The sequence below is a fragment of the Triticum aestivum genome, chromosome 3B (assembly GCF_018294505.1).
Source record: "Triticum aestivum cultivar Chinese Spring chromosome 3B, IWGSC CS RefSeq v2.1, whole genome shotgun sequence".
Lineage (NCBI taxonomy): Eukaryota > Viridiplantae > Streptophyta > Magnoliopsida > Poales > Poaceae > Triticum > Triticum aestivum.
This window is the reverse complement of record NC_057801.1, coordinates 665532660-665603156: the sequence shown is the minus strand read 5'-3', so window position 1 is coordinate 665603156 and position 70497 is coordinate 665532660. Positions and strand designations below refer to the sequence as shown.

Genomic DNA, 70497 nt, shown 5'->3' with positions numbered 1-70497 from the left:
GTGTGTAGCACTGCTCTTTCTGGTTGTACCCATAGATCAGGATAGCATATCTTATATTGTATACAATGTCTTTTCAACTAGTCCAGCTGATGCATGAAATGATTCATCAGGGCCCCTCATCGCTAGACTAGATACAAAGGCCACCTTTTAGCTGGGGCCTATACATATTATCAGCGCTGTATGAGTTATGGGATCTCAATTATTGGTTCCTTATATAGTTATAAATTTGCATTCTGCCTGTGACAATATATCTGTTAATTTTCACGTGGCTGTTTGCTCTTAAATTTTACTCTCTCCGTTCCTAAATATAAGTATTTTTAGAGATTGTAATATGGACTATATACGGAGCAAAATGAGTGAAACTACACTGTAAACTACGTCTATATACATCCATATGTAATTCATATTAAAAATATATCTAAAAAGAATTATATTTAGAAACGGAGGGAATAGTTTGGCACATCAATTTTTTTGGCGCAACAAACTTTGGCGGCTCGGGATATTCCGTGGCATGGGCTTGCGTCCAGCGTATATGGACCGGCCTGCAGCTTGACGTGTGTGCGTGTGTCGTGCCGTGCCAGCAGATTGGTAAGCGAAAAGTCGGAAGGGAGCTCCTATTTGACGCCCAACGCGCCGGTGCTGGAAAACGAGAAGCCCAAAATTTTCCGCTTTAAGTTTTTCCTTTATAACAATAATTCGGGATTTTAAGAAAAGTTGCGAATTGTAAAAAACAAATGTTCGTGAATTCAGAAAATGTTCATTATTTAAACCATGTTCGGGAAATGATAAATGTTCAAGGATAAAAAAAATGTTTGTGGTTTCTAAAAAAGATACTCTATTCGAAAAATATTCATAGACTAAAAAAATGTTCATGAATTCGAAAAAAATGTTCATCAATTTCTAGAAAAATATTCACAATATTAGAAATATGTTCAGGAATTTCCAAAATTGTTCCTAATTCTCAAAAAATGTTCACAAAATTCAACAAATGTTCGCCGACTCAAAAAGTATTATGAACTCAAAAACAATGTTCGGCTAAAGCCAAAACAATATTCCTGAATTTTAAAAAATGGTCCCAAATTTCTTGCAATTTTCCAATACTAAAAAAATGTTGATAAATTTTGGGAAAAATAATTGAAATTTAAAAAATGTTAATAAAATTCAAAAATGTGCACTTATTGAAAAGAATTCATGAACTCAAAAATATTTCGTGAAAAACAAACAATGTTCCTGAATTTCAAAAAAATGTTGCCAAATTTCAAAAAACCTTTTCCCATTAAAACAAAATTTTCACATGTTTCAAAAAGTGTGCGCAATTTTAAAAAATGTTTGTGAATTTGAAAAAAATATCACAATGTTTTCCATGAATTTTAAAAATGTTCATAATTTCAACAGTATGTTCATATATTTGAAAAATGTTGATGATTTCCAAAATTATTCATGATTTGAAAAAATGTTCACAAATTTGAAAGACGTTTGCAAATGGAAAATGAAAACTAAAGCAAATAAGAAAGTCAAAATGAAACAAGAAATAAAAAAAGGAAAAGGGAAAAGAAAATGGAAAAAAAAGAAAAAGAAAGAAACAACAAAACAAAAAAGGTTCAGGGAAGGTTCTAGAACCTTCCTAAACCCAGAGGGTAGAAATCTGTTAATGGGTCGGCTTATCGGAGTCGAAGGCTGGAGGGGGCACGCGCTATGCCGCATGGGCGCACCCTACGCGCCAAATAGGAAGCCCCAAGCTGGAAAGGTGCAGCGTTTCACGGTTTTCCATTCCATCGGCAAAAGTATTCAAGGTGCCCAAAATGGCTGAAGACTAGGAATGAATTTCGTTCCGGTGCTTCGAGTTCCTTCCTTGGGGTTCCCAATGGCGGTTGTGGCGTAGATCCCACCTCGAATGGGAAAAAGAAGCAGCATATTGGAAGATGGCGACATTGCGCCAGAAATTAGTTGGGCTTAGTTGGGTCTACCTAGTGCACAAGTGAAAGCCTACCTCGGTCCAAAAAGAAGGCCCACCTAAAGCCCATATGTATTCGACATTTGTTGCACTACGTTGTGCCGCTATAAGCTTGTCAAAAAAAATTCCTCTCCAACAAAATTAAATGGTAAGCTCTCCCCCCTTCCCCCAATGAAAATGAAGTTCGTAGGTTGAACACCCACAAGCACACCCTCTTGTCTCTCCCTAGACCTAGCAGTGGTTGTCTTGGAGGCGACATGAAGTTTTCTCTCCCACTAGTGTGTCTGTCGGCCCGAGCTGGTCCAGTTAGTTAATTTGTTTGCTAATATGGATTTTTGATAAATGTAATTGTGATATTTTGGTAAATGTATGGTATTAATTAAGAATACAATTTCGGTTTTGGTATGTATAAATTATTTTGGGATGGTTTCGGCACTTACCACGATAATCAAATTTGACGCTAAAAATGAGGCAATAATACTTTATTTTTTGCATATTTGATGACTAAATATGTTTGTATCAATCAACAAACACTAACAAAAATCAAATTAAACTTACCTGGTCAATAGCATAATCACTTTCCATTCTCTACTGATCCTTGTTTACATGCACAACGTACAATTCACTTGTGTGAGTGTACAGCTCAGAGAAAAGGCAAAGTCATGATTATTTTCTTTGCTTAGCTTGGTTAATCATTTTTTCTAGGATTTACACAAATAAACTAAATAAAAATGTCAATATTTTCTTTACTATTAAATGCTTAGTGATTCGCATACCATGCCAGTAACGAGAAACAAAACTAATCGGTAACTTAGGTTTGGTATAGTTTTTCATTTGTTTTTTTGTTCCATTTTGATATACACAACCTTGTGGCGGTCCCAAAGGTCCTCATAGCCTTTGTTGTTCTGGTGTACCTTGCATAGATCCGCAGTGGCAAAGCGAGGAAATGGTCATGCTTTTGTGTTACATTGTCTTGGCGAGGATGATGAAGGGGTGGCAGAATATGGTGTCCTTAGGTTGGAATAAGTCCTTCCCGCTCCGCCTTGTTTTGACGGTGCTTGCTACGATGCCAATGAATAACGATTGTAGGTTTTGGCATGTTGTTCCTTCATTTGATCTGGTGGATCATCTGGAAGTTAATGACCATCCGATGCTTTGGTTCCATGTGGCGGCGGTGGTGTGCACGAGAGTGAGTATCTTCCTCAATGATGGTTGGCGGTAATCTTATATGTGGGCTAGAGAAGGATGTATTCCCCTCCGTGTGTTTTGAATGATGAATTTAATCCCGTCTTTGGAGACGGGTGACTATTACGGCTCGCAAAACCAATGGCGATTGTGTGACTCTAGTACCGGAAAGATGGTTGTTTCTGTTATCCTTCTCACGATGGCATGCAACATCATTGGTAAGCACAAAAGTTTCCATGGACCATTATTTGTCTCTCTAAAAATACTCCATGACTTCAAGAAGGTAAGATAGATCAAGGTGCCTTTTGTAGCTCACAACTGATTTTAATTTTTTTTTCATCTGCTATTCATAAGGTTCCTGTAAATCGCATTGGTGTAAGTCGATTTTCATGGGAAAGGAAGGAAGGCGAGGTGGAGCTCCGAGGCCGAGCTGGGAACGAGCCGGCATAGGACATGATGCAACAGGTAGAGGCGAGGTGAAGGCTTGACAGGTCCGGGTGGGGGTGCCTTTCATTTTCTTGTTCCCGCCCGGATTAGACAATGACCATGCCGGAGGTGGAGACAGCGCGACGTCATAGCCGTAGGTGACACATGTGACGCAAATATGCCCTAGAGGCAATAATAAAGTTGTTATTTATATTTCCTTATATCATGATAAATTTTTATTATTCATGCTAGAATTGTATTAACTGGAAACTTAGTACATGTGTGAATACATAGACAAAATATATGGTCCCTAGTATACCTCTACTTGACTAGGTCGTTAATCAAAGATGGTTATGTTTCCTAACCATAGACATGTGTTGTCATTTGATGAACGAGATCACATCATTAGAGAATGATGTGATGGACATGACCCATTTGTTAGCTTAGCATAATGATCGTTAAGTTTATTGCTATTGCTTTCTTCATGACTTGTACATGTTCCTCTGACTATGAGATTATGCAACTCCTGAATACCGGAGGAACACCTTGTGTGCCATGAAACGTCACAACGCAACTGGGTGATTATAAAGATGCTCTACAGGTGTCTCCGAAGGTGTTTGTTGGGTTGGCATATATCGAGAATAGGATTTGTCACTCCGTGTATCAGAGAGGTATCTCTATGCCCTCTCGGTAATGCTCATCACTATAAGCCTTGTAAGCAATGTGACTAACGAGTTAGTTGCGGGATGAAGCATTACGGAGCGAGTAAAGAGACTTGCCGGTAACGAGATTGAACTAGGTATGATGATACCGACGATCGAATCTCAGGCAAGTAACATACCAATGACAAAGGGAACAACGTATGTTGTCATGCGGTTTGACCGATAAAGATATTCATAGAATATGTAGGAGCCAATATGAGCATCCAGGTTCTGCTATTGGTTATTGATCGGAGATATGTCTTGGTCATGTCTACATAGTTCTCAAACCCATAGGGTTCGCACGCTTAATGTTCGATGACAATATGTATTATGAGTTATGTGTTTTTTATGACCGAAGTTTGTTCGGAGTCCCGAATGAGATCACGGACATGACGAGGAGTCTCGAAATGGTCGAGACATAAAGATTGATATGTTGGAAGGCTATATTCAAACATCAGAATGGTTCCGGAGAAGTCCGGGTATTTTCCGGAGTACCAAGAGGTTACCGGAAACCCCCGGGGAGTTGATGGGCCTTAGTGGGCCTTAGTGGGAAGGAGAGGCAGCGGCCATGAGGTGGCGCCCCACCCCCAAGTCTAGTCCGAATTGGACAAGGGTTGGGGGCGCGGCCCCCTCCCCCTCCTTCCCCCTTCTCCTTTAGGTGGAAACCTACTAGGACTTGGAGTCCTAGTAGGATTCCCCTCTCCCGGTGCACCTAGCATAGGCCGGCCGGCCTCCCCCTCCCTCCTTTATATACGGGGGCAGGGGGCACCCTAGGACACACAAGTTTCTCTTAACCATGTGCGGTGCCTCCCTCCATAGTTACACACCTCGATCATACCATCATAGTGCTTAGGTGAAGCCCTGCGTCGGTAACATCTTCATCACCATCGCCATGTCGTCATGCCGGGGGAACTCACCCTTGTCCTCAATTGGATCAAGAGCACGAGGGACGTCATCGAGCTAAACGTGTGCTGAACGCGGAGGTACCGTACGTTTGGTGCTTGGATCGGTTGGATCGCGAAGACGTTCGACTACATCAACCGTGTTACTAAACGCTTCCGCTTTCGGTCTTCGAGGGTACATGGACACACTCTCCCCTCTCGTTGCTATGCATCACATAGATAGATCTTGCATGATCGTAGGAAAATTTTGAAATACTACATTCCCCAACAGTGATATCAGAGCCAGGTCTATGCGTAGATGTGATATGCACGAGTAGAACACAAAGAGTTGTGGGCGATAATAGTCATAATGCTTACCACCAACGTCTTAGTTTGATTCGACGATATTGTTGGATGAAGCGGCCTAGACCGACATTACATGTCCGCGTTCATGAGACTAGTTCTACCGACGTGCTTTGCACATAGGTGGCTGGCGGGTATCTGTTTCTCCAACTTTAGTTGAATCGAGTTTGACTACGGTCGGTCCTTGTTGAAGGTTAAAACATCACACTTGATGAAAAATCGTTGTGGTTTTGATGCGTAGGTAAGAACGGTTCTTGATAGAAGCCCATAGTAGCCACGTAAAATTTGCAACAAGACGATGATGGCCATATCATGTCACATATTTTGATTGCATGTGATGTTTATCTTTTATGCATCTTATTTTGCTTAGTACGATGGTATCATTATAAGATGATCCCTTACTAAATTTCAAGGTACAAGTGTTCTCCCTGAGTATGCACCATTGCTACAGTTCGTCGTGCCGAGACACCACGTGATGATCGGGCATGATAAGCTCTACATTCACATACAACAGGTGCAAGCCAGTTTTGCACATGCAGAATACTCGGGTTAAACTTGACGAGCCTAGCATATGCAGATATGGCCTTGGAACACTGAGACCGAAAGGTCGAACGTGAATCATATAGTAGATATGATCAACATAGTGATGTTCACCATTGAAAACTACTCCATCTCACATGATGATCGGACATGGTTTAGTTGATGTGGATCACGTGATCATTTAGATGACTAGAGGGATGTCTATCTAAGTGGGAGTTCTTAAGTAATATGATTAATTGAACTTCAATTTATCATGAACTTAGTCCTGATAGTTTTTGCATGTCTATGTTGTTGTAGATCAATGACCCGTGCTACCGTTCCTTTGAATTTTAATGTGTTCCTAGAGAAAGCTAAGCTGAAAGATGATGGTAGCAATTACACGGACTGGGTCTGTAACTTGAGGATTATCCTCATTGCTGCATAGAAGAATTACCTCCTGGAAGCACCGCTAGGTGTACCCCCTGCGCCGGCAATTGCAGACATTGTGAATGCATGGCAGACGCCTGTTGATGACTACTCAATAGTTCAGTGTGCCATACTTTATGGCTTAGAATCGGGACTCCAAAGACATTTTGAATGTCATGGAGCATATGAGATGTTCCAAGAGTTGAAGTTAATATTTCAAGCAAATGCGTGAGTTGAGAGATATGAAGTCTCCAACAAGTTCTACAGCTGCAAAATGGAGGAGAATAGTTCTATCAGTGAACACATACTCAGAATGTCTGGGGTACCATAACCACTTTATTCAGTTGGGAGTTAATCTTCCTGATGATAGTGTCATTGACAGAGTTCTTCAATCACTGCCACCAAGATATAAAGGCTTCGTGATGAACTATAATATGCAAGGGATGAACATGACGATTCCCGAGCTCTTCGCAATGCTAGAGGCTGCGGAGGTAGAAATCAAGAAGGAGCATCAAGTGTTGATGGTCAATAAGACAACTAGTTTCAAGAAAAAAGGAAAAGGAAAGAAGGGGAACTTCAGGAAGAACGGCAAGCAAGTTGCTGATCAAGGGAAGAAGCCCAAGTCTGGACCTAAGCCTGAAACTGAGTGATTCTACTTCAAAGGGACTGGTCACTGGAAGCAAAACTGCCCCAAGTATTTGGCGGATAAGAAGGATGGCAAAGTGAAAGGTATATTTGATATACATGTTATTGATGTGTACCTTACTAATGCTCGCAGTAGCGCCTGGGTATTTGATACTGGTTCTGTTGCTCATATTTGCAACTCGAAACATGGGCTACGTATCAAGCAAAGACTAGCTAAGTACGAGGTGACGATGCGCGTCGGAAATGGTTCCAAGGTGGATGTGATCACCGTCGGCACGCTACCTCTACATCTACCTTCGAGATTAGTTTTAGACTTGAATAATTGTTATTTGGTGCCAGCGTTAAGCATGAACATTATATCTGGATCTTGTTTGATGCGAGACGGTTATTCATTTAAATTAGTGAATAATGGTTGTTCTATTTATATGAGTGATATCTTTTATGGTCATGCACCCTTGCTGAGTGGTCTATTTTTGTTGAATCTCGATTGTGGTGATACACATGTTCATAATATTGAAGCCAAAAGATGCAAAGTTGATAATGATAGTGCAACTTATTTGTGGCACTGCCGTTTAGGTCATATTGGTGTAAAGCGCATGAAGAAACTCCTGCTGATGGACTTTTGGAATCACTTGATTATGAATCACTTGATGCTTGCGAACCATGCCTCATGGGCAAGATGACTAAAACTCCATTCTCCGGAACAACGAGACGAGCTACTGACTTATTGGAAATAATACATACCGATGTATGCGGTCCAATGAGTATTGAGGCTCGTGGTGGGTATCGTTATTTTTTAACCTTCAAAGATGATTTGAGCAGATATGGGTATATCTACTTAATGAAACATAAGTCTGAAACGTTTGAAAAGTTCAAAGAATTTTAGAGTGAAGTGGAAAATTATCATAACAAGAAAATAAAATTTCTACTATCTGATCGTGGAGGAGAATATTTGAGTTACGAGTTTGGTCTTCATTTGAAACAATGTGGAATAGTTTCACAGCTGACGCCACCTGGAACACCACAGCGTAATGGTGTGTCCGAACGTCGTAACCGTACTTTATTGGATATGGTGTGATCTATGATGTCTCTTACTGATTTACCGCTTATGTTTTTGGGTTATGCTTTAGAGACGGCTGCATTCACGTTAAATAGGACACCATCCAAATCCGTTGAGACAACGCCTTATGAACTGTGGTTTGGCAAGAAACCAAAGTTGTCATTTCTTAAAGTTTGGGGCTGCAATGCTTATGTGAAAAAGCTTCAACCTGATAAGCTTGAACCCAAATCGGATAAGTGCGTCTTCATAATGTTGGAAATATGCCTTAGAGGCAATAATAAAATGGTTATTATTGTATTTCCTTGTTCATGATAATTGTCTATTGTTCGTGCTATAATTGTATTAACTGGAAACCGTAATACATGTGTGAATACATAGACCACAACATGTCCCTAGTGAGCCTCTAGTTGACTAGCTCGTTGATCAATATATGGTTATGGTTCCTGACCATGGACATTAGATGTCATCGATAACGGGATCACATCATTAGGAGAATGATGTGATGGACAAGACCCAATCCTAAGCATAGCACAAGATCATGTAGTTCGTTTGCTAAGAGCTTTTCTAATGTCAAGTATCATTTCCTTAGACCATGAGATTGTGCAACTCCCGGATACCGTAGGAATGCTTCGGGTGTACCAAACATCACAACGTAACTGGGTGGCTATAAAGGCGCACTACAGGTATCTTCGAAAGTGTCTGTTGGGTTGGCACGAATCGAGACTGGGATTTGTCACTCCGTATGACGGAGAGGTATCTCTGGGCCCACTCGGTAATGCATCATCATAATGAGCTCAATGTGACTAAGTAGTTGGTCACGGGATCATGCATTACGGAACGAGTAAAGTGATTGCCGGTAACGAGATTGAACAAGGTATTGGGATACCGATGATCGAATCTTAGGCAAGTAACATACCGATTGACAAAGGGAATTGTATACGGGATTGATTAAATCCCCGAAATCGTGGTTCATACGATGAGATCATCGTGGAACATATGGGAGCCAACATGGGTATCCAGATCCCGCTGTTGGTTATTGGTCGGAGAGTTGTCTCGGTCATGTCTGCATGATTCCCGAACCCGTAGGGTCTACACACTTAAGGTTCGATGACGCTAGGGTTATAAGGGAAGTTTGTATGTGGTTACCGAATGTTTTTCAAAGTCCCGGATGAGATCCCGGACATCACGAGGAGTTCTGGAATGGTCCGGTGGTAAAGATTTATATATAGGAAGTGAGGTTTTGGCCACCAGAAGTATTTTGGGCGTACCGATAATGTACTGGGACCACTGGAAGGGTTCCGGGGGTCCACCGGGAGGGGCCACCAGCCCCGGAGGCTTGCATGGGCCAAGAGTGGGAAGGGACCATCCCCTGAGTGGGCTGGTGCGCCTCCCACCAAGGCCCAAGGCGCAGCAAAGAGGATAAGGGGAAATCCTAGGCGCAGATAAGGCCCACCCTAGGGCGTGCCCCCCTCTCTCCTCCTCTTGGCCGCCCCCCTCCATCCCATCTAGGGCTGCCGCCCCCCTAGGGGTGGGAATCCTAGATGGGGCGCACCCTCCTCCCCTCCTCCTATATATAGTGGGGATTTGGGGGCTGCCAAAGACGCGAGTCTCTCTCTCTCTCGGCGCAGCCCTACCTCTCCACATCCTCGTTCCTCGTAGTGCTTGGCGAAGCCCTGCTGGAAACCATCCTGCTCCACCACCACCACGTCGTCGTGCTACTACTGGAGTTTTATTCCCCAACCTCTCCCTCCTTGCTGGATCAAGGCACGGGAGGCATAACCGGGCTGCACGTGTGTTGAACGCGGAGGCGCCGTTGTTCGGTGCTTAGAAAGGAATCGATTGTGATCTGAATTGCTGTGTGTACGACTCCTCTAACCGCGTTCTTGTAACGCTTCCGCATCGCGATATTCAAGGGAATGAAGATACACTCCCCTCTCTCCTGTTGCTAGAATCTCCATAGATTAATCTTGGTGATGCATAGAAAATTTTGAATTTCTGCTACGTTCCCCAACAGTGGCATCATGAGCTAGGTCTATTGCGTAGATTCTATGCATGAGTATAACACAAGTAGTTCTGGGCGTTGGTTTTGTTCAATATGCTTATCGTTACTAGTCCTATCTTGTTTCGACGGTATTGTGGGATGAAGCGGCCCGGACCTACCTTACACGTACACTTACGTGAGACAGGTTCCACCGACTAACATGCACTTGTTGCATAAGGTGGCTAGCGGGTGCCAGTCTCTCCCACTTTACTCGGATCGGATTCGATGAAAAGGGTCCTTATGAAGGGTAAATAGCAATTGGCATATCACCGTTGTGACTTTGCGTAGGTAAGAAACGTTCTTGCTAGAAACCCGTAGCAGCCACGTAAAACATGCAACAACAATTAGAGGACGTCTAACTTGTTTTTGCAGGGTATGCTATGTGATGTGATATGGCTAAAAGAATGTGATGAATGATATGTGATGTATGAGATTGATCATGTTCTTGTAATAGGAATCACGACTTGCATGTCGATGCGTATGACAACCGGCAGGAGCCATAGGAGTTGTCTTAATTTATTGTATGACATGCGTGTCATTGAACAACGTCATGTAATTACTTTAATTTATTGCTAACCGTTAGCCGTAGTAGTAGAAGTAATAGTTGGCGAGACAACTTCATGGAGACACGATGATGGAGATCATAATGATGGAGATCATGGTGTCATGCCGGTGACGAAGGTGATCATGTCGTGCTTCAAAGATGGAGATCAAAGGCGCAAGATGATAATGGCCATATCATGTCACTTTATGATTTGCATGTGATTTTTATCAAGTTTACATCTTATTTGCTTAGTACGATGTTAGCATAAATAAGATGATCCCTCACTAAAATTTCAGGAAAGTGTTCCCCCTAACTGTGCAGCGTTGCGAAAGTTCATTGCCTCGAAGCACCACGTGATGATCGGGTGTGATAGATTCTAACGTTCGCATACAACGGGTGTAAGCCAGATTTACACACGCGAAACACTTAGGTTGACTTGATGAGCCTAGCATGTACAGACATGGCCTTGGAACACAAGAGACCGAAAGGTCAAACATGAGTCGTATAGTAGATACGATCAACATGAAGATGTTCACCGATGATGACTAGTCCGTCTTACGTGATGATCGGACACGGCCTAGTTGACTCGGATCATGTATCACTTAGATGACTAGAGGGATGTCTATCTGAGTGGGAGTTCATTAGATGAACTTAATTATCCTGAACATAGTCAAAAAGTCTTTGCAAATTATGTCATAGCTCGCGTTTTAGTTCTATTGTTTAGATATGTTCCTAGAGAAAATTTAGTTGAAAGTTGATAGTAGCAATTATGCAGACTGGGTCCGTAAACTGAGGATTGTCCTCATTGCTGCGTAGAAGGCTTATGTCCTTAATGCACCGCTCGGTGTGCTGAACCTCGAACATTGTCTGTGGATGTTGCGAACATCTAACATACAAGTATTGATGACTACGTGATAGTTCAGTGATGTTAAACGGTTTAGAATTGAGGCACCGAAGACGATTTTGAAACATCGCGGAACATATGAGATGTTCCGAGGGCTGAAATTGGGATTTCAGGATCATGCCAACGTCAAGAGGTATGAGACCTCCGACGAGTTTCTTAGCCTACAAACTAAGGGAGAAAAGGTCAATCGTTGAGCTTGTGCTCAGATTGTCTGAATACAACAATCACTTGAATCGAGTGGGAGTTAATCTTCCAGATGAGATAGTGATGTTTCTCCAAAGTCATTGCCACCAAGCTACTAGAGCTTCGTGATGAACTATAACATATCAGGGATAGATATGATGATCCTTGAGCTATTCGCGATGTTTGACACCATGAAAGTAGAAATCAAGAAGGAGCATCAATTTTTGATGGTTAGTGAAACCACTAGTTTCAAGAAGGGCAAGGGCAAGAAGGGATACTTCATGAAACGGCAAAACAATTGCTACTCTAGTGAAGAAACCCAAGGTTGAACCCAAACCCGAGACTAAGTGCTTCTGTAATAAGGGGAACGGTCACTGGAGCAGAATTACCCTAGATACTTGGTAGATAAGAAGGCTGTCAAGGTCAACAGAAGTATATTGGATATACATTATATTAATGTGTACTTTACTAGTACTCCTAGTAGCACCATGGTAATAGATACCGGTTCAGTTGCTAAGTGTTAGTAACTCGAAATAAAAGGTTACGGAATAAACGGAGACTAGCTAAAGGCGAGGTGACGATATGTGTTGGAAGTATTTCCAAGGTTGATGTGATCAAACATCGCACGCTCCCTCTACCATCAGGATCGGTATTAAACCTAAATAATTGTTATTTAGTGTTTGCATTGAGCACACACATGATTGGTTTATGTCTATCGCAATATGGTTATTCATTTAAGGAGAATAATGGTTACTCTGTTTATTTGAATAATACCTTCAATGGTCTTGCACCTAAAATGAATGGTTTATTGAATCTCGATCGTAGTGATACACATGTTCATGCCAAAAGATCTAAGATAGTAATGATAGTACCACCTACTTGTGGCACTGTCATTTGAGTCATATTGGTATAAAATGCATGAAGAAGCTCCATGTTGATGGATCTTTGGACTCACTCGGTTTTGAAAAGTTTGATACATGCGTACCATGTCTATTGGTATGCGTGCATGAAGAAACTCCATGCAGATGGATCGTTTGGACTCACTTGATTCTAAATCACTTGAGACATGCAAATCATACCACATGGGCAACATGACTGAAAAGCCTCGTTTTCAGTAAGATGGAACAAGAGAGCAACTTGTTGGAAGTAATACATTTTGATGTGTGCTGTCCAATGAGTGCCGAGGCACGCAGTGGATATCGTTATGTTCTTACTTCACAGATGATTTGAGTAGATGCTGAGTATATTTACTTGATGAAACACAAGTCTAAATTATTGAAAGGTTCAAGTAATTTCAGAGTGAAGTTGAAGATCGTTATGACAAGAGGATACAATGTCTATGATATGATCATAGAGATGAATATCTGAGTTACGTGTTTGGTACACAATTAAGACATTGTGGAAATTGTTTCGCAACTAATACTGCCTGGAACACCATAGTGTGATGGTGTGTCCGAATATCATAGATGCACCCCATTGGATATGGGGCATACCATGATGTCTCTTATAAAATTACCACTATCGTTTATGGATTAGGCATTAGAGACAACCACATTCACTTTAATAGGGCACCACATAATTCCGTTGAGATGACACCGTATGAACTATGGTTTAGAAAAACCTATGTTGTCATTTCTTAAAAGTTTGGGGCTGCGACGCTTATGTGAAAAAGTTTTGCCTGATAAGCTCGAACCCAAAGCGGATAAATGCATCTTCATAGGACACCCAAAACAGTTGCATATACCTCCTAATTCAAATCCGGAAGCAAGAGTGATTATTTCTAGAAATGGGTCCTTTCTCGAGGAATAGTTTCTCTCGAAACAATTGAGTGGGAGGATGGTGGATACTTGATAAGGTTATTGAACCGTCACTTCAACTAGTGTGTAGCAGGGCGCAGGAAGTTGTTCCTGTGGCGCCTACACCAATTGAAGTGGAAGCTGATGAAGCTTTGGATCAAGTCACTACCAAACCTCGTAGGTCGACAAGGATGCATACTACTTCAGAGTGGTACGTAATCCTGTCTTGGAGGTCATGTTGCTAGATAACAACGAACCTACGAGCTATGGAGAAGCGATGGTGGGCCCAGATTCTGACGAATGGCTCGAGGCCATAAAATCCGAGAGGATCCATGTACGAGAACAAAGTATAGACTTTGGAAGAACTACTTGATGGTCGTAAGGCTGTTGGGTACAGATGGATTTTAAAAGGAAGACGGACAATGATGGTAAGTATCACCATTAAGAAAGCTCGACTTGTCGTTAAGATGTTTTCCGACAAGTTCAAGGAGTTGACTACGATGAGACTTTCTCACTCGTAGCGATGCTAAGAGTCTGTTGGAATTATATTAGCAGTTACTGCATTATTTATGAAATCTTGCAGATAGGATGTCAAAACATTGTTTCCTCGATGATTTTCTTGAGGAAAGGTTGTATGTGATACAACCAGAAGGTTTTGTCAATCCCGAAAGATGCTAGCAAGTATGCAAAGCTCCAGAAATCCTTCTAAGGACTGGAGTAAGCATCTCGGAGTTGGAATATACGCTTTGATGAGATGGTCAAAGATTTTGGGTTTATACAAAGTTTATGATAAACTTGTATTTCCAAAGAAGTGAGTGGGAGCACTATAGAATTTCTAATGAGTATATGTTGTTGACATATTGTTGATCAGAAATGATGTAGAATTTCTGGAAAGCGTACATGGTTATTTGAAAAGTGTTTTTCAATGGAAAACCTGGATTAAGCTACTTGAACATTGAGCATCAAGATCTATAAGGATAGATCAAAAACAATTAATAGTACTTTCAAATGAACACATACCGTGACAAGATTTTGAAGGAGTTCAAAATAGATCGGCGAAGAAGGAGTTCTTGGCTGTGTTGTAAGGTGTGAGTATTGAGTAAGACTCAAGACCTGACCATGGAAGAAGAGAGAGAAAGGATGAAGGTTGTCCCCTATGCTTTAGACGTAGGCTCCACAGTATGCTATGTCGTGTACCGCACCTGAAGTGTGCCTTGCCATGAGTTAGTCAAGGGGTACAAGTGTGATCCAGGAATGAATCACAGGACAGCGGTCAAGGTTATCCTTAGTAACTAGTGGACTAAGAAATTTTCTTGATTATCGAGGTGGTAAAAGAGTTTGTCGTAAAGAGTTACGCCGATGCAAACTTTGACACTAATCTGGATGGCTCTAAGTAGTAGACCGGATTCGTATAGTAGAGCAGTTATTTGGAATAGTTCCAAATAGCGTGTGGTAGCTGCATCTAGGAGATGACATAGAGATTTGTAAAACACACACGGATCTGAAAGGTTCAGACCCGTTGACTAATTACCTCTCTCACAAGCGACATATGATCAAACCCCATGGGTGTTGGATTCATTACAATCACATACTGATGTGAACTAGATTATTGACTCTAGTGCAAGTGGGAGACTGTTGGAAATATGCCCTAGGGGCAATAATAAAATGGTTATTATTGTATTTCCTTGTTCATGATAATTGTCTATTGTTCATGTTATAATTGTATTAACTGGAAATCGTAATACATGTGTGAATACATAGACCACAACATGTCCCTAGTGAGCCTCTAGTTGACTAGCTCGTTGATCAATAGATGGTTATGGTTCCTGACCATGGACATTAGATGTCATTGATAACGGATCACATCATTAGGAGAATGATGTGATGGACAAGACCCAATCCTAAGCATAGCACAAGATTGTGTCATTCATTTGCTAAGAGATTTTCTAATGTCAAGTATCATTTCCTTAGACCATGAGATTGTGCAACTCCCGGATACCGTAGGAATGCTTTGGGTGTACCAAACGTCACAACATAACTGGGTGGCTATAAAGGTGCACTACAGGTATCTCCGAAAGTGTCTGTTGGGTTGGCACGAATCGAGACTGGGATTTGTCACTCTGTATGACGGAGAGGTATCTCTGGGCCCACTCGGTAATGCATCATCATAATGAGCTCAATGTGACTAAGTAGTTGGTCACGGGATCATGTATTACGGAACGAGTAAAGTGACTTGCCAGTAACGACATTGAACGAGGTATTGGGATACCTACGATCGAATCTCGGGCAAGTAACACACTGATTGACAAAGGGAATTGTATACGGGATTGATTGAATCCTCGACATCGTGGTTCATCCGATGAGATCATCGTGGAACATATGGGAGCCAACATGGGTATCCAGATCCCGTTGTTGGTTATTGGCCGGAGAGTTGTCTTGGTCATGTCTGCATGATTCCCGAACCCGTAGGGTCTACACACTTAAGGTTCAATGACGCTAGGGTTATAAGGGAAGTTTGTATGTGGTTACCGAATATTGTTCGGAGTCCCGGATGAGATCCCAGACATCACGAGGAGTTCCGGAATGGTCTGGAGGTAAACATTTATATATAGGAAGTGAGGTTTTGGCTACCAGAAGTATTTCGGGCGTCACCGGTAATGTACTCGGACCACTGAAAGGGTTCTGGGGGTCCACCGGGAGGGGCCACCAGCCCCGGAGGCTTGCATGGGCCAAGAGTGGGAAGGGACCAACCCCTAAGTCGGCTAGTGCGCCTCCCACCAAGGCCCAAGGCGCAGCAAAGAGGAGAAGGGGAAACCCTAGGCGCAGATGGGCCTAAGGCCCACCCTAGGGCGCGCCCCCTCTCTCCCCCTCTTGGCCGTCCCCCTCCATCCCATCTAGGGCTGCCGCCCCCCTAGGGATGGGAACCCTAGAGGAGGCACACCCTCCTCCCCTCCTCCTATATATAGTGGGGGTTTTGGGGCTGCCAAAGACACGAGTCTCTCTCTCTCTCGACTGCTCGGTGCAGCCCTACCTCTCCACATCCTCGTTCCTTGCAGTGCTTGGCGAAGCCCTGCTGGAAACCATGCTGCTCCACCACCACCACGCTGTCGTGCTGCTGCTATAGTTGTCTTCACCAACCTCTCCCTCCTCCTTGCTGGATCAAGGCACCGGAGACGTCACCGGGCTGCACGTGTGTTGAACGCGGAGGCGCCGTTGTTCGGTGCTTAGATCAGAATTGACCGCGATCTGAATCTCTGTGTGTACGACTCCTCCAACCACGTTCTTGTAACGCTTCTGCATCGCGATCTTCAAGGGTATGAAGATATACTCCCCTCTCTCTTGTTGCTAGAATCTCCATAGATTGATCTTGGTGATGCGTAGAAAATTTTGAATTTCTGCTACGTTCCCCAACACATAGGATACCCAAAGGAAACTGTTCGGTACAGCTTCTATCACAGATCCGAAGGCAAGATATTCATTGCTAAAAATGGATCCTTTCTAGAGAAGGAGTTTCTCTCGAAAGAAGTGAGTGGGAGGAAAGTAGAACTTGATGAGGTAATTGTACCTTTTACTGAATTGGAAAGTAGTTCATCACAGAAATCAGTTCCAGTGATTCCTACACCAATTAGTGAAGAAGCTAATGATGATGATCATGAAACTTCAGATCAAGTTACTATCGAACCTCATAGGTCATCCAGAGTACGATCCACACCAGAGTGGTACGGTAATCCTATTCTGGATGTCATGTTACTAGACCATGATGAACCTACGAACTATGAGGAAGTGATGATGAGCCCAAATTCCGCGAAATGGCTTGAGGCCATGAAATCTGAGATGGGATCCATGTATGAGAACAAAGTGTGGACTTGTCCGATGATCGGCAAGCCATAGAAAATAAATGGATCTTCAAGAAGAAGACTGACGCTGACAGTAATGTTACTGTCTACAAAGCTCGACTTGTTGCGAAAGGTTTTTGACAAGTTCAAGGAGTTGACTATGATAAGACTTTCTCACCCGTAGCGATGCTTAAGTCTGTCCGAATCATGTTAGCAATTGTCGCATTTTATGATTATGAAATTTGGCAAATGGATGTTAAAACTGCATTCCTTATTGGATTTCTTAAAGAAGAATTGTATATGATACAACCAGAAGGTTTTGTCGATCCAAAGGGTGCTAACAAAGTGTGGAAGCTCCATCGATCCATTTATGGACTGGTGCAAGCCTCTCGTAGTTGGAATATACGCTTTGATAGTGTGATCAAAGCATATGGTTTTATACAGACTTTTGGAGAAGCTTGTATTTACAAGAAAGTGAGTGGGAGCTTTGTAGCACTTCTAATATTATATGTGGACGATATATTGTTGATTGGAAACGATACTGAATTTCTGGATAGCATAAAAGGATACTTGAATAAGAATTTTTCAATGAAAGACCTCGGTGAAGCTGCTTACATATTGGGCATCAAGATCTATAGAGATAGATCAAGACACTTAATTGGACTTTCACGAAGCATATACCTTGATAAGATTTTGAAGAAGTTCAAAATGGATCAGTCAAAAAGGGTTCTTGCCTGTGTTACAAGGTGTGAAATTGAGTTAGACTCAATGCCCGACCAATGCAGAAGATAGAGATAAGATGAAAACAGTTCCCTATGCTTCAGCCATAGGCTTTATCATGTATGCAATGTTGTGTACCAGACCTGATGTGTGCCTTCCTATAAGTATAGCAGGGAGGTACCAAAGTAATCCAGGAGTGGATAACTGGGCAGCGGTCAAGAACATCCTGAAATACCTAAAAAGGACTAAGGATATGTTTCTCATTTATGGAGGTGAAAAAGAGCTTGTTGTAAATGGTTACACTGATGCAAGCTTTGACACTGATCCGGATGACTCTAAGTCACAATCCGGATACGTATTTATACTGAATGGTGGGGTTGTCAGTTGGTGCAGTTCCAAGCAGAGCGTCGTGGCGGGATCTACGTGTGAAGCGGAGTACATAGTTGATTCGGAAGCAGCAAATGAAGGAGTCTGGATGAAGGAGTTCATATCTGATCTAGGTGTAATACCTAGTGCATCGGGTCCAATGAAAATCTTTTGTGACAATACTGGAGCAATCGCTTTGGCGAAGGAATCCAGATTTCGCAAGAGAACCAAACACATCAAGAGACGCTTCAACTCCATCTGGCATCAAGTCGCGGAGGGAGACATGGAGATTTGCGAAGTACATACGGATCTGAATGTTGCAGACCCGTTGACTAAGCCTCTTCCACGAGCAAAACATGATCAGCACGAAGACTCCATGGGTGTTAGAATTATTACCATGTAATCTAGATTATTGACTCTATTGCAAGTGGAAGACTGAAGAAAATATGCCCTAGAGGCAATAATAAAGTTGTTATTTATATTTCCTTATATCATGACAAATGTTTATTATTCATGCTAGAATTGTATTAACCGGAAACTTAGTACATGTGTGAATACATAGACAAAACATATAGTCCTTAGTATGCCTCTACTTGACTAGCTCGTTAATCAAAGATGGTTATATTTTCTAACCATAGACATGTGTTGTCATTTGATGAACGGGATCACATCATTAGAGAATGATGTGATGGACATGACCCATCCGTTAGCTTAGCATAATGATCGTTAAGTTTATTGCTATTGCTTTCTTCATGACTTATACAAGTTCTTCTGACTATGAGATTATGCAACTCCCGAATACCGGAGGAACACCTTGTGTGCTATCAAATGTCACAACATAACTGGGTGATTATAAAGATGCTCTACAGGTGTCTCCGAAGGTGTTTGTTGGGTTGGCATAGATCGAGAATAGGATTTTGTTACTCCGTGTATCGGAGAGGTATCTCTGGGCCCTCTCGGTAATGCTCATCACTATAAGCCTTGCAAGCAATGTGAGTAATGAGTTAGTTGCGGGATGAAGAATTAAGGAACAAGTAAAGAGACTTGCCGGTAACGAGATTGAACTAGCTATGATGATACCGACGATCAAATCTCAGGCAAGTAACATACCGATGACAAAGGGAACAACATATGTTGTCATGCGGTTTGACCAATAAAGATCTTCATAGAATATGTAGGAGCCAATGTGAGCATCCAGGTTCCGCTAAAAAATCGGAGATATGTCTCGGTCATGTCTACATAGTTCTCAAACCCGTAGGGTCCGCACGCTTAACGTTCGATGACAATATGTGTTATGAGTTATGTGTTTTTGATGACCGAAGTTTGTTCGCTGTCCCGGATGAGATCACGGACATGACGAGGAGTCTCGAAATGATCGATACATAAAGATTGATATATTGGAAGGCTATATTCAGATATCAGAATGGTTCCGAAAAAGTTCGGGTATTTTTTGGAGTATCGGGAGGTTACCCGAACCCTCCGGGGAGTTGATGGGCCTTAGTGGGCCTTAGTGGGAAGGAGAGGCGGCGGCCAGGAGGTGCCCCCCCCCCCCCCCCCGCGCGCTCAAGCCCAGTCCGAATTGGACAAGGGGTTGGCGGTGCGGCCCCCCTCTCCCTTCATTCCTCCTTCTCCTTTAGGTGGAAACATACTAGGACTTGGAGTCCTAGTAGGATTCCCCTCTCCCGGCACGCCTAACATAGGCCGGCCAGCCTCCCCCTCCCTACTTTATATACGGGGGCAGGGGCACCCTAGGACACACAAGTTTCTCTTAACCGTGTGCGGTGCCCTCCTCCACAGTTACACACCTCGATCATACCATCGTAGTGCTTAGGCGAAGCCCTGCGCCGGTAACATCATCATCACCGTCACCACGCCGTCGTGCTGACAGAACTCATCCTCGTCCTCAACTGAATCAAGAGCACGAGAGACGTCATCGAGTTGAACGTGTGCTGAACGCGGAGGTACTGTACGTTCTATGCTTGAATCGGTTGGATCGTGAAGACGTTCGACTACATCAACCGCGTTACTAAAAGTTTCCGCTTTCGGTCTACGAGGGTACGTGCACACAATCTCCCCTCTCGTTGCTATGCATCACATAGATAGATCTTGTGTAATCGTAGAATTTTTTTGAAATATGCCCGGCCGTTGGATTTCAAACGAGCGGCTGGAGAAAATCGACTTGCATGTTTTTTTTTCAAGACGACTTGCATATAGTCGTGCCTTTTGTTTTTCGTTTCAAGAATTATATTGTACCCTTCATTAAGGGAGAAGGGGATGATCTAGAATCCGAGACGATAGATCTGCAACCGTCGGCATGCATGGCAAATTAGCTGCTAGCTCTTGTTTTTCATAAGGCAACGACCAACTTCTTCTTACACCTAAGTACACCCCAAGGTCTCACGTACACAACAAACAAGCAAAGCACGAACGGACGTACAATTAATGGCCAAAAAGCATTCGCTCGTGCCGGTGCCGATCTAGTCGTCCTCCTCGCCGCTGATGAACTTGCCGGTGCCGGGGTTGATGGCGGCGATGAAGAAGAAGACGACGTTGAAGAGCACGAGCGGCTCGATCTCGCTGATGGGCACCCCGGTCTCGATGTTGAGCTGCGCGAGCGCGCCCTTGCCCGTGATGATCTCCCCGATGATGGAGAAGGCGATCCCCAGCTGCGCCAGCCGCCCCACGAACAGCTCGTTCGACTTGGTGAACCCGAACAGCGGCCCTGCATCGTTACGTCCGACGAGACGATCAGACAGGCCGGCGACGAGCATGATCCGATGGGAAATGTATGTGTGTGCTACGTACCTCCCTCGCTGAGGCCGAGGGCGGAGCGGAAGCCTTTGCCGGGGGCGATGACGGCCTTGTCGAGGCCAGTGGTGGGCTGCTCGTCGACGAACCTGCCACGGTCTCCGAGAGCGCCGATGGCGCCGAGGAGGGTGAAGAGGATGAAGAAGAGGAGGAGGGGCTCCGCCTCGTAGATCGGGATGCCGGTCTCAAGGTTCAGCTGGGACAGGATGCCCTTGCCGGTGATGGCCTCTCCCAAGATCGATGCCTGTAGAGATATCAACAGGTAAAACAGTTATCATCAGGCTAATTAAAAGAACGGCGCTCTTAAGTTCATCTTGACCGCTCCCTTTGTAAGAAAACTTTGTTTTTGTTTCACAAGTAGTGCAATGTACACTGCCGTGCCGTCTAAACATAATTTCGATGCGGCATGGCAAAATACTACACTAATTTCAGCGATAGTTAATTCCGGACGAATGTTGTACAATTAATAGTTTTTATAAGACCTTGAAGACATTTCAAACAATGTGCAAAACCACCTATTTTGAGTTATCTGAAATGACTTACAAAAATGAGCGGAGGAAGTATTAACTATTCTAAAGTTTAATGAGATCTTCTCTTGAGTATGAGTCCTATTCTAAACCCTTTTCATCAACACCAACCTCTTCTCAGCCCCAACTCATTCTATAGAGTAGTATAATCTTTGGACTAAATTTGCGGTACTATTTTGTTTTGTGAAAATTGAGTATAAAATCTGAGAATTTTAGAAACAAGTTAAATAATTCACAAAATACATTATAAGTTATGTATTACATTTTTTGAACTATTTAACACTTTTGATTTGAAATATACCAGTAGTTTAGATTCTACACTATTTATAAGTAAATGCATATATTTACTCCCTCTGTCCGAAAAAACTTGTCCCAAGCTTGTCCCTCAAATGGATGTATCTAGCATTAACTTTTTAAAAATAAAATTATCTAGCACTAACTTGGTGCTACATACTACAGCTATTCAAGGGAAAACTTTTTTCGATGGAGGGAGTATTTATTACTAGTAGTTGCGCCCTTATAGGCACTATCCTAGAAAAACTAACTTAAGCTTTTTCCTTTCTTTTCTTCCTATTAATGAAAATGATATTTTCTGATCTTTTTAAGAAAATTAATAAGCTTTTACCACCATTTCATAGTATGTAGGTAAGATTTCCCCCCTCGGCCAGTTTCAGTTTGAACTTACCACAGGGACATATGTACATGCCTTGCGTCCTGCGGCAAACCCAATTGCTGGTGACTTAGTTTGTTCAGCAGCTACTCTACGTACCCTTGGAAGTTGGAACGGTCTAGTGTCTGTTTGTGTATCTACGCTTGGAACGGTCCGCACATAAAAGACGTCCATGCATGGTCAAATTACGGTGCAGGAGTACTCACGGCGAAGCCAATCATGGCAACACGGCCGACGAAGAGCTCGTTCTCCTTGGTGAAACCGATCCCGCCGGACGTGCCGAAGATGCCGTCCTCCGTCTTGGGCTTGGGCGCAGCGACCTATATAATCAAAACACAAGGTCACGCAGCGTCAGATAAACAAGCAGAAGCAGACCAGCTGCATTGGCGAACAATATACTTTTCAGGTAAGCTAGGTAGGCTCGAACCTTCTTGGCCGGCGCGGCCTTGGTCTTGGACTTGCCGAACAGAGCCATGGTCCGGACGGAGAGGGACGGCATGTGCTTGTAGTACGCCGCCGACGAGGAGGAGAGCGCGAGCCGCGAGAAGGGCGTGGACGCCGTCGACGGCCGGGCCGCCTGCAGCAGGCTCCTGCCGGAGGCCACGCCGTTGACGCCGGACATGAGCATCGACTGTGCCATAGCCGCCTAGACGCTCACTCGCTCACGCACGTACTCGTGAGTCCCGGGATATGGCTTCGCGCGTCTGTGGCTGTGGGGAGCTATATCTTGGGGGACTTTGCTCTGCTGCCGCGCGGCCACATTTTATGAGATCGCACGGCACGGGGGTGGGGGTCTTCCCGGGCGTACGTGTGGCGCTGCGGGGGCGCGCGATTGGCGAGCGGCGGGGCGAGGATAGGGTGCGCGAAGGGCAGCGGAGAGACCACGTTTCCCCGAATCCGACCAATGGCCGAGGCGATGCACACCTGGACGGCCCTCTCGGAGCTGATACGGTTTGTGCGATCGCCTCACTGAAAAGTGCTGCAGGGTCAGGCTGCAGCGGTGCCACGCGCGTGTGAGACTACTGGTATGTTGTACTAATTTGTAGCGTACCACGTTGGAGCCTAGCGAACTGAACTGTGAGTGGCATGGCTGTCGTTTCTGGTACCGGCAGTGCCATCCGTCGCTCAACTAGTAAATTCTTTGTGTGGAAATTAGCAAACTGAATTTCCGGCCTCCGAATCTTCATGTAGATTCGCGTGAGGTCTGACGAACTCGTCTACTCCGCCTCTTCGCCATAGCGGTGACATTCTCCCATTGTGGCACAACCTCAGCCACAGATTAGTGACGAAGACGATACTACTGGCATTTAACCTCCGCCTTGCCATTGCTAATCATCCCGAATTCATTGGCGGAGCTCCCAGTTAAGGTTCGTGTTTGCCACTCGCTCGTTGATTGCGGTGCTCCTGTGTTGCGCCATGGGTTTGGTACTTTGGTATGCACGCCGGTGCGGTGCGTTAGGTTGCTCGCAACTATTGGTATTGTGATCCCTCGACGATACCCCACAACTAATTGTGTCTTTCGTGGTGATGGTCCTCTTAGTCTGGTGGCTATGTCATGCCTTATGTTGAGTGTCTTGTTCTTTTCCTTCTCTACCTTGTTACGTATACGGTTTTCGGCCCGGTTTTCCTATAAACGGGTCAACTTGTTTAGGTTTTCAATCCGGTTTTCCTTATAAACTGGATCAATCTCCTGGTGGTCACTTCGAGTAATATATTCAGGTCGAGGGACTCCTCCTCCGTGATTTTCAACAACAAAAAAACCTTCGTCTTGACATTATCGGAGGGGATCTACAATTTGAACGCCGCTTTGGTCCTAGGATAGCCGGAGAGTGGAGAATGGTAGGTGATGGCAATGGAGTCTTTCGGTAAAATGATATGGGAACCAAAGGGAGGCTATAATCGTCCGATATTCCCTGCTCTATATAAGCTGGCAAGTGGCAAACGGAAGCAAGTCCAGAAAAACCAGCAAGAAATCTAACGAAACGTAAAGGAAAGTGTTTTGTCTGTCTAAGATTAACGGAAAAATATGATTACCACTGGTCATTGGTCATCAATTGGTTTCGTAGTGTAGTGGTTAGCACTCCAGACTTTGAATCTGGCGACCTGGGTTCGAATCCCGGCGAGACCTGTTCTTTTTTTTTCGTCTAATAACATTTATAACCAAATATAGTTACCAGTGACATCACCCAACAAATGGTTTCGTAGTGTAGTGGTTAGCACTCCAGACTTTGAATCTGGCGACCTGGGTTCGAATCCCGGCGAGACCTACTTTTTTTTTAAATCGTACAGTGTAATAAGGTTTTTTTTAGCTTAGATGTATTTTCATTTTTTTTGACGGCTAGATGTATTTTCATTTTACAATATACTTAGATTCTTTTTCTTTTATTATACTGACATTGGTATCTACATGGTACAATGTAATCATGCTTTTTTCACTGACATTTAGTTTTTCCATGATACTTTGCACATACCTTCCGTGCTACAAACACTCACAAGTGAAAGAAAGGTGTAGAAGAATATGTATCAAATCCCGGCAAAAAAAGAAGAATATGTATAAAAAATTCATACACAAAATAACACTCACAATGAATTAAATAAAAACAGTTCGGGCAAAAGAAATTAAGGCTTGCAAAAAAAGTCGCCTATGCATCTCTGTAGTACATTAGCTGAAGTTCTAAACAATACAAACACTTTCTTGCTTCCTACTTTAAAAAATCTGTGCAAATGCTGGACCCAGGTCGGGTTGTCAATGTAAGTCATGATATAATTCCACTAATGCTGGCGTAGCCAGAGAATCTTTCCGCAAGACATCTTAATACAAATTCGTCATACATAACAGATTACATATATGGGTTGTCACTACAGTCTAGAGGCTACCACCACTTAGAACATACCTCTGTCTTCTGATTTACATTGGTGTGACTATAACCTTACAAAAATTTACAGTACACTGCCAAGAACATTCAGTCCTGATGCGTCTGCTGATTTCTCTCTCGCGCGAACACTTTAAATAGATCAAGCCCTAAAGATACATTGAGCAAATTCATTCCCGCCATACCAGAAAGAGCTAGTGGCAGCTCAATGCCTTTATCAAACTTGTGTGCGTCGGTGATCAGTCTGTATGTGATCAATATGTGGCAGATCACCCTTGCTGTCACAAAGGTAGTCCAGTTGAGTACCCATTCCAGTTTCACCAGTTTTCTGTTGAAATCGCGGAATCCAGCCATTCTCCTCAGTTTCCTTACGTGCAAGAATATGGAGTGCATCTGCAGTCATAAAGTTTGTCAATCAGTCTGCCTGCTTACGGTGGAGACTGAACTGAACTAGTAGTTATTATGATAGACCCAGGTCGGGTTGTCAATGTAAGTCATGATATAATTCCACTAATGCTGGCGTAGCCAGAGAATCTTTCCGCAAGACATCTTAATACAAATTCGTCATACATAACAGATTACATATATGGGTTGTCACTACAGTCTAGAGGCTACCACCACTTAGAACATACCTCTGTCTTCTGATTTACATTGGTGTGACTATAACCTTACAAAAATTTACAGTACACTGCCAAGAACATTCAGTCCTGATGCGTCTGCTGATTTCTCTCTCGCGCGAACACTTTAAATAGATCAAGCCCTAAAGATACATTGAGCAAATTCATTCCCGCCATACCAGAAAGAGCTAGTGGCAGCTCAATGCCTTTATCAAACTTGTGTGCGTCGGTGATCAGTCTGTATGTGATCAATATGTGGCAGATCACCCTTGCTGTCACAAAGGTAGTCCAGTTGAGTACCCATTCCAGTTTCACCAGTTTTCTGTTGAAATCGCGGAATCCAGCCATTCTCCTCAGTTTCCTTACGTGCAAGAATATGGAGTGCATCTGCAGTCATAAAGTTTGTCAATCAGTCTGCCTGCTTACGGTGGAGACTGAACTGAACTAGTAGTTATTATGATAGATGGCTATGCCCTTGTTCTTAAACAGGGATATTAATGCCTCATTAATATTGTATTCATATTCAAGCAACACGATGCAGGCCAGTACAATTGACAAGCGGAAGGAAATTTAACAGGAACCATCAAGGAAAATATTATGTCTGTACGATAAATGACATAAATATAACCATCAACGGACCACGCTCAACAAATGGTTTCGTAGTGTAGTGGTTAGCACTCCAGACTTTGAATCTGGCGACCTGGGTTCGAATCCCGGCGAGACCTACTTTTTTATTTGACATATTGGTATTTCCATGGTACAATCTATTCACTTCTTTTTTGGGCTGACAGCATTGGATAAAATATCGACTCACAAATTTTTAACTGGCATTTAGTATTTCCAGGGTATAATGTACTCCTATCTTTGCTGAGATTTAGCGTTTCCCAAATCTTCCATGGTACTACTACTCACAGTCTAGAGGGTAATAACCTTCCATGGTACAACCACTCAGTCTAGAGGCTAATAACCTTCCACGGTAAACTTGAACATACCGCTGTCCTCTGATCTACCTTGGTGTGACTATAACCTTACCAAATTTACACACTATCAAAAAAGGCACATTCGCTGCAACCAAATGTACCCTTTCCACACTGCTTACAGTGGAGACTCAACTGAACTAGTTAGTTCGATAGATGTACCCTTGTTTCTAAAATGGGATATCAATGCCTCATTAATATTCCATTCTGGCAATGTGATGCAGACATGTTAAAGAACTCTAATCTTGTATTCTAGCAATGTGCATGAACATGAAGAAGGAACTGCAATGGCCACTAGCGAGTGGTTGGAAGCCCAGCTGGGAAATCAAAACAATTAACCTTCAAGGTCATATGAATGGACCGACCATATTACTTGTTCCAAATTGCAAGGATAAAGTGAACTGTCTTATCTACATTCTCTTTGTACCATCATTCAAGCAACAGCTTTACTACAGTAAAGTTTGGCTACAACTTTGTCGCTAAGACGGTATTACCTCTGTCATGACATTGTCGAAGGGGGTCGACAAGGAAAATATTTTGTCTGTAAGCCAAATGACAGAAATATAATAATCATCACTGGATCAACTTAACAAATGGTTTCGTAGTGTAGTGGTTAGCACTCCAGACTTTGAATCTGGCGACCTGGGTTCGAATCCCGGCGAGACCTACTTTTTTAGCTAACAATATAGTATTTCCATGGTACAGTGTACTCACATATTTTTAGCTGCCATGTAGTATAGGATGAAATATCAACTCAAATTTTTAGTTGACATCTAGTGTTTCCAGGGTACAATGTACTCCTATTTCTGCTGACATTCAGTATTTCCCAGTGTACCCAGACCTTCCATGGTACAAATACTAAGTCTAGAGGCTGATAACACTTGAACATAACTCTAGTAATTTACATTGGTGTGACTATAACCTTACCAAAATTTACTGTACACTATCAAAAAAGGCACATTCAGTACCTATAGATACTAACTTCAGATTAGTCGCTGCAACCAAATGTATCCCTTCCTCACTGCTTATGTTGAAGACTGAACTACATATTTCCATAGATGCTTATACCCTTGTTCTTAAAACGGGACATTAATGCCTCATTAATATTTTATTCTAGCAGTGTGATGCAGACCCATACCAGAAAGGATAAATTGTGTTCTAGCAATGTGAGTCAACATGAAGAAAGAGCTGCAATGGCCACTAGCGAGCGGTTGAAAGCCCAGCTGGGTAATCAAAACAATTAACCTTGAAGATCATACTTAATGGACCGACTTTAATACTTGTTCCAAATTGTAGGGATAAAGTGAAGTGTCTTATCTACGTTGTCTTCGTATGGAGGCACGGTTACAACTACTGATCAAAAGAAGTGAGACATTGGAAACGTGTAAGAAGGGCGGGCCTGCGACGACGAGGTGGTGCTAATAAGTAAGAATGTCTTTGCCATGTGCTCATTTTTTAAGATGTCATAGAACAAGTGGTTGAAATACACTACTAGCTAAGCAAGTTGAAGCTAGATAAAAGAAATTATCCAATGGTTGTCCCAATGCATCTCCTCTCATATGATGTGTGTTGTTAAGTGCATAAATATTCTTGAAGCTTAATGAAGAAGAGAAAAACACAAAACAAACACTCAAAACACGTAGTAAATCGTAATAGCAGCCCAATGAGACAAAATTATCATACCCACACAATGGAGCCTTTGGCTAAAATCAACTCAAAAGAAAAGGTATTTGTCAGATATACTTTGCTCCATTTAGCTGCCAAGTGGCAAACTGAAGCAAGTCCAAAACAAACGTAAGGAAATTTAGAAGGAACAATGGAATAAAGAAAAATATTTTGTCTGTAAGCCAAATGACAGAAATATAACCATCAGTGGATCACACTCAACAAATGGTTTCGTAGTGTAGTGGTTAGCACTCCAGACTTTGAATCTGGCGACCTGGGTTCGAATCCCGGCGAGACCTGTTTTTTTAGCTGATATTTTAGTATCTCCATGGTGAAATGTGCTCACTTTTTTTTTAAAGATGACATTTAGTCAGGAAAATATCGACCCCCAATTTTGTAGATGACATTTAGTGCTTCCAGGGTAGAATGTACTCCTATTTTTGCTGACATTTAGTATTTCCCTGGTACAATGTACCCAGACCTTCCATCACAGTCTAGAGGCTAATAAGACTTGAAACTTACCACTGTCTTCTGCTTTACATTGCTGTGCCTATAACCTCACCAAAATTTACAGTATACTATCCAGAAAGGCACATTTAGTACATGTAGTTACTAACTCAGCCAAATGTACCCATTCCCCACCACTTTAGGCTTTGTTCGGTTACGCCCTGCCCCAAGGGGATTGGAGGGGATTTCGGAGGAATTTAACTTGTATGAGACTTAATCCCCTTCAATCCCTGCCAAACCCCCTTCAAACCTCCATCAACCGAACGCAGCCTAAGGTGGAAACTGAACAAAACTACTTATTTCAATAGATGCTTATACCCTTGTTCTTAAAATGGGACATCAACGTCTCATTAATATTCTATTCTAGCAAAGTGATGCAGACAAATTAAAGAACTCAAAACCTTGTATTTGAGCAATGTGCGTGAACATGAAGAAGGAACTGCAATGACCACTAGCGAGCGGTTGAAAGCCCAGCTGGGCAATCAAAGAATTAACCTTGAAGGCCATACTGAATGGACCAACCACGTTACTTGTTCCAAACTGTAAGGATAAAGTTAAATGTTCTCTCTACGTTCTATTCATATCATCATTCTGGCAACAGGTAATGTAACAAAGTTTGGGCTACAGCTCGTTGCTAAGACGCATTAACTCCGTCGGGGCATTGTCAAAGGGGGCGGACAAGTTGAACGCAGATTCGGTCCTAGGATTGTTAGAGAGCGGTAAGATGGTATGATAGCGGCCAGCGATAGGCTCGAAGGAAGAGAAGAGGTACCGGGGTAATGGTTACAACCACTGATCCACAGAACTGAGATATCAGAGACCTGTAAGAAGGGTGACTCGACCACCAGGATGTTGGCGTTAGTAATAACAATGTTTTTTCCATGTGTTTATTTTTAAGGTACATAAACAAGTTGTGGGAAATCCACTACTGGCTAATCATGTTGGTGCTAGATAAATTTTGTTATCCAATGGTTGACGCAATGCATTTCCTCTCATACGATGTATGCTGAAAGTGCATAATATATACTTTTGAAGCTTAATGAAGAAGAAGAGAAAAAACACCAAACACCTAGTAAGTCTTGATAGCAAACAAAATTATCGTACCCACGCAATGGAGCCTTTGGGTAAAATGAATGGAAAAGAAGTATTCTTTGGACATTCATCACTCCATTTAGCTGCCGAGTGGCAAACGGAAGCAAGTCCAAAAAACGAAAGGAAATTTAACAGGGACAATCAAGTAAAGGAAAGTAGTTTGTCTGTAAGCCAAATGGCAGAAATATAACCAGCTGAGGATGTCACTCAACAAATGGTTTCGTAGTGTAGTGGTTAGCACCCCAGACTTTGAATCTGGCGACCTGGGTTCGAATCCCGGCGAGACCTACTTTTTTATTTGACATTATAGTATTTCCATAGTACATTGAGCTCACAATTTTATTTTATTTTGATGACATATAGTAGTCCTGAAAAATATCGAATCACAACTTTTTAGATGACATTTAGTGCTTCCAGGGTAGAATGTACCCCTTTTGGCTGATATTTAGTACTCCCTCCGTCCCTAAATACTTGTCGGAGAGATGGATAAAATTGGATGTATCTATAACTAAAATACGTCTAGATACATCCATTTCTCCGACAAGTATTTTCGGACGGAGGGAGTATTTCCTAGTACATTGTACCCAGACCTTCCACGGTACAAATACTCAGTCTAGAAGCTAATAACACTTGAGCATACCTCTGTCTTCTGATTTACAATAGTGTGACTAAAACCTTGCCAAGATTTACACTACACTATCAAGAAAGGCATATTCAGTACCAATAGTTACTAACTTAAGATTAGTCGCTGCAACCAAAAGCCCAAAGATGCCCATTACCCACTGCTTACGGCGGAGACTGAACTGACTTATTTCCATAGATGTGTATGCCCTTGTTTTCAAAATGGGATATCAATGCCTCACCAATAATCTATTCTAGCAATGTGATGCAGTACAAGAACTCAAAATATCGTATTCTAGCAATTGGAGTGAACGTGAAGAAAAAACTGCAATAGCCACTAGCAAGTGGTTGAAAGCGCAACTGGCCAATCAAAGCAATTATCCTTCAGGGTCATACAGAATGGAGCGACCATATTACTTGCTCCAAATTAACGCACCTCAAACACCTAGTAAATCCTAATAGCAGCTCAATGAGACAAAATTATGGTAACCATGCAGTGAAGCCTTTGGCTAAGATGAATTTTTTAAAAAAATGGTGTTTGTCGGATATTCCTAGCTCCATTAAGCTCCAAAGTTGCAAATGGAAGCAAGTCCAAAAAAAGGGAAGGAAATTTAACACAAACCACCGAGTAAAGAAAAATATTGTCTGCAAGGCAAATGACAGAAATATAACCATCAGTGGATCACACCCAACAAATGGTTTCGTAGTGTAGTGGTTAGCACTCCAGACTTTGAATCTGGCGACCTGGGTTCAAATCCCGGCGAGACCTAATTTTTTGGCTGGCATTTTAGTATTTCCATGCACAATGAAGTCACCTTTTTTATGACATTTTAGTATTCGGGGAGAATATCGACTCACAATCTTTTAGCTGACATTTAGTGTTTCCAGGGTAGAATGTACTCCAATTTCTGCTTACATTCAGTATTTCCCTGGTACAATGTACCCAAACCTACCATGGCACTAATACTCACAGTCTAGAGGCTACACACTTGAAACATACCTCTGTCTTCTGATTTACATTGGTGTGACTATAACCTTACCAAAATTTATGGCCACAATCAAGAAAGGCACATTCAGTGCCTATAGTTACTGACTTAAGATTAGTCACTGTAACCAAAGGCACCCCTTCCCCGCTGCTTACGGTAGAGACTGAATAAGAACTCAAAATTGTATTCTAGCAATGCGAGTGAACTTGAAAAGGAACTGCAACAGCCACTGGCTAGTGGTAGAAAGCAAGCCGGCCAGTCAAAACAATTATCCTTCAAGGTCATACTGAATGGAGCGACCAAATTACCTGTTGTTCCAAATTATCATACCTCAAACACCTATTAAATCCTAAAGGAGGCTACTCCACAATTGTATCGGCCTCCTCCTCCTTCCTCCACAAAAAAGTTAGGGTTTCTGCCTCCCGCCACCGCCGCCGCAGGTCCGCCTCCTCTCCGGTGGCCCTAGGGCCATGGGGGTGCGGTGGATCTCGGCAAGGGCCGGCGGGAGGGCTCCGTTTTTACTCGTTTCTTTCAGTTTTGCTAGGGTTTGTGTCCTGCTCAGGAAGACGAGACGGCGGCGGCTCCCTGAAGATGGAATAAAGGTCTCCCCGCCTAGTCCCCGTTCCGGCGGCGCGTCTAGCACCGTTGGTGGGCGTGTGGAGGTGTGTCTCCGGCGGATCTATCTTTGGTGGATTTGCTCGGATCTCGTCGTTGTTCGTCTACGTTCGCGTGTCTTCGTGTTAGATCTTTCTGATCTACGTTATTCTTCATCTGCGGCGGTTGTTGTTCTGGTGCGCTGGTCCTACAGGGCCTTAGCATGACGACTTCCCGACTGTCTACTACAACGAGTTGTGCCCGACTCCGGCGATGGAGGGGCGATGACGGCGGCGCGCCTTCGGCTCGCTTCGGTGCTGGTAGTCGTCGCTAGGTGGTCTATGGATCTGGATGTAATTTTTATTATTTCTGGTATTCGTTGTACTGCCATGATTGAAGATGAATAGATCAGAAATTTTCTCGCAAAAAAAAACACCTATTAAATCCTAAGACAGGTCCAGGGCAGCCCGGTGCATGTAGCTCCCGCTTGCGCAGGGTCCGGGGAAGGGTCCGACCGCTTTAGGTCTATAGTACGCAGCCTTTCCCTACATTTCTGTAAGAGGCTGTTTCCAGAACTTGAACCCGTGACCTCATGGTCACAAAGCAGCAGCTTTACCACTGCGCCAAGGCTCCCCTTCTAAATCCTAATACAGGTCAATGAGAAAAAAAAATCTACCCACGCAATGGAGCACCTGGCTAAAATGATTTCGAAAAATAAAATAACATAATCATTGGATATTCTTTGCTCCATTTAGCTGCAAGGTGGCAAAAGCAAACAAGTCCGAAAAAAACAGAAGAAAGTTTAACAGGAACCATCGAGTAAAAGAAAATATTTTGTCTGCAAGCCAAATGACAGAAATATAAGCATCATTGGTTCACACTCAACAAATGGTTTCGTAGTGTAGTGGTTAGCACTCCAGACTTTGAATCTGGCGACCTGGGTTCGAATCCCGGCGAGACCTACTTTTTTGGCTGGCAGTTTAGTATTTCCATGCTATGGTGAACTCAACTTTTTTCAATGTTCAAGAAAGCGGTAAGCGTAAGCGGAGCGGAAGGCCACAGCTTAGAGCAATGGCCGCTTAAGCGCAGCTTAACCGGGATTAAGCGTTTTATTTAAATTGGCCAGAATTTGGCTGTTTTTGAATAATATGCACAAGAAAACAGGAAATATAGCACATAGGTAACTGAAAATCTGAAATAGCATATAAGGTTGAGGTTTAGTGGTTCACACACCACAACAAATAACCAAATGACACATAAGGATACGGTTCAGTGGTTCACACAGCAAGCATATATGCATAATATGTCTTAGAGCATATAAGATAAATGGCAGCTGCAGGCAAGCAGCAGCAGCAGGAGCAGCCAAGCAGCAGCAGGAGCAGCCAGGCAGCAGCAGCCAAACAGCAGCCCCAGCCCAGCCAAAGCAGTAGTTCAGATCCAGTCCGGGGATGAGGAAGAATGCATGGAGCTGAGTTGGATGCAGAACAGGAGCAGCCGCCACTGGAGCTCTCCTCTCCCCACTCCCCTTCTAACCCAGCAAACCCTAGCCGAACAGGCCAGTATTGGGCCAGGCCTTTATACCCCCCTTTTACCTCCAGCCCGTGGCCCATTCCACGCTTTTTGAACGCTTAAGCGCGCTCAGCGCTAAAGCGGCCGCTAAATCCTGCTTTTTTTTGCTTAACGCTAAAACTTCCGCCTAGGGCAGAAGCGAAGTGTTTAGCTGTCTCTTAGCGCTTAAGCGGCGCCTAAAAACGCTTTCTTGAACATTGACTTTTTTAATGACATTTTAGTATTCGGGAAAAATATCGACTCGCAATCTTTTAGCTGACATTTAGCGTTTCCATGGTAGAATGTACTCCTATTTTTGCCGACATTTAGTATTTCCCTAGTAACATGTACCAAGACCTTCCATGGTACAGATACTTACAATCTAGGGGCTAAGAACACTTGGAATATACCTCGGTCTTCTGATTTAGATTGGTGTGACTATAACCTCACCAAAATTTAAGGTACACCATCAAAAATGGCATATTCAGTACCTATAGTTACTGACTTCAGATTAGTCACAGTAACCAAAGGCACCCCTTCCCCGCTGCTTACGGTAGAGACTGAACAAGAACTCAAAATATTGTATTCTAGAAATGCGAGTGAACTTGAAAAGGAACTGCAACAGCCACTGGCTAGTGGTAGAAAGCAAGCTGGCCAATCAAAACAATTATCCTTCAAGGTCATACTGAATGGAGCGACCAAATTACCTGTTCCAAATTATCGTACCTCAAACACCTATTAAATCCTAATACAGGTCAACGAGGAAAAAATATTCTACCCACGCAATGGAGCACCTGGCTAAAATGATTTTGAAAAATAAAATAAAATAACATAATCATTGGATATTCTTTGCTCCATTTGGCTGCAAGGTGGCAAAAGCAAGCAAGTCCCGAAAAACAGAAGAAAGTTTAACAGGAACCATCGAGTAAAAGAAAATAGTTTGTCTGCAAGCCAAATGACAGAAATATAAGCATCATTGGGTCACACTCAACAAATGGTTTCGTAGTGTAGTGGTTAGCACTCCAGACTTTGAATCTGGCAACCTGGGTTCGAATCCCGGCGAGACCTACTTTTTGGCTGGCATTTTAGTATTTCCATGCTACAATGAACTCAACTTTTTTTATGACATTTTAGTATTTGGGGAAAATATCGACTCGCAATATTTTAGCTGACATTTAGAGTTTCCATGGTAGAATGTACTCCTATTTTTGCTGACATTTAGTATGTCCCTAGTACAATGTACTAAAACCTTCCATGGTACAGATATTTACAGTCTAGGGGCTAAGAACACTTGGAATATACCTCGGTCTTCTGATTTAGATTGGTGTGACTATAACCTCACCAAAATTTACAGTACACCATCAAAAAAGGCACATTCAGTACCTATAGTTACTAACTTCAGATTAGTATCTGCAACCAAACATACCCCCTCCTCAGTGCTTATGGTGGAGACTGAACTGAACTACCCATTTCCATAGATGCGTCTACCCTTTAAACCCATTAAGAGGCGCTAGAATGGTGGCCAACCAGCTACGCCATGTGGCGCATGCTGGTTGGTCATGGTGAGAAAGTTTTTTTTAGAGATTTTTTAAATGGTAGGGAGAATTTTTTTCGAGAAAAGTTTTTCTACGCCTTTTCTTTTCCCTTTTAAGATGGTTGTGATATCCACGTGTTGTGATGATATTTTAAAAAAAAAATTGACATGATGGTGAGGTGCGCATAGCTTTCTCTCAAGCGGCTCGCAATGGCGGGCCCCAACCACTAGTATTCTTAAAAGGGGACATCAATGCCTCATTGATATTCTATTCTAGCAATGTGATGCAGACCCATACAAGAACTCAAAATGTTGTATTCTAGCAATGTGAGTGAACATGAAGGAACTGCAATGGCCACTAGCGAGTAGTTGAAAGCACAACTGGCAATCAAAGCAATTATCCTTCAAGGTCATACTGAATGGAGCGACCATATTACTTGTTCCAAATTATCGTACCTCAAACACCTAGTAAATTCTAATGGCAGCTCAATGAGACAAAGTTATGGTACCCACGCAATGAAGCCCTTGGTTAAAATGAATTTTTAAAATAGTTATTTGTCGGATATTCCTAGCTCCATTAAGCTCCAAAGTTGCAAATGGAAGCAAGTACGGAAAATAGGAAGGAAACTAAACACAAGCCATCGAGTAAATTTAAATATTTTGTCTGTAAGGCAAATGACAGAAATATAACCATCAGTGAGTCCCACACAATAAATGGTTTTGTTGTGTAGTGGTTAGCACTCCAGACTTTGAATCTGACAACCTGAGTCCTATTTTTTGGCTGGCATTTTAGGGTTTCCATGCTACAATGAACTCACATTTTTTATGACATTTTACTATTCAGGAAAAATATCGACTCACGCTCTTTTAGCTGACATTTAGTGTTTCCAGGGTAGAATGCACTCCTATTTTTGTCGACATTCAGTATTTGCCTGGTACAATGTATAGAGACCTACCATGGTATTACTAATACTCACAGTCTAGAGGCTAATAACACTTGAAACATACCTCTGTCTTCTGATTTACATTGGTGTGAATATAAACTTACCAAAATAAAATAAAATAAGGTATCATTGGATATTCCTTGCTCCATTTAACTGCAAGGTGGCAAACGCAAGCAAGTCCGAAAGAACAGAAAGGAAATTTAACAGGAACCATCGAGTAAAGGAAAATATTTTGTCTGTAAGCCAAATGACAGAAATATAACCATTAGTGGGTCACATTCAACAAATGGTTTCGTAGTGTAGTGGTTAGCACTCCAGACTTTGAATCTGGCGACCTGGGTTCGAATCCCGGCAAGACCTACTTTTTTAGCTTGCAATATAGTATATTTGCATAGAATGTGCTCACAATTTTTTATGACATACTAGTGTTCGGGAAAATATCGACTCCCAATCTTTTAGCTGACATTTAGTGTTTCCGGGGTAGAATGTGCCTCCTATTTTTGCTAACATTTAGTATGTCCCTAGTACAATGTACCCAGATGCTCCATGGTACAGATACTCATAGTCTAGAGGCTAAGAACACTTGAAACATACCTCGGTCTTCTGATTTACATTCATGTGACTGTAACCTCGCCAAAAAATTACAGTACACCATAAAAAAGGGCACATTTAGTACCTATAGTTACTAACTTCAGATTAGTAGCTGCAACAAATGTACAAACTACCTATTTCCATAGATGTGTATACCCTTGTTTTTTAAAACGGACATCAACGTCTCATCTACCCGCAAAAGAAGCTCATTAATATTCTATTCTAGCAATGTGATGCAGACCCGTGCAATAACTAAAATCTTGTATTCTAGCAATGTGAGTGAAAATGAAGATGCAACTGCAATGGCTGCTACCGAGTGGTTGACAGCACAGCTGGCCCATCAAAACAATTATCCTTCAAGGTCATAATGAATGGACCGACCACGTTACTTTTTCCAAATTATCGTACATCAAACACCTAGAAAACCCTTATAGCAACCCAAAGAGACAAAAGACCGTACTCATGCAATGGAGCCCTTGGCTAAAATGAATTGGAAAAAAAAAACAAGTCATTCATCAGATATGCCTTGCTCCATTTTGCTGCCAAGTGGCAACCGGAAGCAAGTCCAAAAAGGCAGAGGAAATTTAACATGAAGCGTCGCCTAAAGACAATATTTTGTCTGTAAGCCAAATGACACAAATATAACAATTGGTGAATCACACTCAACAAATGGTTTCGTAGTGTAGTGGTTAGCACTCCAGACTTTGAATCTGGCGACCTGGGTTCAAATCCCGGCGAGACCTACTTTTTTAGCTGGCAATTTAGTTTTCCATGGTACAATATACTCACATTTTTTGTGGCATTTAGTATTTGAGAAAAATATTGACTTGCAACTTTGTAGCTGACATTTAGTGTTTCCAGGGTAGAATGTACTCATATTTTTGCTGATATTTTAATATTTCCCTGGTACAATGTACCCAGACCATCCATGGTACAGATACTCAGACTAGAGGCTAATAACACTTGAAACATATCTCTGCCTTCTGATTTACATTGGTGTGACTATAACTTCGCCAAAATTTAGAGTACACTATCAAGAAAGGGACATTACCTATACTTGCTAACTTCAGATTAGACGCTGCAACTAAATGTACCACTTCCCGACTGCTTACGGTAGAGACTGAACTGAACTACTTGTTTCAATAGATGCTTATACCCTTGTTCTTAAAATGGGACATCAATGACTCATTAATATTCTGTTCTAGCAATGTGATGCAGAAACGTACAAAAACTCAAAATCTTGTATTCTAGCAAATGTGCATGGAGATGACGAAGAAACTGCATGGCCAATAACGAGTGATCGAAAGCCAAGATGAACAATCAAAACAATTAGCCTTCAAGGTCATATTGAATGCTGACCACATTACTTGTAATGTAAGGATAAAGGGAAATGTCTTCTCTATGTTCTCAATGTATCATTGTTCCACAAACAGGTTTACTGCAACAAAGTTTGGGCTACAACTTAGTTGGTAAGTCGGCATTACCTCTGTTGTGAAATTGTCGAAGGGGACGAACAAGTTGAACACAGATTTAATCCTAGGATAGTCAGAGAGCGGTAAGATGAGATATGATGGGGGTTAGGCGATGAGCTCCATGGAAGGGTGAGGGAGGGGGGGTACACTACAGACCATAGAAGTGAGATATCGCCATATCAGAGACATGTAAGAAGGGAGACCCGACAACGACAAGGATGGTGCTAATAGTAACAATGCTTTTGCCATGTGCTTATTTTTTAAGGTGCTATAGAACAAGTTGTGGAAAATCCACCACTGGCTAATCATGTTTCAGCTTTATACATTTGTTATCCAATTTTTGTCCCAATGCATCTCCTCTCATATGTTGTGTGTTCTTATGTGCATAATATATCCTTGAAGCGTAATGAAGAACAAGAGAAAGAACACCAAACAAACACTAAACACCTAGTAAATCCTAATAGCAGCTCAATGAGACAAAATTATCATACCCATGCAATTGAGCCTTTGGCTAAAATGAATTGAAAAATAAAATAAAATAAAATATTTGTCGGATATTACTTGCTACATGTAGCTGCCAAGTGGCAAATGGAAGTAAATCCAAAAAAGAGAAAGAAATTTAACAGGAACCATCAAGTAAAGGAACATATTTTGGCTGTAAGCCAAATGACAGAAATATAACCATCAGTGTACCACACTCAACAAATGGTTTCGTAGTGTAGTGGTTAGCACTCCAGACTTTGAATCTGGCGACCTGGGTTCGAATCCCGGCGAGACCTACTTTTTTAGCTGACATTTTAGTATTCCCATGGTACAATGTACTCGCAATTTTTTCAGGCTTTTAGTATTCAGGATATATCTACTCGTGATTTTTCAGCTGACATTTAGTGATTCTAGGGTAGAATGTACTCCTATTGTTGCTGATCAGTATTTCCTTGGTAAAATATATGCAATTGTACTCCAATTGTAATACCGTGTTCTTAAAACAAGACATGATTGCCTCAGTAATATTCAATTCTAGGCTCTAGCAATGTGATGCGCCGACCCGTGCAAGAACTCAAAAGATTGTATTCTAGCAATGTTAGTGAACATGAAGAAGGAACTGCAAAGGCCACTATCGAGTGGTTTAAATCCCAGCTGGGCAATCAAAACAGTTAGCCTTCAAGGCCATACAGAATGGACCTCCCATGTCATTTGTTTCAAATTGTACTGATAAAGTGAAAGGTCTTCTCTATGTTCTCTTTGTATTATCATTGGCAAAAGGTTTACTGCAATAAAGTTTCGGCTACAACTTATTAATGTGGCCATCTACTGACTATGGTCATGCTTGTGACAGCAGCTCGCAATCCTGAGTTGGAAAGGCAATGCTAGTGTACTGAGTTACATCACAGGCCACGAAGATGGTCTGTTGGTCACAATTTAGGTGCAATGCAATTCATAAGTGCAAAGGAAAGGATTTCTCTCTTAAGGAGTACACACCTATTCCTCAACAACTGGGTAAATAGTAACCCCATGGCAAATGATAAGACAAAAAACTATTTGAAGTGACCAAGTAAACCAAATTTGTCAACAAAATTAAATGCCAGAAAATATGAGAAAAGATATATGTATGTACCTCGCATAGAAGAGTGAGAATTAGGTAGTTGATTGTCACATTCCGATACAGAGCTAGCGTAAAGCAAATAAGCAGAATAAGGTGATGCATCAGGATCCCAGGAATCCATCCACTGTACAGCCGGTAGCGGAGCATATCCAATTGGTCATAAGCAAAGTAGCCACATGAAAAGCACAGAGCAGAATATGCTCCAATCCAACTGCTACCAACTAATTCTTCATGCTGAAACATGTTCTCAAGGCCCTTGGTACGCCATTGGCACAATAGAACAAAGATAACTGCAAATCGAGATAGGAGTGAGATAGAGTCGATCAACAAGCCTAAGAATTCAATAACATATGGCAGCATCGATGGAACAAATTAAAGAGATAAATATTTACCAAAAAAAAGACATAGTAAGCTTTCAAGAATATGCATTACACCTATGAGCCATCCATTTAAAAGAAGGATCAACAGTTTTACATACTGCAGAGGGAATGCTCTACAACTTCCTAACTATCTTGAGAGAAACAGCAGCACCACTAAATCTAATGGCACATATCCGACCATCCAGGACATAAAATTTCCATTTCTGTCACTTTTTTGCTTAGGTATTGTCAATTATGTGCGATGGATTTACTGGCAATAAGTACGTGCAAAGAAGTGGTACACGATAAGTAATGTTTGAGAAAGGTAGTGTTCTAAAAATCAGCCGCCCAGTGCACCTAGAGAGCCCCCAGGCACTAGGTGACACCCTTCCCGCTAGCCAATTTATCCCTCCTAGGCCTACCTAATTGGCGTTTAGGCACTAGGTGCTGATTTTCCACCCAACTAGGAGACAAAATGGAGATATTTGGTGCCTAACTAGTGAACTCTTCTAAACACACTTTATACCATCACCATTCTTTTTAAGGGTTGACAATTTTGTATGAAAACCATGAGAGTATTTGCACGCAAGGCATATGCATTGCTGCCAGCCTGCCACATTTACTTGGAAGTTGGAACCATACAACCTCGGAACCTCTAGAAGCCGAACATACTATAAACAGCAAGGTAGCAAGCAATATGGGCTTTGAGAAATCCTGCACAATTTCAACTAATCAAAGCTCAAATGGAGACAATTCTCGACAGCACAAGGTAGCAGGACCGGTAACTAACAAGACTAAAACTCTTTAAGGAGTACATAGCTCATGCTGCTCCCTTACATCCAGGGCCCAACAAATTGCATCAAAGCACCAACAGGTTCACCGGCTGATTAATCTGCCGCGCGCTCTCTATCCCCAACTTCGCGCAACGCTGGAAGTCAACTAGGCATACGTTTTCTTCTACTAGGCGATATACCCAAAGCGCGTGTACGGGAAAAGCGACGGGACGAAATGCGAGGGTTCGGGGAGGGGGGGAGGGAGAGAGAGGGAGGGGGCGGACCTGAGGCGGAGGTGAGGGAGGAGTGGAGCAGCGAGACGGCGGTGTTGACGAAGAGCGGGTCGCGGGAGACCGCGGCGCGGACGGCCGTGTTGGCGGCCTGGAAGAAGGCGAAGCCGGCGGCCACGGCGGCCAGCTCGCGGCGTCCCCGCGCGCCGATCTCGAACCCCACCGACACGGCCCACAGCACCAGCGTCGCCGCGAAGAAGGCGCTCGTGTCGCCCGCGCCGGCGCGGCGGGGCGGCGGCATGGGGGTGTCGTGGCGAGCCGAGAGCCGCACCCGTCCACACGCTAGCCGGCTAGCCCCCTCTCCCCTCTTCGTCGGCCGCTTGGATTGGACCGCTCGCTTGTTGCTTTCCGGGCCTAGAACCCGACATGCGGGCCCCACCCCGAGGAGAGAGAGAGAGAACCGATCCTTCGAAATTTGAAACGAAAATAATTCGATCTAGAGTATCTAGAGTAGAATAGAAAGAGGAAAAGAAATGCCCCGGGCGTAACGTCATCCATCTCGCTCGCTGGGCCGTCCCCCGTCGGCTCGATCCCCACAGCCCAACCACCACCAAGCCGGCCGGCCGCCGCGAGCGGGGGACTGATTCCCCTCCCCCATGGCGTCGAAGCAGATGGAGGAGATCCAGCGGAAGCTGGCGGTGCTGGCCTACCCGCGCGCCAGCGCGCCCGCGCAGTCCCTCCTCTTCGCCGGCGTCGAGCGCTACCGCCTCCTCGAGTGGCTCTTCTTCCGGTACGTGCGCGGCCGCCCGCCCCCCGCATTTCCGCCCCGCCCGCCCTCCGCCGTGTGTTCCGGGACGGGTTCTGGGGTTCGTAGGGTTTCCCAATTGAGGGTTTCGTTTGCTGACCTGCTGCTGCTGCTGTGGTCCGGAGGCTGCTGGGCGACAGATCGCCGTTCACCCAGCAGAACTGGCAGGTGGACAGCCTCGACCGCGACGAGGAGAACAGCAGGATCCAGCGTAAGGTTTCTGGCCCACTCGTTTCGCCGCGCTGAATTGGGGATGCTTGCTTGTGCCTGCTGCTGATGGTTGGCGTTCTGCAGACTTGGCGGAGATCGCGAATTTCCTCGGTATCACGCCTTCGGTCGACACTGAGGCGATTCAGGTGAGAGGAATGCAGCTCTTTGTTCTATGAGGCTTACATTTGTTGAGTATTAGCTTTTGTTACACGCAGATCTCTGGTGTGTGGTCAGAATTGCAAACTCAGATTCAGCGAGTGTCATCTTTTGTGGTGTTGCAGGGCAGAGGCAGCTACGACGAGCGGGTGGAGTTCCTCCGTCTAATTGTTGACTTGGTGGAAGCTAGCTGCTATGCCGACAATCCAGAGTGGAGGTTAGTTTACACTTTACTGTATGTGGTATACTTTTGCTATGCTGATTATACAAAAGCATTAGTCACTGATTACCGGTAGCTATTTCAGTTAAACATTTTCCAGCACTGTAAACAGAAAGGAATATTTGATGCAAAATGCACTTCAATATACCGAAAGTATTAGATGCTGTTTTAACCTCAGTATTAGGGCATCTGATACATAAATTATCTGACAAATTGCTCCCTGGTAGTGTTGATGAGCAGTTGGCAAAGGATGTACAACTTGTAGATTCCATTGCTGAGAAACAGGCGCAAATTTTTTCGGAGGAGTGCAAGCTTTTTCCTGCAGATGTTCAAATACAATCGATTTATCCCCTGTAAGTGCACCCATGATATTCTTGTCAATTGTATTATTTAGAAAGCGCAGATTTATAGCACCCATATTTCCTTAAATGGTATGAATCTATGTTGCCGTCTTGTGACCCCCAGTTGACTAGCAATTTCAAGAACCAACACTATTTCACTGAGTTAAATTATCGTTTTGCAGGCCTGATATAGCAGAACTAGAGTTGAAGCTCTCTGAGTATACCAAAAAGATGTCAAATCTGCAACAGATGGTGCAGGAGCTAGCCTCAAAGGTATATAAACTGGATCCTACTTCCGTATTTGTACAGTTGTGATCATATATTTAAAATCAATTTATACACTTTTATCTGAAATTCCCATGCATATCATGTTAGTTAGTTTGCAGTATGCTATTTGCACTAACAGTGCTCTCTGCTGCCCAGTATGACTATAATCCGAATGAAGACTATGCCGAGACAGAGTTGAAGTTGAGGGAACATTTGCAATCTTTTCTCGAAACAGTAAAATCCTTCAATATGATATACACTAAGGTGAATATCTTATGCATTGTTATGTAATTTTCTCCCTGTATCTCCTCTTTATATTCCAGGCAAGCAACCTTGACATGAATATCATTTGTACTTCTGATTATCATTTTCCATGTGTTTTGAGTTGTTAGATGATAGAAGTTATTTGTCATTGTAGGAAATTCATCCTTGGACCCACATGATGGAGGTGCCACAGTTGCATGGGTTTGGTCCAGCTGCTAACCGCTTGTTAGAGGCTTATAACACACTTCTAAAGGTACTATCTAAATATATTTTTATTCGTTTATTGGTCACTTTGTTGCTCATTTGAATTTCTTGTCTATCTCTGACGGTCTGACCTATATGTCATGATCTGGTTATTTGAACTTTTGATGGGATGAAAATAGTAGAAGTTCATTTGTCAGTAGGTACTCAGTATGTCAAATACTGTCATAGTTTTATGATATTTCTTTCAAGTTTCAGTGACTATTTATTATCATAGGTTATTTATTGTCCTGCAATATGACTTAATGCACAGGACAGATGTTTGTTTTTCCCTGTCAAAAACTCAAAAATAGCCTCGTATAAACCTTATTGGTGTTATTTTTGAAATGCTGATGGCCGGCAGTATTATCTTGTGAACTCTAGTCAGCAGGAATTAAACACCCTGCTATAAATTCTAAAACAAATCTGGCTAGCTTCATATATCTAAGCCTGGAAGTTTCTGTTTAGTAAGTGGTCCTTGTAGTCTGTTCTATGAAATGTATCTCCAAAATAGTAGTATAAGATAACATGGTATAGCTTTATGTAGAATTACACTGTGTCATCTATTTACAATAATACCACCTCATCTTTCAAACTTTAACAGCTCTTGTGGTAATTCATGTCCTTTCAAGTAGTTAGCATGCTCTGGCTAAGTGCTCACAGCATCAACCATACTCATACAAAACATGCTTTGACTTGAGTGTTTGTTTGTGATGTGCAGTTCCTTGGAAATCTGAGGAGCCTGCGAGATTCATATACAGCAATGGCAGCTGGGTCACTTTCAAATTCAAGCGAGCCCTCATCCGTCACAAAAATCATTTCAGACTGTGAATCCGCGCTCACGTTCTTAAACAACAGCCTTGCCATCCTTTCAACTTCCGTGGCACGGGAGCAGGGTGAAACACTCTGATTGTATGGCCATCTTATACCAAGATTCAACTCTGCTACACGTGTGTAAGCTTGTAGTGTTTCAGTTGTTTGCCTTTTGGTTTCAGTTGAGGCGCGGAGTAAAGCTTGTGTTCCCATTGGGTCGTGTATTTGTGTGTGGTTGTTTGATTCTTTTGCAGTTGTAACTTGTGACGTTCAATGAACAGTTCTTATAAATTTGATAGCATAGCACTAGTGAAATGTGTTTCTACATTCATAGCGAAACTGATTGTGATGGCTTATGGATTATGTCTCTGCGCCTCATTGGTGCATTCATCGACTGCCTGGCATATTATCCAATACCATGTCGATCAAGATTGGCTTTGTCTTATAAAAGTTTATAGAGGGAGTATTTGGGTTATATTAATTATGGAAAAGGAATACAATGGAAACATTCAAAAAATATCCTATGAAAACGTAGAAATGCATCTAAATCTGAGAAAATCCTTTTGAACTTACTTCGTCGTTGTTTGTTTGCCTGTCTGTCGCACCACCAAAGAGAACAAAGGTGAGAAGAGCAACAACTTGTTGCCTACCATACCCCTCATTGTTGTCGTAATAGCCACTCGTCGCGTGTGTTGGGATGGGGAGGAGGGGATCCAAATTGGCAGGGGACATGCCCTGATATGCGTCGACGGGAACCATTGACCTGATTTGCGATCACCCTCGGGTGGGAATAGTCTACACACAGGACGATGTCATCGGCAACAAGCCATCTGAGCGGTGCAACACCACCAGCTCATCAGTGTCCTTGACTACGCAAATGATGGAGCATGTTGTCGACAATGACACTAACCCACCAGCTCATCAATGTCCTCGACTATGCAACACAACCACTACCATCTGAGCGGCGCCACCATGACACCATACTCTAACCTCACGCAAAATCGGGGTTCCCACCACCAACCCGCCGATGGAGCAACAAATGGAGGGTGGGGAGACCAGGTCTGGGTCGGGGCCTTATCGCGAGAGAGGAGAGGTTGAGAGGCGCCGGCTCATTTGTATATGCACAGAGGGTCGAAGGTCGGCCCTATTGTTGGTGGTACACTTCTAACGTGTTTGATAACTATTGGGGAGGAGAATAGAAGCTTAGAGGAGGAAGTTGTATTGATGTTAAATATGGGATGTGTCATTTTATTCCTAATCCTTCGTTTGCTATAGTTAGGCGGATTTCAGTAATAATGACATACAATTATGGGGGCTAATAGTATTTGTGGTTGTATGGATATGTTTTAGCAAATGAAACCAACGTGATTGTAAACACACGTGCGCGCACAACACACACACACACACACACACAATTTAATAAGGATAGAAGAGGATAATGTGTTTCAATTTGCATGTTATGTTTGCATATCATTGAGTTGATAGGAACATCATACCATTTATAGGGCTTGTGCGTGGAACAAGGGTGTGATTCATAGCAAAAAGTAAAAAAGAAACACTAGATCTGTGATTTCGCCATGCCAGAGTTCTTCGTATTGCTTGCTACTCTTGGGATTTTGAGGATCCCTAGTGTCGCCCGGAAGCTTACAAAGTTTGCAACACCGCGCTCGCGGATTCAGACACCCCCCCCCCCCCCCTACTGAGTGGGTTCAACAACAAGGGGTATATCTGCTCAAAAAAAAAGGGGGGGGTATATGTGTGGGCGACATGGTTGTTGCTTTTCTCGTAGTTCTCTTCTCCGGTGGCACTATCCAGATCTATGCCTTTTTCCTAACATAGTAAAAAAAATGACGGAAAAACAGTGGTATACTCCCACTGCATGTATTTATATCGACGTCTTTGGTATATAAATTGAGAAACACTTCATTTCAACCGGCAGATATTGACTTCTTTGGCATATAAATTGGGAAACACTTCATTTCAACTGGCAGATCACACACGACCGTCCGCCACCTCCTCCGTGCGACACGTGTCTTTGTGTGCCTATTTTTTTTTCTGCAACATCATCTATGTTGCAAAAATTCTTTCTGCAACACCCATGTTGTAAAAAATGAAGACGAAAAAACATATGCAAATATTTCTACAACATCATTTGTGTTGCAAAATTTTCTTCCGCAACAACACCATGTTGCAAAAAAAGTGAGGACAAAAAAATTCTCCAATTTTTTTCTGCAACATCATCTATGTTGCAAAATTTTCTTCCGCAACAACAACCATCTTGCAAAATTTCATGCCGCAACAACACCGACTCGTAGCACGCCCCATATAAATTACAGGTAAAAGAAATGAGAGCCTACTCTATGTATATACCAAACATAACCTAATCTAGGAGTGAATCCACTGAGTTAATGGAAAGCAAAGACCCAATTGGAAGCTGAAAGTATGCTTTCCAATTAGCTCTGTGAACCAGCAGCTTGATTTCCTCTTTAAATTTCCTTCTGCGTCTGTAGAGGCTTGGCTGACTGTTCTGGAAGATGAAATCATTTCATGTAGTCCAGATGGCCCAGCAAGTCAAAATGAATAATCAGGCACACCTATCAGATCTTTGAAATGCTCAATGCTGCTCTGAACCGAGCCCTGAGAAGGATTCCAACCAGGACATAAATATCTCCAGCAAATTGATGCAGAATGACATTAGAAGAAAAGATGGTCTCTGGTTTCCTCAGAAGAAGCTCTCCAGTATTCAGTCTTTTGTTGATCAGAAGCCAAAAGAAAACCTTGTGCTTCCTCTGGCAACATAAAAAATCTCAACATACTAGCAATAGCAGGTTGCAATGTATGGGGCAGTCCAACTCAACAGTCAACACATAAACTTAACCAGTTTGTGAAGCAAACAACAATATCATTATTCCAATTTCAACTCACCAGGTGTTTACTTCCATTCCATTCCATTCCATATGTATCACAGCCAATGTAAGATCGACTCAACAGACATGATACAGATTATCAAAATATGTTTGTGTTACATTGCTCTGGGATCACTCCCAAATGGCCAAACGTAGATCATCTCATCCCAGCCGGTGCTGGCGAGCAGCCCGTCGGTGAGCACGCTCATGTCGATCCCGGCTACGAACTCGGTGTGGTGGCCGTACCTTTGCAGCAGGGCGTCCTCTTTCCGGTAATCCCACATGCAGACCGTCATGTCGTAGGAGCAGGACATGAGCATGCCCTGCCGGTGCGGCGAGAACTTGACGCGCTTGACGGCGTACCCGTGCCCCGCGAGCTGGGCGAGGGGCGCCTGCGGCGAGCGGACGTCCCAGATGCGGATCGACTTGTCGACGGAGCCGGTGGCCAGGATGGACGGGTCGTACTTGTCCCAGTCGAGGGAGAGCACCTCGTGGTCGTGAGCCGGGATGACGAGGGTAGGCCCCGGCTCCCGCACGTCCCAGACGCGGGCCGTGTGGTCGCCGGACGCCGACGCGAAGACGTCCGGGTGCCGGGCCGACCACGCGGCGGCGTAGACGCAGTACTCGTGGCCGCGGAAGGTGCGGACGGAGGCGGGGCGGTCGGGGGACCAGAGCTTGAGGGTGTCGTCCCAGGAGGCGGAGAGGAAGGCGTCGCGGCGGACGGGGTTCCAGTCGATCCCGTGGACCTCCCGCGCGTGCTCCCGGAGGAGGCGGACGGGGTTCTGCGCGGGCGGCAGCGTGACGTCGAAGAGCCGCACGGAGCCGTCCCCCGACGCGGCGGCGCAGAGGGAGTCGTGGGACTCGGACCACGCGCAGTCGAAGAGCGCGTCGGAGGTGGGGAAGGAGAAGAGCGGGGTGAGGCCGGGCCCGCCGGGCCCGGCAGCGGAGAGGTCGAGAACCAGGAGGTGGCCGTTGCCGATGAGACCGAAGTGCTGCGAGGTGGCCGCAAGGAGGCGATGCTCGTGGAACGGGCTGAAGCGGACGGAGAAGCCCGGCGCCGGGGCCTTGAACGACGGCATCGCGGCGGCGGTGTGGATCCGGGACGGGCGGGGCGGGGATAGATGTGGGGTGGGGGGTGGGAGGACTTGCGGAGACTCTGCCTTTGCGTTTTCTTCATGGGGTTTCCTGGATATATTTTTATTAAAGAAATCATTTTTTTAGTTGGAACCGCAATTCCATTAATGTTGTCTTTGGATGTTTGTGTTGAAGGGCTTCGTATTGAATTGGGTGGAATAACAATTCGACAAGGAGACCTTCGTAATGGCCATGGATACAAATTCAATTCTCTGGTTGTTCATTTAGTTGGCTTATGGAATCACAGTAAGGTTTCTATCAAATGTTGTTTATGACAAATTATTGAACTGCGTAGCGCTCCCTCCATCCCATAATATAAGAGTAATTTTTACACTAGCATGGTGTAACTCCGTTCCGTAATATAAGAGCTTTTTTTACACTCTGTCTTATAATATAAGAGCATTTTTACACTAGAGGAGCGTATTTTTTACACCGCGAATGTAAAAAATGCTCTTATATTATGGGACAGAGAAAGTAACATTGAAGACGGTACTTTGTTTTACGTGCCTCAAAGCAGCAATCTCAATTCACAAAAATAGCCATGGGTCAATCAATCTATACATGGATGATTCAATATAATAATACAATGTTCACCACCATGTCACACAAGCATTCATCTGTTCACCACCTCCTGCTCACGGTGCATCAACGTCCTGAACTCCTTATGGTACATCAAATTCACCGGCATTCCCACACTGCATCAAATTCACACAATCTAATAATACAGTACGTATGTTCATTCACCAACGTTCAACACCTCCTCGTGGAGATAAACCTGCAAATAATCAGATCCATGATTAGCAAGGGAAGGAGAGGAGGGGAGGAACGGGAGCAAGGGAAAGTGAGGATTTGGAGTAGGGGAGGAACATGAGCAAGGCACTCTTGGAAGGAACCGAAGGGGGAGAGAAGATAGGTAGGCTAAATTCGGCGGGAGGGGATGGCTGGGAGGTCTGGGCAGGCAGCCGAAAAGGGGTGACAGGAAAGGAGGTTGTGCGGCTAGGAAGGTGCGGCATCATCGAAGATGAGGGTCTAGGCGGCAGATGGGAGTCGGGGCGGGCAGAGGAGGGAAACGAATGACAAAGCGATGATGGGAAGGAGGAAGGAAAGGAGCGGAGGCCGAGGGGGCTCGATGGTGTGCCGCCTGACAGAGCTAAATTTGGCAGATCTCGGGTAGAGGGTCCCGAGCTGGTGATCTTTGTTAGATGGTGACAAGACAAAATAAGGGTCACGGTATTTCCCCAGGTTTGGGCCCTCTCGAAGAGGTGAAACCCTACTTCTTGCTTGTATTGTATTGATTGTGGATGGGGTACATAGTACAAATTGATCTGCCTCGAGATCATATGTCTGAAAGAATCTCATCTATCGAATATGTTCTATCGACTAGCCTAGCCTCGATTTGTATAATGTACCAAAGACCTATGATTTAGAAGAGTCCTCATCTTGTGTGTCAAGTCTTGTGGGATCTTCCTTATATACGTCATGGGCTGCCCGAAGAAGCCCGATAATTAATCGCCAAGGGGTCACCGCCACCAAAGAGAGGAGTGATACGTCTCCAACGTATTTATAATTTTTTATTGTTCCATGTTGTTATATTATCCATCTTGGATGTTTTATATGCTATTTAATATGATTTTTAGGACTAACCTATTAACCTAGAGCCCAGTGCCAGTTTTTGTTTTTTTCTTGTTTTTGAGTATCGCAGAAAAGGAATATCAAACGGAGTCCAATTGACCTGCAAATTTACGGAGATTATTTTTGGACCAGAAGAAGCCCAAGGAGCATCGAAGATGGACCAGAAGAGTCCCGAGGCCACCACGAGGGTGGAAGGCGCGCCCTACCACCCTGGGCACGGCCCCTACCTCATGGCTGCCTCGTGGACCCCCCTGACTTGTTCCCGATGCCAACACCTCTTATATATCCCCAAACTTCCAGAACAGAACCAAGATCGGGAGTTCCGCCGCCGCAAGCCTTTGTAGCCACCAAAGACCAATCGGTACCATGTTTCGGCACCCTGCCGGAGGGGGGATCCATCACCGGTGGCCATCTTCATCATCCCGGCGCTCTCCATGACGAGGAGGGAGTAGTTCACCCTCGGGGCTAAGGGTATGTACCAGTAGCTATGTGTTTGATCTCTCTCTCTCTCTCTCTCTCATATTCTTGATTTGGCACGATCTTGATGTACCGCCAACTTTGCTATTATAGTTGGATCATATGATGTTTCTCCCCCTCTACCTTCTTGTAATGGATTGAGTTTTCCCTTTGAAGTTATCTTATCAGATTGTGTCTTTAAGGATTTGAGAACACTTGATGTATGTCTTGCATGTGCTTATCTATGGTGACAATGGGACATTCACGTGATCCACTTGATGTATGTTTTGGTGATCAACTTGCGGGTTCTGTGACCTTGTGAACTTATGCATAGGGGTTGGCACACATTTTCGTCTTGACTCTCCGGTAGAAACTTAGGGGCACTCTTTGAAGTTCTTTGTGTTGGTTTGAATAGATGAATCTGAGATTGTGTGATGCATACCGTATAATCAAATCCGCGGATACTTGTGGAGACATTGGAGTATCTAGGTGATACTAGGGTTTTGGTTGATGTGTGTCTTAAGGTGTTATTTTAGTACGAATTCTAGGCTGTTTGTGACACTTATAGGAATAGCCCAATAGATCAGTCAGAAAGAATAACTTTGAGGTGGTTCCGTACCCTACAATAATATCTTGTTTGTTCTTTGCTATTAGTGACTTTGGAGTGACTCTTTGTTGCACGTTGAGGGATTGTTATATGATCCAATTATGTTATCAGTGTTGAGAGAACTTGCACTAGTGAAAGTATGAACCCTAGGTCTTGTTTCGAAGCATTGCAATACCATTTTCGCTCACTTTTGTTACTTGCTACCTTGCTGTTTTTCTATTTTCAGATTATAAAAACCTATATCTACCATCCATATTACACTTGCATCACCATCTCTTCGCCGAACTAGTGCACCTATACAGTTTACCGTTGTATTGGGTGTGTTGGGGACACAAGAGACTCTTTGTTATTTGGTTGCAGGGTTGTTTGAGAGACCATCTTCATCCTACGCCTCCCACGGATTGATAAACCTTAGGTCATCCACTTGAGGGGAATTTGCTACTGTCCTACAAAACTCTGCGCTTGGAGGCCCAACACGAGTCTACAACAAGAAGGTTGCATAATAGACATCAAGGAGTAGGAGGAGTACGAGAGCATGGGGGTGGTGATAGCCGCGCCACCATTGTTGATATGCTTTGATGACCCACAAGTATAAGGGGTCAACCGTAGTTCTTTCGATAAGTAAGAGTGTCGAACCCAACGAGGAACAGTAGGAAGTTGTCGTGGATTTGTCATGGCAGATGCCCTTAGTGTGAGGACTTAGTCGTGAGGCCTACACATCAATGTGGTAGCTTGAGAGGGGTTGAGTGGGACAAGCGACGCGAGGTTTTTTACCCAGGTTCGGCCACTCACTGTGGAGGTAAAAGCCTACATCCTGCTTCATTGATATTGATCATGGTGCTCACGATTACAAGGGTGCTCTTTCGCTACCTCTACATTGAGAGCTATTGATTTGTCTGTCTCAACTTGTGAAACTTGTCCTTCTTGGGGTGCCTGAGGGAGTCCTGGATTAGGGGGTATCCGAACAGCCGGACTATACACATCGTCCGGACTATTGGTGCGTGAAGATACACGACTCAAGACTCCGTCCCGTGTCCGTATGGGACTCTCCTTTGCGTGGAAGACAAGTTTGGAGATCCGGATATTGTATTTCCTTCCTTGTAACCGACTCCATGTAAACCCTAGCCCTCTCCGGTGTCTATATAAAACGGAGATGATGCTCCTTAGAAGGCCGATCACAATTACAATCATACCATCATAGGCTAGCTTCTAGGGTTTAGCCTCTACGATCTCGTGGTAGATCTACTCTTGTACTACTCATATCTTCAATATTAATCAAGCAAGAAGTAGGGTTTTACCTCCATCGAGAGGGCCCAAACCTGGGTAAACATCGTGTCCGTTGCTTCCTGTTACCATCAGCCTAAGACGCACAGATCGGGACCCCCTACCCGAGATCCATCGGTTTTGACACTGACATTGGTGCTTTCATTGAGAGTTCCTCTGTGTCGTCGCTTCAAGGCTTGATGGCACCTTCAATCGTCAACAACACAGTCTAGGGCGAGACTTTTCTTCCCGGATAGATCTTTGTGTTCGGTGGCTTCGCACTGCGGGCCAATTCGCTTGGCCATCTGGAGCAGAGCGACAGCTACGCCCCCGGCCACCAGGTCAGATTTGGAAACCTGAACTACATGGCCGATATCCGCAGAGACTTGATCTTCGACAGAATCTGTCCTGTGCCAGGAGCGCCGGACAGTCACGATGAGCACGGCCTAGACCTATTGTCAGATAATGCTCGGGATATCACCCCCGCAGTAGCACCGGACCTAAATCCGGAGCAGACTGCATGGCCCAAGGACGGGTGGATGGACCCTGCCCCATAAGCCGCACACTCATCAGCGGTAGAGCTGAACCCAGGCTTCACCTCTAGGGACGCCTGTGATTCCGGACCCCCGGACTCGTATTCGGGTGAAGGTTTCAGTCCGCGCGCTCCCGAGCCCTCCGAGCCCGGTTGGGCTCCGGTAATGGAGTTTACCGCTGCGGATGTCTTCCAGCACTCGCCCTTTGGCGACACACTGAATTCATTAAAGTATCTCTCTTTGTCAGGAGGCTCTCGACCGAACTATGTACGGCTCGAGTGGGAAGCTAGCGACGAAGGAATTCGTTGCCCACCCACCACCCACTTCATAGCCATGGTCGATGATTTGACCGACGTGCTTGACTTCGACTCCGAAGACATCGACGGTTTGGACGACGATGTAGGAGAAGAACAAGAACGACCGCTCAAAGGGCGGTGGACAGCCACCTCCTCATATGATATATATATATGGTGGACACTCAGAAAGAAACCAATGGCGATGAGGCAATGGAGGATAACCCCTCAGGGAGAAAAACAAAGCATGGCCGTCGCCAGCGCTGCTCCAAGCCCCGCCATAGCAATACCGGCACCGGAGACGAAAACAATCCGAACAGAGCCAAAGATGAATACAACCCCGATCAGCCCGCCTTCGAGCAGGCCAAACAGGAAGATGGGCAGGACAGCCCAGATGAGCAGGCGATGGACGGGTATCCGGAGGAGGACAACTACATGCCCCCCTCCGAAGACAAGATTAGCCTCGGCAACGACGAGTTCAGCGTGCATGAGAACTCCGTGGAGCAGGAACGCTTCAAGCGCTGGCTTATTGCCACTGCGAGGAGCCTGAAAAGGAAGCAACAAGAGCTTAAAGCTAACCAAGATTGGCTCATGGACAGATGGACCAAGGTCCTGGCCACCAAGAAAAGTAAACTCAACCGCCCCGACAAAGGGCATGCACGGCATAATTCGCTACCCCAACCTAACCAGGAGAACCCAAGGCACATGCCCCGATGTAAACTCACCGCAATAGTCCAAGACAATACGAAGGATACACGAAGAGGCATCCTCAAGCCTCGGCACAATTGCCATAAACGTCAATTCAGGGAAGTTGGCGCCAAATCCAGCAACTCCCAGTCCGATCAACGGACAAAGAACAGCTCAAGCCTATTCGGCCCGAGCAGCATACTCGATCAACCATGTGAAATTCATGGCACTCCTAAAAGGATGGCCAAGCACACCAATAGAGAATGTCGGATCCTCAAAACAAAGCGGTCGGTCGTGTGCCGGAAACAAGGAGAGGAGGAGTTCAACAACGGCTAAATCAAAAGATCCTCCAGATCATAAAAATACGGCCTATCTCCCCCGATCACATCAACCGTCCGGACAATATCAACCACAGCAATTTAATTGCAGTACCTCTAGACCTAGTAGTCTGGGGGCTCCATCTCACATAGAGCCCCCGCGGATATGAAGCCACAAATAACATCTCTTAAAAGATGACAGGTGCAAAAGCCAAAGTTTTATTGGCCCACCATTCTAACGGTTGTCCTCGGATCACCAAAAATGCCACGCCAAAGAATAACTCTTCGGCACCTTCCCCTCATATGGTAATTTACCATATGATTAATGGGACGAACCACGTTGACTAGATTCCACGTGGTAAACCATTAGGCCAACCCCGTGTGATACAACCACACCTATGGGCAAGGCCGAACCCCGCCTTTAGAGCGGAAATCATACCGCTGACCGGAGTAACGAGTTGTGTCTGCCTATCAAATTTTTGGATATGACAGCCAACTATCCGGACACCAACAGAGGAGTCCACGCTACTCCATGGTATAACGGCTGGTCTAACCAGGTTCCGATCAGGAACCCTCGGACCAACCACAAGAGGACGTTTAGCTGCCCTCAAGTATTTTCTTTTACAAACTAACTTTGACGCAGAACAGGATTGGCGACCGGGAATCGGCTCGGACACACAAGGGCAGGAACACGTAAGTGAACCCCCCCTAAAGAAGGCAGTCAGGATTCACTTCAGATCCACTCACAGCCCCCTCCAGTCCGGCCATGACAGGTTCCGCCAAAAACACCTCTTTTTCATAATCATAGATCGTACTCATATGCATAAACATATTGTCCTACTACAATGCGTAAACTTAAATAACACTTACCGGCTGTCGTTTCTCAACGACGCCTTTTTGTCTAAAACGACACCCACGCCTTGTGTCCTGCCCGATTATGCCAGGGGCTTCACAGTACGACAATAAAAGTCTGACCACCTTTTCGGTCGCTCGGCACCTCGAACTTATAGCACTATATGCATCAGCTCCGAATCATGTCTTGGGTCATTGGTTGGGTTTGCCCGGCTCCCATGTTTTGGTACCTTACGTTCCGCCCCATCGGCTAAGGTAGCGCTGGGAGAACTACTGCGATTGTGTCCGGGTTCTGCCGGACGAGCACCTCAGTAGAGAAAGCCGAAAACCGACTGTCATGATACAGTGAGAGATGGTCAGCTATTCGAGAGGTTGTAAAATCCTTAAAGATTTATTTCGCATAACGCCATTATAAATGCAGAGTGTGAGGGATCGGTCTTACGATCAGGCGCTAATAGGCCCCTAGTGTGGTCTTCCGAACACTAGGGGCTGCGCCGATCATACTCGAATTCCTATGGCTAAGTGAGAGTGGTAAAGCCCTATAGTCCGATTGCCTGGTTCATGGTGAGGAACACCTCCTTAAAAGGACCCAGCCATGGGATAAAGCGTGTTCAGGTATGTCCCGAACACCCCCGTATTTCTTTCGTGGGGGCAGAAGCCGACGACTGACCAACTCTCAGGATTTACATACACTAAACAGCCGCACATGAAGAACAAAATGTTCAAACAAAACAGGCAATAAATAATAAAAGTGCCATTATCCCATATTACAAAGAACGACATGAGTGCCCTCAGGGAAACATAATGTCTTTGGTACAATTATCCGCCACAAGGCGGGCTCCCTTCAGTACACCTTCATAGTACAGCTCGGGCTTGCAGTGCTCCTTACCCTCTGGCGGGCCCTCAGTCATCAGCTTCTCCGCATCGAGCTTCCCCCAATGCACTTCCGCACGGGCAAACGCCATGCGTGCACCCTCTATACAGACTGATCGCTTAATAGCATCAAGCCGAGGACAGGCGCCCACAATCCGCCTCACGAGTCCGAAGTAACTGCTCGAGAGTGGCTCCGCGGGCCACAGCCGGATAACCAAGTCCTTCATGGCTAGCTCGGCCGCCTGGTGTAGTTCGACCAGCTGCTTCAGTTGATCAATAAAAGGCACCGGATAGTTCGGCGCCAAATACTGCAACCAGAAATCCCTCCCCGCAGACTTCTTCTCCTCAGTATGGTAGAATTGGGCGGCATCTGATATACTGCGAGGCAGATCCGCAAATGCCCCTGGAAAAACAAGAATTCAGCTCGTCGCTTAGAGTTCTCCCTATTATCATGCACAAATGACCATGAATACAACAGGCCTTACCAGCCGCAACCTTCCGGGCCTCCTGGATGTCCTGCAGAGCACCTCGGGCCTCTTCCCGAGCATCTTCCGCCGCTTGGAGCACTTGGGCGAGTTCGGATTCTTTTCCTACTAAACTCTGCTCCAAGCCCTCGCTTTTTGTCACAGCTTCTTGGAGCTCTCGCTCAGCTGCGATGACCCTGGCCTTGTGCTTCTCACGAAGCGCCTGTTCGGCGGCAGCCTTCTCGTTGGCATCAGCCACCGCCTTCTTCAGTGCCTCATACTCGGCACTCGCTCCTAGAGCATACAATACAAATACTTTTCACTAGGCACAATTACTCATTCATGTCGAATTCAAGACAATGTTTCAACATACCTTGCTTGTCCTCCAATTGCTTCTTTACACGACCAAGTTCTTCTTCGGCCCGCTCCAGGCTCTGCTTCAGTCCGGACACTTCCGCACTATGAGCGTCCATCTTCTCTGCAGACGCCTGTTTTCACATAAAGGGTTATACGTCATTCACAAAGGCTCCTACAAAAGCAGAGGGTTTGATCCCCTGTCCGGCTCTTTCTCTCTTTCGCCGGATAGTGTATCAGGGCCTACTACTCATACTATGACAATTTCCTCAAAGGTTTCTTAGAAAACATACCTCAAAGGCCCTTATAAGGCCAAGGCAGGACTCATTCAGCCCGCTCTCGGCGGACTGAATCTTTTCAATCACCGCACCCATGAGGGTCCGATGTTCATCAACGATAAACGTGCTCTTTAACGCTGTCGATAGACCGCCAGGCAGCTTTGCTTGGATGGAGGTTGCCGGCGGAGTAGGCAAGCCTCCCACTGTCGAGGATGGCTGCTCGCCCGATCCTGGAGCCTTAGAGGTCTCCAGGACCCTGTCCGGCTGTGGTCCAAACCCGAGATCGCCCCCACCGTTGACATGCCGAGAGGCCGCCGCCCCAGTGTCCGGCCCTAGAAACATGCCTCCCCTGGTCCGGGCCTCGTTGAGAAGACACCTCGGTGTCGCGCCTGGACTTTGGGGAAGGGGCCTCTGGAGGCGTCTCGCTCGCCAAAGCGTCTGAGCTCAGCGAATCCTCCGATGAGGACTGTCCGGTGCGAGGCCTCTCCGGGCTGTATAACATATGACGACAGTTAAAACTACTGTACTTGAAACGACCCTGGATGCATATGCATGTTCGGATGTCGGATACTTACGACTTTCTGAGGGGCTGGGCCCTGGGATCCCACTCCGGGCTGTTATTGGTAGCCGTGGTGGATGCCTCTGGGAGGGAACCTCTCCCCCTCTTGGGCGATCCAGCCTCCAGAGACGGAGAAGCCGACCTCTTCTTCCCACCTCCAGAGTGAGGCTCGTCCTCCTCTGCTTCCTCCTCTTCGTCTTCAGAAGAAGGATCATCGCCGGAGTCCTCGGATTTTGAGTCCGAAGCCTCGCAGCAGCGAAGGCCGCTCCGGGTCTTTTTGACCTTCTTGGAGGCCTCTTTCTTTGGCGCCTTGTAAGGCGCAGGGACCAGCATCTTTGTCAGGAGAGGTCCGGCTGGTTCCTCCGGCAGCGGGGCCGGACATTGTATCCGCTCCACCTTTTTTATCCATCCCTGGAGTCATGATGAGACATGACAAAAATATCTCCCTCAGGACATGCCAACTGAAGCATGGATAGACAGAGCGTAGCTATAACTTACCGGGCTCGCAGAATGGGATAATTGATACCCACGGTCCTCGACGGAGCCCAGCCATGATTTGCCGGACTTAAAGAGCACCTTCCAGATATCCTTGTGGGAGGAATCATAAAGCTCCCGAAGGGTTTGGTGCTCGGTTGGGTCTTACTCCCACAGATTACAGGCTCGACGCTGGCAAGGGAGAACCAGGCAAACTAACATCACCTGGACTACATCATCGAGCTTGACGTCCTTGTCGACCACACTCTGGACGCGCGTCTGGAGCAGCGACAGCTCATCGGACGAGGACCGATTCGGGCCCTTCTTGGGCCAGGACGTGAGCCGTAGGGGGGCTCTGGATCTAAACTCGGGAGCTGCAGCCCACTTTTTGCCGCGCGGTTTGGTGATATAGAACCACCGCTGCTGCCACTCCTTGACGGAGTCGTTGAAGGCACCCGTCGGCCAAACAACCTTGGGCATCTTGCTCACCATGGCACTGCCGCACTCTGCGTGATCGCCACTCACCACCTTGGGCTTCACATTGAAAGTCTTCAGCCACATGCCGAAGTGAGGCGAAATCCGGAGAAAAGCCTCACACACGACAATGAACGTCGATATATTGAGAAAAGAATTGGGGGAAAGATCATGAAAATCAATCCCATAGTAATACATGACTCCGCGAACAAATGGGTGAAGGGGAAACCCAAGCCCGCGGACAAAATGGGGAAGAAACACGACTCTCTCGTGAGGCTCCGGAGTAGGGACGACTTGTCCCGCCGGTGGGAGACGGTGGCCGATCTTCTTGGCCAGGTACCCGGCCTCCCGGAGCCTCTTGATATCCCTCTCCTGGATGGTAGAGGCCATCCATTTGCCTCCTACTCCAGATCCGGACATCTTTGGAAAACCTCTCTTCGATGGAAAGGAAGAAGGCTTCGGCGTTAGGGCTCGAATAGAGGGGAATGGGCTAGCGGAAGGAGAAGGCGTGGGTAAAGAGGAAGATACCTTATCTCTTTATAGAGATGGTGAAAGCTTTTTGCGCCTCCCCACTTGCCTAGTGAACCCGCTCGTTTCCCACTCGCCGTGATTAGCGGTGCGGTTGGATTACCCATACCCGTATTGATGAGAATCACATAATAAGGGGACACGATCTCTTCCATGGCAAAACGTGCGGAGGAAACCGCGTCGCAATACGCGCTGTGGCTGGTTGAGGGAAAACGGTTCGAATAATGACCCGACCGTAATGACATATCACGTCGTCTAAAAAGTTGTCAGCTGAAGTATCATTCCCTCTACGGTGGTACGTGAAGATCATTTTTTGCAGATCCGGACACGGTCCACGTGTTCGATAATAACTTTGGAGTATTCGAAGAAGGAACCCGCCTTGCAATGCCGAAGACAAGACTGCGCGCCGGACTCATCGTCATTGAAGCCTGGTTCAGGGGCTACTGAGGGAGTCCTGGATTAGGGGGTATCCGGACAGCCGGACTATACACATCGTCCGGACTATTGGTGCGTGAAGATACAAGACTCAAGACTCTGTCCCGTGTCCATATGGGACTCTCCTTTGCGTGGAAGACAAGCTTGGCGATCTGGATATTGTATTTCCTTCCTTGTAACCGACTCCATGTAAACCCTAGCCCTCTCCGGTGTCAAAATAAACCAGAGAGGATGGACCTTAGAAGGCTGATCACAATTACAATCATACCATCATAGGCTAGCTTCTAGGGTTTAGCCTCTATGATCGCGTGGTAGATCTACTCTTGTACTACTCATATCTTCAATATTAATCAAGCAGGAAGTAGGGTTTTACCTCCATCGAGAGGGCCCGAACCTGGGTAAACATCGTGTCCCTTGCTTCTTGTTACCATCAGCCTAAGACGCACAGATCGGGACCCCCTACCCGAGATCCACCGGTTTTGACACCGACAATGCCCTATCCCTCCTTATATAAGTTGGAGGGGCGGGTTACATGTGGAGTCCTAGTAGGACTAGGACTATTCTATTATAGGTGGAATCCTAGTCTTGCTTCTTGCTTCCCTTGTAAAAGAAATATTCCTTATGCCCTTGCTCTTAAGCCGGCCTTCCATGAGCAGCCTTCTGGGCCACCGGGTCTTGTCGCTCCTCTGACCCGCCTGCCGGGTCACCAATGAACCGTCAACTCCGGGCGGGTTACTAGTCAGTCGCCGGGTCAGGGCGGGTCACCAGTGAGTCGCCAAGTCCGGTCTTGTCATACATCCGGACGGGTTATACCGTGGGGTATATCCCGGACATTAGCCACCAGTTTAATTTGGATTTATCCATGTTAAACTCATCTTGCAAAATAAACACAAGAACATATTTGCCAGATTGTGCTCCGGGTTAAAAGTTTTTCTGAACCGACACCTGATCATCCTTAAGTCCTTGTCATTTCCTTCTTCTGGAAAGTCCGGATCAATAGAACAACTTCATAATCAATTTGCTGACATTGGTTTCTCACAGAAAAATATTGTAAAGAATAACTCATTTGATTCAGCTCCCAATGTTTAACAAAAATATTAGTCTTGAAATACTCATCTGATTTTCAGCTGGCTTGAAGATGTAGAACTTGCTTGTTTATAATTGCATGTAGCCCCCAAGTCTTAAGAGGGGAACGTAGTGATAGCTTTAAGACTTGCTTCAACATAAATATTGCAACCTTGAAGAAATTCGGGTTGTTCATCTCAGTCACTAGTCATAAACTGAATATTCCACATATGTAGCCCCCGAGTATCGGGTCTTCTTGCTTGCATCAACCTGGGACTTGTAATTTGATACGTCTCCAATGTATCTATAACTTTTTTATTGCTCCATGCTATTATATTACCCTTTTGGATGTTTATGGGCTTTACTTTACACATTTATATCATTTTTGGGACTAACCTACTAACCGGAGGCCCAGCCGTATTGCTGTTTTTTGCCTATTTCAGTATTTTGAAGAAAAGGAATATCAAACGGAGTCCAAACGGAATGAAACCTTCGGGGGCGTGATTTTTGGAACAAACGTGATCCAGAGGACTTGGAGTGCAAGCCAAGAAGCAGCCAAGGCGGCCACGAGGGTGGAGGGCGCGCCCACCCCTACAGGGCGCCCCCTATCTCGTGGGCCCCTCGGGCGGCCACCGACCTACTTCTTCCTCCTATATATACCCACGTACCCCGAAAACATCCAGGGAGCCAATGAAAAACAATTTCCACCACCGTAACCTTCTGTATCTGCGAGATCCCATCTTGGAGCCTTCGCCGGCGCTCCGCCGAAGGGGGAATCGACCACGGAGGGCTTCTACATCAACACCATAGCCCCTCCGATGAGTTGTGAGTAGTTTACCACAGACCTTCGGGTCCATAGTTATTAGCTAGATGGCTTATTCTCTCTTTTTGGATCTCAATACCATGTTCTCCTCGATCTTCTTGGAGATCTATTCGATGTAACTCTTTTTGCGGTGTGTTTGTCGAGATCCGATGAATTGTGGGTTTATGATCAAGTTTATCTATGAGAAATATTTGAATCACCTCTGAATTCTTTTATGTATGATTGAGTTATCTTTGCAAGTCTCTTCGAATTATCAGTTTGGTTTGGCCTACTAGATTGATCTTTGTTGCAATGGGAGAAGTGCTTGGCTTTGGGTTCAATCTTGCGGTGTCCTTACCCAGTGACAATAGGGGTAGCAAGGCACATATTGTATTGTTGCCATCGAGGATAAAAAGATGGGGTTTATATCATATTGCATGACTTTATCCCTCTACATCATGTCATCTTTCTTAATGTGTTACTCTGTTCTTATGAACTTAATACTCTAGATGCATGCTGGATAACGGTCGATGTGTGGAGTAATAGTAGTAGATGCAGGCAGGAGTCGGTCTACTTGCCGCGGACGTGATGCCTATATACATAATCATGCCTAGATAATCTCATAATTATTCGCTTTTCTATCAATTGCTTGACAATAATTTGTTCACCCACCGTAATACTTATGCTATCTTGAGAGAAGCCACTAGTGAAACATATGACCCACGGGTCTATATTTTATCATATAAGCTTTCATTCTACCTTTATTTGCATCTTTACTTTTCCAATCTATATTATAAAATACCAAAAATATATTTATCTTATCATACTATCTCTATCAGATCTCACTTTTGCAAGTGGCCGTGAAGGGATTGACAACTCCTTTATTGCGTTGGTTGCGAGTTCTTTGTTTGTTTGTGTAGGTGTGTGGGACTTTTGAGGAGCCTCCTACTGGATTGATACCTTGGTTCTCAAAAACCGAGGGAAATACTTACGCTACTATTGCTGCATCACCCTTTCCTCTTCAAGGAAAACCAATGCAAGCTCAAGACGTAGCAAGAAGGATTTCTGGCGCCGTTGCCGGGGAGGTCTTCGCTCAAGTCAAGACATACCAAGTACCCATCACAAACTCATCTCCCTCGCATTTACATTATTTGCCATTTGCCTCTCGTTTTCCTCTCCCCCACTTCACCCTTGGCGTTTTATTCGCCCTCTCTTTCCCAATCTCCTCCTCTCTTTTTCACTTACCTTTTTCTGTTTGCTTGTGTGTTGGATTACTTGTCGCCATGGCGCAAGATAATACCAAATTGTGTGATTTCTCCAATACCAATAATAATGATTTCCTTAGTACTCCGATTGCTCCTCTTAATGATGTTGAGTCTTGTGAAATCAATACTGCTTTGCTGAATCTTGTTACGAAAGATCAATTCACCGGCCTTCCTAGTGAAGATGCCGCTACCCATCTAAAAAACTTTGTTGATTTGTGTGATATGCAAAAGAAGAAAGATATGGATAATGATATTGTTAAATTGAAGTTATTTTCGTTTTCCCTTAGAGATCATGCTAAAGTTTGGTTTTCGTCTTTGCCTAAAAATAGTATTGATTCTTGGAACAAGTGCAAAGATACTTTTATGTCTAAGTATTTTCCTCCCGCTAAGATCATCACTCTTAGGAACGATATTATGAATTTTAAACAACTTGATCATGAGCATGTTGCCCAATCTTGGGAAATAATGAAATTGATGATTCACAATTGCCCTACTCATGGTTTGAATTTATGGATGATCATACAAAATTTTTATGCCGGATTGAACTTTGCTTCTAGAAATCTTTTAGATTCGTCCACGGGAGGCACGTTTATGGAAATCACCTTAGGGGATGCTACAAAACTTCTTGATAATATTATGGCTAATTATTCTCAATGGCACACCGAAAGATCTACTAGTAAAAAAGTGCATGCTATAGAAGAAATAAATGTTTTGAGTGGAAAGATGGATGAACTTATGAAATTGTTTGCTACTAAGAGTGCTCCTATTGATCCCAATGATATGCCTTTGTCTACTTTGATTGAGAATAATAATGAATCTATGCATGTGAATTTTGTTGGTAGGAATAGTTTTGGTAACAATGCTTATAGAAGAAACTTTAATCCTAGACCGTTCCCTAGTAATTCCTCTAATAATTATGGAAATTACTACAATAATTCTTATGGTAATTTTAATAAGATGCCCTCTGATTTTGAGAATAGTGTGAAAGAATTTATGATCTCTCAACAGAATTTCAATGCCTTGCTTGAAGAAAAATTGCTCAAAGTTGATGATTTGGCTAGGAACATTGATAGATTCTCACTTGATGTTAATTCTTTGAAACTTAGATCTACTTCTCCTAAGCATGATATCAATGAGTCTCTCAAAGCAATGAGAGTGTCCATTGATGAGTGCAAAGAAAGAACCGCTAGATTGCGTGCTAAGAAAGATTGCTTCGTAAAGGCGTGTTCTTCTAGTTTCCATGAAAATAATGATGAAGATCTTAAAGTTATTGATGTGTCCCCCATTAGATCTTTTCAATATGAATCTTAATAATAATGGGACAGGAGATGATTCAACTTTAGTTAGAAGGCGTCCCAACAATTCGGAGTTTTTAGATCTTTATGCTAAATTTGGTGAAAGTGGGATTAGAGAGGTCATGACTTTAAATAGCATTGAACCCACTATCTTGGGTTTCAAGGAATTTGATTATGATAATTGTTCTTTAGAAGGTTGTATTTCCTTGTTGCAATCCGTTGTGAATTCTCCTCATGCTTATAGTCAAAATAAAGCTTTTACCAAACATATCGTTGATGCCTTGATGCAATCTTTTGATGAAAAACTTAATTTGGAAGTTTCTATACCTAGAAAACTTAATGATGAGTGGGAACCTACTATAAAGATTAAAATTAAAGATCATGAGTGTTATGCTTTATGTGATTTGGCTGCTAGTGTTTCCACGATTCCGAAAACTTTATGTGATATTCTAGGTTTCCATGATCTTGATAATTGCTCTTTAAATTTGCACCTTGTGGATTCCACCATTAAAAAGCCAATGGGAAGGATCAATGATGTCATCATTGTTGCAAATAGAAATTTGGTGCACATAGATTTTATCGTTCTTGATATAGATTGCAATCTTTCTTGCCCTATTATTCTTGGTAGGCATTTCCTTAGAACGATTGGCGCGATTATTGATATGAAGGAAGGGAATATTAGATTCCAATTTCCATTAAGGAAAGACATGGATCACTTTCCAAGAAAGAAAGTTAAATTACCTTATGAATCTATCATGCGGGCTACTTATGAATTGAGTGCCAAAGATGGCACTACTTAGATCTATCCTCGCTTTTATGCCTAGCTAGGGGCGTTAAACGATAGCGCTAGTTGGGAGGTAACCCAATTTTATTTGTGTTTTTTGCTTTTGTTTCTGTTTAGTAATAAATTCTTGCATCTACCTTCTGTTTAGATGTGTTTTTATGTTTTAATTAGTGTTTGTGCCAAGTAGAACCTATAGGATAACCTATGGTGATAGTTAATTTGATTCTGCTGAAAAACAGAAACTTTGCACGCATGAAATTAGTTTTGTTAAATCACAGAAACGTGATTTTGCGTTGATTCTCTTTGATGTAGATCAATAGACAAATTTCCCAGGACTTCCTATTTTGGTAGGAGTTTTAGAGTTCCATAAGTTTGCGTTAGTTACAGATTGCTACACACTGTTCTGTTTTTGACAGATTCTGCCTTTTGTGTGTTGTTTGCTTATTTTGATGCATCTATGGCTAGTATTAAGTGGTATGAACCATAGAGAACTCAAAATACAGTAGTTTTAACACCAATATAAATAAAGAATTAGTTCATTACAGTTCCTTATGTGGTGGTTTTGCTTTCTTTCACTAATGGAGCTTATGAGATTTCCTGTTGAGTTTTGTGTTGTGAAGTTTTTCAAGATTTGGGTAAAGATTTGATGGACTATGGAATAAGGAGTGGCAAGAGACTAAGCTTGGGGATGCCCATGGCACCCTAGGATATTTAAGAATAACCAAAAGCCTAAGCTTGGGGATGCCCCCGGAAGGCATCCCCTCTTTCGTCTTCGTTCATTGGTAACTTTACTTGGAGCTATATTTTTATTCGCCACATGATATGTGTTTTGCTTGGAGCGTCTTGTATGATATTAGTATTTGCTTTTTAGTTTTCCACAATCATCCTTGCAGTACACACCTTTTGGGAGAAGCCCACTTTATTGGAATTTATTAGAATACTCTATGTGCTTCACTTATATCTTTTGAGCTAGATAGTTTTTGCTCTAGTGCTTCACTTATATCTTTTAGAGCACGGCGGTGGCTTAATTTTGTAGAAATTGCTAGTCTCTCATGCTTCACTTATACTATTTTGAGAGTCTCTTAGAACAGCATGGTATTTTCTATGGTTATAAAATTGGTCCTAGAATTGGATATAACAAAAACTATCATAGGAAGTGAATTGGATGCTATGATCATTTTGATACTTGACAATTGTTTTGAGATATGGAGGTAGTGATATTAAAGTCATGCTAGTTGGGTGATTATGAATTTGAAGAATGCTTGTGTTGAAGTTAGCAAGTCCCGTAGCATGCACCTATGGTTAAAGTTGTGTAACAAATTTGAAACATGAAGTGTCCTTGGATTGTGCACCCTTATGAGTGGCGGTCGGGGACGAGCGATGGTCTTTTCCTACCAATTTATCCCTCTAGGAGCATGCGCGTAGTGCTTGGTTTTTGATGACCTGTAGATTTTTGCAATAAGTATATGAGTTCTTTTGACTAATGTTGAGTCCATGGATTATACACACTTTTACCTTTCCATCATTGCTAGCCTCTTCGGTATCGTGCATTGCCCTTTTCTCACCTTGAGAGTTGGTGCAAACTTCGCCGGTGCATCCAAACCCCGTGATATGATACGCTCTATCACACATAAGCCTCCTTAATCTTCCTCAAAACAGCCACCATACCTACCTATTATGGCATTTCCATAGCCATTCCGAGATATATTGCCATGCAACTTTCCACCATTCCGTTTACCATCATGACACACATTACTATTCTCATATTTCCATTGCATGATCATGTAGTTGACATCGTATTTGTGGCAAGGCCACTTTGCATAGTTTTTCATACATGTCACTCTTGATTCATTGCCCCCGGTACACCGCCGGAGGCATTCATATAGAGTCATATCTTGTTCTAGTTTGGAGTTGTAATTCATGTGTTGTAAATCAATAAAAGTGTGATGATCATCATTATTAGAGCATTGTCCCCAAAAATAAGAAAAAAAGAAAGGCCAAAAAAGGCCAAAAGAAAAAAAAAGAAAGGCCCAAAAAAGAAAGAAAAAGAAAAAAAGAAAATAAATAAAAGGGGGGCAATGTTACTATCTCTTTTCCACACTTGTGCTTCAAAGTAGCACCATGTTCTTCATATATAGAGTCTCATATGTTGTCACTTTCATATACTACTGGGAATTTTTCATTATTGAACTTCGCTTGTATATTCCTACGATGGGCTTCCTCAAAATGCCCTAGGTCTTCGTGAGCAAGCAAGTTGGATGCACTCCCACTAGTTTCTTTTGTTAAGCTTTCATACATTTATAGCTCTAGTGCATCTGTTGCATGGCAATCCCTACTCCTCATGTTGACATCAATTGATGGGCATCTCCATAGCCCGTTGATTATCCTCGTCAATGTGAGACTTTCTCCTTTTTTTGTCTTCTCCACACAATCCCCATCATCATATTCTATTCCACCCATAGTGCTATATCCATGGCTCACGCTCATGTATCGCGTGAAAGTTGAAAAAGTTTGAGATTATTTAAGTACGAAACAATTGCTTGGCTTCTCATCGGGGGTGTAGAATTTGGGAACATTTTTGTGTGACGAAAATGAAGCATAGCCTAACTATATGATTTTGTAGGGATGAACTTTCTTTAGCCATGTTATTTTGAGAAGACATGATCACTTTGATTAGTATGCTTGAAGTATTACTATTTCTTTTGTCAATATGAACTTTTATTTTGAATCATTTGGATCTGAACATTCATGCCACAATAAAGAAAATTACATTGAGATTTATGCTAGGTAGCATTCCACATCAAAAATTCTGTTTTTATCATTTACCTACTCGAGGACGAGCAGGAATTAAGCTTGGGGATGCTTGATACGTCTCCAACGTATCTATAATTTTTTGATTGTTCCATGCTATTATATTACCCTTTTTGGATGTTTATGGGCTTTACTTTACACATTTATATCATTTTTGGGACTAACCTACTAACCGGAGGCCCAGCCCGTATTGCTGTTTTTTGCCTATTTCAGTATTTCAAAGAAAAGGAATATCAAACGGAGTCCAAACGGAATGAAATCTTCGGGAGCGTGATTTTTGGAACAGACGTGATCCAGAGGACTTGGAGTGCAAGCCAAGAAGCAACCGAGGCAACCACGAGGGTGGAGGGCGCGCCCACCCCTACAGGGCGCGCCCCCTATCTCGTGGGCCCCTCGGGCGGCCACCGACCTACTTCTTCCTCCTATATATACCTGAAAGAGCAATCATGCTCTTATATCATGTTTTGATGTTGATGACAATATACATGTAGGGGACTAACAATGGTTGTTAAGTAAATCTCAGGTGTTAGTCCCCGGTTTCATCGACGTGTGTGGATCAAGAGCATACGAAGTTATTTTACTCAAGGATGAAGTATCAAAATTGATTTCATATTTATTTCCTTAAGTATAGGATCCCACACTATTAAGAGGGGATCGATAGGGATAGTTTAAGGCTTGCTCATTTCACAAACATCTGTTCAACCTAGGCTATTGTTCCATCTTTATATTCTCTGATATGGTTCTGTCTCTGGCCTGCCAGATGTCCGGGCTTGACCCCGGATGTCCGGGCTCACGACGGATATCCGGCCTGCTGACCGAATATCCGGGCCTGGCTATCTAGAATGCATTTATGCTGGTATCATTTGCCGGATGTCCGGCCCTCTATGCCGGATGTCCGGGCCCTCATGCTGCGCCGGATGTCCGGGCTTTATTCCGGTTGTTCGGCCTCTACTACCCATGGAACAACTATGTTTCTGTAACCCCTTAAGTGATCGCACCGGATGTCCGAGCCTTCATGATATGCCGGATGTCCGGGCTTGGGCCCCGGATGTCCGGCTCCTCTGTTTTCTGCTCTGCCTCTACTTTGTTCCTTGTGTGCCTTTGCCAATCCAGATGTCCGGCCCCTAGCCTGGATGTCTGGCCTGCCCGTTCACTTACACTACAACGGGCACATTTGTACTCACACTATATATAGCCCTTATTCCCCACGGGAGAGGAGGGACCACTCACTTTGAACAAAACCTAGAACACATTTCTTACTCCCTCTCACTCCTCCACACCAAATCTTAGATCCCCAAGGGATTTGAGAGCATTTGTGAGAAGTTGTCCAATCAAGTGATAGATCCACTCCTTCTCCTTCCTTACACCGAAGGAATTCGTGATTTGAGCAAGTCTTGAGCTTTTCCCCATTGGTCTTGTTACTCTTGGAGGTTGGAGACTCCTAGGCGGTAGGAGTCTTTCGGAGAGGAATCCAACTTTGTGATTACCCTCAGAAAAGTTTGTGAGGGTTTGAAGACCACCCCAAGGTCTACCACTAGTGGTTGAGAAACGCCTCCGTGGTGTTGTCTCAAAGGGAGAATAGGGTGAGCCTTCATGGCATTGGTGTGCCTTCATGGTAACATCCACCTCTCTAACGGTGACTAGCTTCCCTCTAAGGAAGTGAACATCGGCATACATCCTCGTCTCCCAGAGTTGCGGTTATTCCTTACCCTAACTCTCTACTTGTGGTTACTTGTCTCTTTGCACTTACGTACATCATATTGTGCTTGCTTACTTATGTGCTTGTGTTACTTGCTTAGTACTTAGTACTCACTTGCAATTGTTAGGCTCATCTTCATATTCCGCATTATTGCCTAAAATTGCTAAGTAATAATTAAAATTTGTAATTGTACCTATTCACCCCCCCTCTAGGTCCATCTCAATCCTTTCAATTGGTATAAGAGCCTCGTGCTCTATTCTTGTGGCCTAACCGCCCTAGAGCGAGATGAACCCAGATGGGACTCCCCTGGTTGCAGATCCTATGGATAAAGGCGAGGCTTCTTCTGAAGTCAAGTCCTTTACATCCAAGGATCTGGAATGGGCCCTTGCTAAGCAAAAAGAGGAGCATGAGGCTTCTCTTGAGGCCTTGGTCCAACTAAGATTAGCCGCGTTGTCCATGATGCTTGCACCACTCTTGGGTGGTGCGACTTCGAGGCCAACTGTGCCTACTCCGTCACTTGGTCAACAACCTCCTAGCAATGAACACACCAGTGTTTCTTGGCTTTATGCAAGACCTCAGGTTGAGAAACCAAGATATAATCCTCAAGGCAAACCTCCTTTACTTAGTGCCACTTCCGATTTTGCTTTGTGGAGAGTTGCTATGCAGGATCATCTTCGACATGGAAACGATGAGATGCTGGAGATCTTGGAGTATGGCTATCATGTGGTTGATCCAAAGAACCCTACACCAAGAGAAATTTATGACAAGAATCTCAATGACACTGCAATCATGTGTATAAG

General features: G+C 44.0%; 4 protein-coding genes and 12 non-coding genes across 17 annotated transcripts; 13 read left to right on the top strand and 3 right to left on the bottom strand.

The window, feature by feature from the left end:
* Positions 1-20865: 20865 nt before the first annotated feature.
* LOC123071564 (photosystem II 22 kDa protein 1, chloroplastic) lies at positions 20866-23313 on the bottom strand. The gene is made up of 4 exons (XM_044495142.1): positions 22983-23313; positions 22762-22875; positions 21356-21602; positions 20866-21272 (listed from the first exon to the last, which is right to left on the bottom strand). Exons 1-4 carry the CDS (start codon positions 23193-23195, stop codon positions 21028-21030), a joined length of 819 nt encoding a protein of 272 aa, XP_044351077.1. The 5' UTR covers positions 23196-23313; the 3' UTR covers positions 20866-21027.
* Positions 23314-24611: 1298 nt separating this feature from the next.
* TRNAQ-UUG (transfer RNA glutamine (anticodon UUG)) lies at positions 24612-24683 on the top strand. Its single transcript has one exon. It is a non-coding gene; the product is annotated as a tRNA-Gln (tRNA).
* A 67-nt stretch (positions 24684-24750) lies between these two features.
* Positions 24751-24822, top strand: TRNAQ-UUG (transfer RNA glutamine (anticodon UUG)). Its single transcript has one exon. It is a non-coding gene; the product is annotated as a tRNA-Gln (tRNA).
* Positions 24823-25319: 497 nt separating this feature from the next.
* LOC123071563 (TLC domain-containing protein 2) lies at positions 25320-41934 on the bottom strand. Of its 2 annotated transcripts, XR_006434430.1 has the most exons (4): positions 41596-41934; positions 40192-40469; positions 26061-26432; positions 25320-25821 (listed from the first exon to the last, which is right to left on the bottom strand). XR_006434430.1 is itself a non-coding variant. In XM_044495141.1 (3 exons), exons 1-3 carry the CDS (start codon positions 41840-41842, stop codon positions 26130-26132), a joined length of 828 nt encoding a protein of 275 aa, XP_044351076.1. In that variant the 5' UTR covers positions 41843-41934; the 3' UTR covers positions 25931-26129. The 2 variants fall into 2 exon arrangements, 1 of the variants encoding a protein (XP_044351076.1); XM_044495141.1 differs by lacking the exon at positions 25320-25821 and having other exon boundaries at positions 25931-26432.
* On the top strand, positions 26699-26770 carry TRNAQ-UUG (transfer RNA glutamine (anticodon UUG)). The gene has a single exon. It is a non-coding gene; the product is annotated as a tRNA-Gln (tRNA).
* On the top strand, positions 27618-27689 carry TRNAQ-UUG (transfer RNA glutamine (anticodon UUG)). Its single transcript has one exon. It is a non-coding gene; the product is annotated as a tRNA-Gln (tRNA).
* Positions 28915-28986, top strand: TRNAQ-UUG (transfer RNA glutamine (anticodon UUG)). The gene has a single exon. It is a non-coding gene; the product is annotated as a tRNA-Gln (tRNA).
* On the top strand, positions 30503-30574 carry TRNAQ-UUG (transfer RNA glutamine (anticodon UUG)). The gene has a single exon. It is a non-coding gene; the product is annotated as a tRNA-Gln (tRNA).
* Positions 31605-31676, top strand: TRNAQ-UUG (transfer RNA glutamine (anticodon UUG)). The gene has a single exon. It is a non-coding gene; the product is annotated as a tRNA-Gln (tRNA).
* Positions 33378-33449, top strand: TRNAQ-UUG (transfer RNA glutamine (anticodon UUG)). Its single transcript has one exon. It is a non-coding gene; the product is annotated as a tRNA-Gln (tRNA).
* On the top strand, positions 35032-35103 carry TRNAQ-UUG (transfer RNA glutamine (anticodon UUG)). The gene has a single exon. It is a non-coding gene; the product is annotated as a tRNA-Gln (tRNA).
* TRNAQ-UUG (transfer RNA glutamine (anticodon UUG)) lies at positions 36802-36873 on the top strand. Its single transcript has one exon. It is a non-coding gene; the product is annotated as a tRNA-Gln (tRNA).
* Positions 37776-37847, top strand: TRNAQ-UUG (transfer RNA glutamine (anticodon UUG)). The gene has a single exon. It is a non-coding gene; the product is annotated as a tRNA-Gln (tRNA).
* On the top strand, positions 39284-39355 carry TRNAQ-UUG (transfer RNA glutamine (anticodon UUG)). Its single transcript has one exon. It is a non-coding gene; the product is annotated as a tRNA-Gln (tRNA).
* Positions 41935-42049: 115 nt separating the features above from the next.
* Positions 42050-45166, top strand: LOC543341 (AUGMIN subunit 7). Its single transcript, XM_044495140.1, has 9 exons — positions 42050-42331; positions 42472-42557; positions 42641-42702; positions 42838-42929; positions 43160-43285; positions 43456-43546; positions 43697-43804; positions 43959-44057; positions 44766-45166. Exons 1-9 carry the CDS (start codon positions 42198-42200, stop codon positions 44952-44954), a joined length of 987 nt encoding a protein of 328 aa, XP_044351075.1. The 5' UTR covers positions 42050-42197; the 3' UTR covers positions 44955-45166.
* A 2576-nt stretch (positions 45167-47742) lies between these two features.
* On the bottom strand, positions 47743-48908 carry LOC123071562 (peroxisome biogenesis protein 7). The gene has a single exon (XM_044495139.1). It carries the CDS (start codon positions 48840-48842, stop codon positions 47880-47882), a length of 963 nt encoding a protein of 320 aa, XP_044351074.1. The 5' UTR covers positions 48843-48908; the 3' UTR covers positions 47743-47879.
* Positions 48909-70497: the final 21589 nt, after the last annotated feature.

Excerpts from the sequence above, each read along its gene's own strand:
- LOC123071564 (XM_044495142.1), bottom strand. The coding sequence starts at position 23,195 with ATGGCACAGTCGATGCTCATGTCCGGCGTCAACGGCGTGGCCTCCGGC. Across the intron at positions 22,876-22,982 it reads AGGCCGCGCCGGCCAAGAAG|GTCGCTGCGCCCAAGCCCAA; the intron begins GTTCGAGCCTAC and ends TTGATTATATAG. Across the intron at positions 21,273-21,355 it reads CCTCGGCCTCAGCGAGGGAG|GGCCGCTGTTCGGGTTCACC; the intron begins GTACGTAGCACA and ends GTAACGATGCAG.
- LOC543341 (XM_044495140.1), top strand. The coding sequence starts at position 42,198 with ATGGCGTCGAAGCAGATGGAGGAGATCCAGCGGAAGCTGGCGGTGCTG. Across the intron at positions 42,930-43,159 it reads GCCGACAATCCAGAGTGGAG|TGTTGATGAGCAGTTGGCAA; the intron begins GTTAGTTTACAC and ends GCTCCCTGGTAG. Across the intron at positions 43,286-43,455 it reads ATACAATCGATTTATCCCCT|GCCTGATATAGCAGAACTAG; the intron begins GTAAGTGCACCC and ends ATCGTTTTGCAG.
- LOC123071562 (XM_044495139.1), bottom strand. The coding sequence starts at position 48,842 with ATGCCGTCGTTCAAGGCCCCGGCGCCGGGCTTCTCCGTCCGCTTCAGC.
- LOC123071563 (XM_044495141.1), bottom strand. The coding sequence starts at position 41,842 with ATGCCGCCGCCCCGCCGCGCCGGCGCGGGCGACACGAGCGCCTTCTTC. Across the intron at positions 40,470-41,595 it reads CTCCCTCACCTCCGCCTCAG|TTATCTTTGTTCTATTGTGC; the intron begins GTCCGCCCCCTC and ends CTCGATTTGCAG. Across the intron at positions 26,433-40,191 it reads TTCTCACTCTTCTATGCGAG|ATGCACTCCATATTCTTGCA; the intron begins GTACATACATAT and ends TTATGACTGCAG.